A 52,907-nucleotide genomic window follows, 5' to 3' on the forward strand; every position below is an offset into this window, starting at 1 on the left:
TTGTGAGAGCAAAGGGAGCATGTAAGGGACTGAGGAGAAGAGACAGAGTGGAGTTCTATGGGAATAAGATTGTGTGTACAACATGCTTGTAAACAAGAAACTAGGCAGGGACTGAAGGATGGGTTGGCTTGTTTTCCATTTCCCAGCAGGGGTACAGGATTCTCTGAAATTCTCCATCTACTGTTCTTTGAGGTTTTGGAGGGCTTTCCATCACAGGTTTCTTTTTCTAGCAAACCATTCAGCCCCATTTTCCTTCCTCACATAAGAGAAAACCCCCAAGCCTACAGAAATACAGCAACAGACCAGCTCAGCATTGACCTTAATTAGAGCTACTGAGGTCACAATAAACTTCCTACCCTAGTCTCATCTGAATTCAAGTATTATGTTTCTGGTTGATGAAGATTATGATAAGGGAATAATAAAGTGATTACTTCAGAGCAAGGAAAAATGACTGCTGTTAAAACATGGGCACAATCTTTTATGTTTGAGTATGCAGTAAGGAAAGGGTTGCAATCATCTCATAACTCGTTTTTTGACTATGTAGGAAACATTGGTGACTCATCATGCAGATATACAGGCTGAGGGGCTGAACTACTTAGTGAGAAGCCCTACAGAGAGGAGCATGTCATAATTGGCTCCTGAATCATCAGAATGATGATTCCTCTCCTGCTTATCAGCACCTAGCACTGGGGAAGGGAGCAGCAACTTGCCTTTGCACAGTAACTTTGTGGCTCAAGCTAATGATCAGGAAGTTGAAGACCTGGGACTCATGACTGCTTCTAAATCTTGAATCACCAGGCTACAGGATTGTAAAGTGTTTTTTACCCCCCTCATTGCATCTGGACCTCATGCAGAGGAGAATGGAAAATTCATAGGATCAGCAACAGGTGAAGTTATAGAAGTTTTGATGTGAAGTTTATAGAAGTTTTGATTCCAGTAAGAAGTGAATTCCTCTGGCATAGAAGAGCCATAGATTATGAGCTGTTTCCAATGTTCATTGTATATTTTATGTAATGATACTTAGGTGGATATTGAAGAAAGAGTCCCTAGAGCAGAAGCTCATTCTGCTCTAAATGAATTGTTATAGCTGGAAAGCAAACCACTGTGCAGCTCCCCTATCCTGACAATGGCATGTTACTCTGCAAATTCCAGGCTCCTTCAGATGATAATATCGTCTCTGTGGGATCATAACAAATGTGCTTTTATCTGTAAATCTTGTCTCCAAAATCAGCCTCTGCAAATGCCCAGCAAAGTGCAGAGGAGCAGAAGGAACAGAGAGCTGTCAGAGTACTGATGACATCTTAGAGTACTGATGACAATGCAAATGGGCTTTCTCCAAAAACCACTGAGTTGAATAAAACTTCTCCCACTCATTATTCTCCTTGATTATTAAACTCCATCAATTCAAGGCCCAGCAAAGTGATGCATATCTAAGATATGAATTCAGCTACAAGATTTACATATGAATTTGAACATGTCCTTTTAGGATATGCTTCGATAGAGCACAATTATACAGCCTGGAAGAAATTAATTGTGCCACTTATAAAAGGCCAAAGAAGAAATTAACAAAATGAATCCATCTATTACAAAAGGTCTAAATTGCAAATCTCTAGTGTTCATCACTGTTCTCTGTCAGAGGCTGCAACTGCCTGCTTTCTACTGTGAAGAGCACCAAGTTCAATTTGCACACCTTTCAGATTTAAAATGGTATTTACAAGGATTAAATTCCCAGAAACCCAAATAATTTCACTGTAATTTCTGAATCAGCACAGTCCCATTAACCCAGCAGGAGGAATCAAGTGGCACAAACACAGAACTTCTTTTCTCTGTCAAGTAATACAGCAAAGTCAGAAGAAAAATGTCCTACTTCACATATCACATAGTTGAACCTACAGAATTTTTTGAGACCTGAGCAAATGAGCTGATAGTAATTTTATTGTAAACACAATATTTTTAACATATGAAACAAAATACTTATAGGAAGAAATAATATGTTTATTAATACAGATTTTATATTTGAAAAAACATATGTTTTTTTGGAAGTGAAGTCTACCTTCAGGTCTGAAACCCAAGCCTTTTCACTGATTGCAGAGTAGCAGTTCTGAACAAATGCTCTTACCTTGCAAAAGAAAGCAAAACTGGGAAAAAAATCTCCTCTTTCTCAACGCTGATTATTTAAGGAAAAAAAACTAACTAAGAATTCAATTACATTTTATGATGAAGTATATAATGCATAAACAGTCAATGAAATGTGAAAGAAAATCATATAGTACTTCAGCACTTAGAAATAGAAGAACCACAGCAGTTACAGGCTTGTGCACCTTCCCAGCATCTCCTACTTGCCATTTTCTGTTATCTGCCCCACTCCCTCTTACTGAACCTTAGGAGCCCTTGGGTCTTCTTTCAGTAATATTTCTTCTTCCAAACGGTTCCCTACAATTTGCTTTATGTATCCCAGTGATGTTTCCTTGTTATCCTCTGAATCCACTGTGATAGACATTAAGAAACTTTTTTATTAACATTAAGATATTAACATTAAGAAACTTTTCCTGGATTTCAACAATCTTTTTCTCATTTTTTATTTATGCTTCTATAAGTGTCTGGGTTTTTTCCCCCTTAGGCAATACCTATTTCAGGCCATAGTGGAAAGGCAAAGGTACAGAATTTCCTTGGTGGCTTTTAGAGCTATTTTATAAGTGCACAGAAATTAAACAAAATTGCTTTTAAGAATAGAACTTTTCTTTTCAAGGTTTTCAAGCTTGTCTTCTTCTCATAGCCTTTCAAGCTGTTAAGTCTGCATTTCCTGCCACAAGATTTGCCAAGCAATTTGATATAATTGCAAGATGATTGTGACACATTACGGGATCATGAGGAGGATAAACTGATCATCATGGATAAGCCAAAAAGTTTAAAAAACACTACACTAAAATATTTGTGTGGTCCTTTATGCCAAATCTGTGAAGACCACTGAGAATGACATTGAGCTACTTCAAGTTTTTTAACACATTAGACTGGAAGCTCGAAAATGGAACTGGTGTTTATTTGTTCCTAGGTTTGAGGGTTCCTTTTCACCAGATAGTTGCAACCTCTTTCAGTTACCTGTCTCTTTGGTATTCATTAATATGTACCCACTTAACAGATTTCTTTAATCCTCAAAGATTGCTGCCAGGAAAAGTAATCATCCGATTTCAGGTTTTTGAAGAGCTGGATGGCCTGTATTTTTTCCCTCTTCCATACATCCTTTTCCTTCCCTGTGACGGATTCATCATCACATACAGGCTGTCCAAGTGTTGTCTCATTTTCAGAAAGTTTCTTGACTTGGTGGTCTTCTTGATTATTCTCCATCTTCACACTGGATTTTAGGCTGTGGAAGCAATAGTCACCAACCTGGCAAAGGAAAACTGGCTCAGTGCTGTCAGGGTTTAACACCACCAAGTTACCTTCTGACAAAGGCTGCTTTCTAGGAATACCATTCTCCTGCTGTAAGGCAGGCAAAGAAATCTTTGTGGGCTTTGACTGTTCACAGACATCTTCAGGCAGAGTAAGATAGTCACCAAAGGTATCCAGGTGCAATTCAGGAGATGAGGCTGGTGCTTGGCCTGAAACTGGGATCATGACACCAGTTTTCCCCTGAGAAGATTCATGGCAAGAATGGTCACTGGGAGGCTGGGGCTGCTGTGAGCCACAAGGAGATTCCTCAGCTGTGACAAGTGGAGGATGGGTGGAGGTGCTGGCTGATGGCAATACCAGGCTATCTGTGGTGATGTACTCCAAGGGGCACTGTTTAGGAGATGTGGTACAGCTGAAAGCCTTTGGAGAGTTCTGCTCCTCTGTTTCTTTGTTGGTGCCTTCTCCATAGGGTGGTGAGGCCCACGAGATTTCTTCCTTGTCATTGAGGTGCTGCATCATTTCCTTCTGATTTGGGAGCATGTCCCTTGGAGGAGCTGCTTCTGGCTGCTCTTGGCTCTGTGGGGCCTGGGGAGAGTCTTCCCTTGGGAGAGTCACATACTGAAGGGAAATTGATTTCTTACTGAGTCCCACAGGGCCCATTTCCAGGGTCTGGTGTATATCAGGGTGAGAGGACACCACTGGGCTGTACAAGTAGGGACCATTGAAAGCAAAGCAGGGGATTGCTGTGTGCGAAGCAATACTTGCATCAGCACTGTTTCTCCTTGAAATGGGAAAGGAAGGACCAGCTCTCTGACTTGAGCAGGCAACTGGGGCATGCTCTGACTCATTCAAAGCATGGTATGAGTTCTGTAGGTCAGGTGTAACAGAGGAAACATCTGTCTTCTTAGTCTGCCCTTCAAGGCACTCTGCCAAAGTCTTTGCCTGCCTGAATGTGGGAAAGTTAAAAGTTGCTCATGAGAGAGATTATTGTTTTAAACACAAAACATAAACCAATCTTGGTAGAAAACACACACAGCTACACACAAGCTTAGCAAAAATTTCTTGCAGATGCAGTTACCCCTGTAGTAAAAAATTGAATCTCCTCCTCAAAAGCAACTTGTATAGGATTTTTAGTGACAGAACATTTGATTATATTCTGCCATGACAGAATATAATCATATGATTATATTCTGCAGTGAGGTCTTAGAGACTACCCAGAATGTCACCATCATGTGCTGTTCACTCACCTGTCCACAACTTGAAGGAAGCTAGGCTGCTCCATCTTCTCTGAAAGGTTGTATTTGTTGAAGTCCAGCTGGTTGCTTGTTGGCCAACTTCCCAAGTGCCCTTTCTGAAAATGAAAAAGCAGACATGACCAAAGAGCAGTATCTCCTGGCAGTAGAATCAGGAATTGTACATTCCCTGTGGACAAAGAAAACAAATAGGAGAGCCTACAGCACCTGGTAACAGGGATACAATACCACTAATACAACTCAAAGGTATGTTCTCCTCTCCAGAAGATAGTTTCTTCAAATCCATATTGCCTCATTCACCTAACTACGAGTACTCAGTGAGCCAGCTAGGAAAGATTCCCTCCTAAATTCTATTTGTGAATAGAGGACTTAAGGGTTTTGATAGTAGGTAGTTGCCCTGGCCACAGTGTTCATGAAATGATTGAGTTTAAAATTTTCAGAAATGGGAAAAAAGAAAAAGGAACCACAGAGTTGCTACTCTGGACTTCAAGAGAGCAAACTTCAACCTGTTCAAGGAGATACTTGGCAGTGTCCCCTAGGAACCTGCTTTTGAGGGTTGGTGAGTCCACAAGTACTGGGCAGGTTTTAAGGACTCCCTTTTAAAAGCAAGGAGCCGGAAATTTTAAAGTACAGAAAATGTTTCTACACTGATTTTAGATCACAGTTGTGCTGATAAGCACAGCGTAAAGAGGTTTGCTAAATATAAGAGCACTGTTATGTTGAGTAGGACCAGAACTTCTCCTAAAAACAAGTAATATATAAATGAAGATATCTATTCATTGTGCTCTTAAGATTATTGGAAGTCCTGAAAAAGAAAGAGAAATAATGAATTCTTCAAAGTAGAGTTCCCTCTTACCCCCAGGTAGCCCTGGATCAGGAGACTCTTGCTGGGGTTTGGAATCTTTTCTTCCCACATTTTCTTCTTCCTGCAGCAAGAACAGTTTCCAAGATTGGTTTCTCAATTTGCTGCTACCAGAAAAGGCTGCACCACATACACCGTGCTGCTCAGCACAGCGGGGCACAACCGAGGCAGGGCCACAGCCCCACCCAGCTCTCTCCCCTGCACAGCCATGCACAAGGCTGCCCACCAAGGCCCATCTCCACACAGACCTCTCTCCTGGGAGACAAGAAGTGCCTCAGACTTCATGCCACTCACATGGGCTGCTAAGTCACCCTGTTGCAATGCAAGCCTACCTGAGGAAATACTTATAGCTGCAATAAGCAACTATCAGTGAAGCGATGATGAGAGCTGGGAGCCCCACTGGGAGAAACACAGGTGGCAGAACTGAAACAGAGAAAAGAGAAAAAGCTATCCACCTGCAGAGTGATTGTTTCCTGCAACAGGTTTTTCACTCTGGCCACTGTTGGGAAGGATGAAGGTTTGACAAGGAAGTCTCAGAGATATGTATGCTTGGCAGAAAGATTTTTAAATGTAGAGTCTGATGAAGGAATAGAAATGGAAGCAAGTTTTGATATAGAAGAAAAGAATTGCTGAGCCAGTCTTACTGGATGACCAAGGAGACAATGGGTATGCTAGGTAGAAGGGGTTTTATGACTTAGAGCAAAGGATAAACCCACCTCAAACAAGAAGATGTTTTTACCAAGCAGGAAGATAGAACAGGCAAACAAGTCAGCAAAGTTGCAAGTAGAAAAAAGGTCTCAGAATTTTATATTGCAAGAAAACTGAAAAACAACTTCTAGCTTAAACTGTAATGTACTAACTTTAGGTGATTGGAGAATAGTAACATGAATGTGGTAATGATAGCAGTTATGATAGGCTATAGATAATAGTTAAGGCATAGATTGCTTCTATTGTATTAAGATGCTCAGCAAAGAAAAGTATATAATGCATTGTAACCTAAACCAAAGGGTCTCCAGGCCTGCCTGCAGCTGGAGCTGACAGCTATAGGCACAGGCTCTGTTGCCCACGATCCTGGACTGCTACAATGTCTTGGATGGAATAAACTGCATTTTGGGGAGCTGCCTGGAGTCCCACATCTCTCATTTAGGGTCTTACAGGCCACTATTTAGGGAATTTGATATGTAGAGGAACAGGATCATAGGGCCTTCAAACTGTTGGAATATCCTCCAAAGTGGGACAGGTCAAACATGCCCTGAACAGCACACTGACCAAAGGAGTTCATTGCTTCCTTTACTGATTCATTTCTTAGCTTCTACTGACATCAGAATTAAACATTTTAAGCTAATAAAAAGATGGTTATGAACTTACTTCACCATGAACAACAGGGCTTCAGACATCTTAAGTCTGCCTGACTCTGCACAGTTCTGAGGAAATGGGGTCTCAGAGATCTTTCTAAGAGCTCACCCTGCCAACAGCAACAATAGCACACTAATTTCTTCCTGAATACATGCATCAAAATTTGCCCACAGTATAACCACTACAACCTTCCTCAGGACAAACCATGCAAGATCATATTACTTTGGGCAAAAGATTGTATGATGGCAGACATTCTGCCTCCAAGTCCATCAACAGCAAAAACATGTAAAGATTTTATCTCCAGCAGACTCCATTGTGTGTTTTACACAACTTTATAGTCCCTCTGCAAACATAAAAAGCTGATGACTTATCTTCTATCTTCCTAAAGTATCAGGCTCTTTAGTCACTGACAGCGGAATGGATTACTGGAATCAGAAAATAGTTATAATCTTTTGGGCAGGTTGTCTTTGATTCATTTTCCACATGGAAAACTTTATAGTTAGTTGTACTTACCTTATGAAGGCAAGCAAGAAAGAAGCTTAAAAGGTCATTCACTTCCTTCCCTAGCACAGTTGATGTACTGCAAGGATGCAGGCAGGGCAGCTGCCTTGGTAAGTGACTCCAATTAGGCCATGGCTGCACTCACTCCAACCCCAGCTGAGAGAATGTGTTATACTAAAGAGCCATCCCAGCCATCAGCAGTCCACCAAAACCTGACAGAAGCAGCTGCATGAAAAGTACCATTCTCAGTCTTCCAGGTGAACTCCTCACTCCATTCACTCCAAGGTCCCTCATATTCCGGAGGCCTATTCACCCTTGCACGCATTTTCCCCCTGTATTCTGTAGATGCTGCCAGCATCTGCAGGGTGAAGATGAAGGGAGGTTCATCATTGCTGATATTTAACACCTGGAGAGTCTGGGGAGAGGAAAGAAGAACACAAATGACAGAGGTGAGAAGAACTGTCTTTCCATTTGATCAGTGAATAAACATCCATGACTCTTGCACTTTGTAAATTACCTTTTCATATCGGTTGTTTTCCCAGTACTTGACTTGGTATCTCTGTGTTATGAAGTTGTAATTCAAATTGTGTTTTTTCCACCTTAGTTCATACTCTTGGTTCTCTGTTGCTGTTACTGACACATTTGCAGGTGGCAGTACCTGAACTGAAACACACTGAATGTCTCAGAGCATTTACTAACCTACTGGTCCAGTCCTTTCTTTCCACATTGTGAATCATTTCCAGGGACTGAAAACAAGGTTGTAATGTAAAATGGCTCAGCTTTTTAGCACTTCTTAACTCTCTGCATCTTCATTTTCTAGTCAAATACAACAGTATTAACAGTATACAAGAGTATTAAATAACAGAAAATCTATACCCATGAATACTGAGAGCGCTCCCTGTGTACAGAAAAGCAGCAAAGCAATAGCTGAAATATCAGTACTTGTCCATCACATTTCCAGAAATTTTCAATTCTCTTGGAGCTACCTCCTGATATTTTCACTAGGAGCTGCCCTAGTTTTAGAGTTTGAGAAGTCACCCAAATACCTTCAGATACATGTGGGCAGAGATGGCCTACCTGGTGCACCTCACTAGGAAATGGATTCCTTCCTCATCCAGTGTTCCAGGGGCCATTGCACAAACCCACAAGAGCTCACTGACTTCTTGAGAAATCACATAGTGACACACTCCTACTCACTACAAACACCTCTCACCACAGTCCCCTGTCACCTGGGACACTCATGAATGTGAATCACAGAGAAGTCAGCAGGATGGCAAATGCTCACTGAGAAGCTCCAGGTCACAACCTGGATTTCTGCACAACAGTTTCCATCACTGTCACCTTCCTCAGAGTAACAAGTGCCAGTGAGGAACTCCACACCTGCACCCCAGAACTCTGACCTGATACAGTCCCTTTCCTCATCAGTGACTGTTTCTTCCGCTTCCCACTCACTTTTCCTCAACACCATTGTCCTCAGCCCCACTTGCTCAGACAGGCATCTCTCCAAGAAACAAGAAAGAGAAGCAGGAAACAACACAGGAACTTACTGTTTTTATAGGCTTCAATCAGCTTTTCCTCTGTCTTAGCCCGGACAGATACATGGTACTGGCTCTGGCTGCTAGAATTGCTAACAGGGATCTCACAGCTCTGGACCACATATGGGGTGTGGGGCAAAGTCTTCTCATGCACAGGAGAGCACTCCTCTTCTCTGAGGGGAAGAAAGAGGATGAATGGAAGTCAGGGGAATGGGACAGGCAGAAGCCCCATGGGAGAGGCACAGACACACGGCCATGGGCAGAGCACATACTGTGATGCTGGGGTGGCTCTGAAGAACAAGCCAAAGAGGACAGAGGTGGTGATCACTTTCTTCACTTCCCAGCTGCACGTCAGACGGTCTCCACCATTGAAGAAGCAGCGAAGGTTCCTGGGCTGCAGGCCGCCTTCAGAGAGCACAAGTGCAAGGTTAGTGATAGGAAAGTTCTAGCTTCTCAGTTTCCAACCCTTCATGGCCCCACTCCATCCCATGCTACCTTCAGGGGTCTTCCATGACACCTCTGTGCTCCACTGGCTGTACTGCCCAGAGAGGCTGCTGGCCTGCCCTGGTCTGGCTCGCACACGGGCGACGTAGCTGCTCCCTGGGACAAGGTCCTCGAGGCTGAGACTGCAGTGGGTGGTGTTGGAGAGCAAGAGCGAGGCAGCTTCCTGTTGTTGGGAAGGGGAAGGGATGGAGGAAATTGGGACATTGGGGAACAGAGAGGTGGAGGGAAGACAGGGAAAGAGTGAGAGGAGGAGTTGACTGCCAGGCTGCATCTCCGACAGTCCCCCAAGTGTGATGGTCCATGCACATGCTGCCATGCAGTGTCTCCTCACCGCCACACAAGAGGGCTCCAGTGTGTGCTGCAGCACAACTCAGGACAGGCGAGGCATGGCCACTGTCAGGCACAATCTCCCCCCGCAACTAATAGCAAACTCCTGCAGCTTGCAAAGTCCAGACTGTCTTCAGCTCCAGCTACACATGTTCATAGCACTGCTCAGCACAGAATTATGGGGGAATCTGGCCAAGATAATTCCCTTAAAATCTAAAGATCAGTCTGACAGGTACAGAACAGAAACATCCTGTTGTATCTGTTCACAGACACTGAAGAATGGAAAGACCATTCCTTTGCACAACTTTTACCACAGACTTTGAGCTGCCCAAAATGGTGCAGCCCAAACCAGAAAAGCTCAGCTCCTCTGCTCTTACCTCCCAGGACTCCCACTGCCGCTTGTAAGTGACTTCATAGTCCAGTGCATTGGCCAGCCCCTGGCTTCCATCGGCTGTTTTCCAGGCCAGCAAGAAGTCTCCTGATGTCATTTGTCTGACTGAGAGGCCTTGAGGTGGGAGGGGTCGAACTGGAAGGTGAAGGTACAGTGCATGAGAGGAGATTATGAGGACATAATACAAAGAGGGGAAGAAAACATCTAGGTAAGCTTCCCCATTTCCAGAGTATCTTATCCCTGACAGACCAAGATCCTGCTTTACTAGCTCCTGAGATGATACCACATCCAGCTGCTCTCAGAAACTTGTCACCTTCTCTCCCTACCCAACCCTTGCAATGTGGAATTCTTTGGCAGTTTTCACAATCAAAGTGGAATTCACTTCCAGTGAACAGCAAATACATTCTCAAAAATCTTTAAAATTCATTGGGAAATGAAAATTTGGTATTTTAAGCCTTACCATTTTGGAAAAGATCAACATCCAGTTCTGTGTGAAGAACCTTTTTGGGTCTGAAGCCATAAATATCCTCTACCCCTATTCCTAAATGGTCTGTAATCCTTTTGCAGACCCAGTGCACATACACGTCTGGAGTTTCATGCGAGTCATTTTCTGTCTGGCGTTTGCAAAACATGTCCTTGTTTTCCCTGTGTACAGAGAAAGATCTGATCCAAAGTCCTGTAGTTAGTACAACATTAAAACCTGAAACCAATTTCATCCCATACGGTTGTTATAATTCACAAAGGCACTTACATCCTCTTCTCATTGTTCCTATTAGACCTGGTTTGCATCAGTTAATATGAGAAACATTTTTTACACCAGAATTTTGCCTCCCTATTTCAAAGTGATGTGGCAGAACGTTACAGTACCAGTTAAGTTTTGTTACTTTTTAGCCTAGCTCTATGTAATCTCATTTTTTTAGGTGAGAAATAGTATGATGAAAATTAATGTCATGTAAATACACCTTTTACTCAGAGTTAAAGGCCATAAAATTTCTGATGAGCCTAAGCTGCGTTAAGACTTTCATTTTGCAGTACCAGAAAAACACTTAGAAGAAGATTCGCGACCAAAATGTACTTCTGTATCCTTAGTAGTTCTGTTCTGCCAAGGGACCTTAAGTATTCATTAAAGAGTTCATCCACAATGTTAATCCTCCTTTTAGATGGCCTTTCTCCAGGCCAAGCAGCATAATGAAAATTAGAAACAATTTTTTAAACTAGGCATGAGAGGATAATCTTTGTGTGGTTGCAGTAGTCTTAGCTGCTGGAGAATGCGTTGCTTCTTTATGTACCCTGTGGAATTTTGTTTGCGCTTATGGCTTCATGCCCAGTATATTATCTTGTTCCAGCTCAGATGAGAAATATTAAGTTGTGAATATTTAAGGCCAAACACTCTCTTCCAGGATAGGATGGAGTATTCTAGCCAACTATATGTCAGCAAGCATTATTCAGCACTATTGCTATTTTTATAAGTTGAGTATTAGCAAGGAAACCAGGGACATTGCTGAAGTACGGATTGGACGCTGCAGTATGTGTGTAGCCTTAAGCAAAAGAGTCAGACCAAAGGGTGTGAAGCCCTGAAGTTTTTTCTATCTACTCACCAGCATTACCTTACAGTCTGGGGTTTAGTCAACTATTCTTCATCTATGAGCTGATCTTGTTTCATTGTTGGCCATTTTGATTTCAGCTGTGTGACTGTCCATGTTTAACACCTGCTTGTCTGATTCCTTCACCTCAGTTATATTTCATGATCCACACACTTCATCATGTAACAATGTTTCAGAGAATCCTCCAAAAGTCCAAGGAACTTTATATTATCTTTTCCCAGAAGTATTTAGCTTCAAGGTCCTGTTCCAAAGTTCTTTCACTGTTTTCATCTACTTTTAGGTCTATTAAATTCCCTCTTGTTTGCAATAAAATCAAGAGTTCTTAATTTTTCCTTTTCTTCCTGTATCTCCAGACTCCAAATAATTTTTTCTCAACTATCCATCTTTGCCTTTCTCTCTCCCTTAACTATTCCTCCATTTCTGTCCTTCCTTATCCTCACCAACAGTCCAGTCTGGTGATTTGGGTCCCTTTTGAAAAGGAAACGAATGTGACAGAGAGATACTGTCATAAACACACCAGTATCTCTTGGAGGAAAACTGATGGCTCAGATAGAGAACTTACCAGCTCTCTCTATCTCATAAATATACAGTCTACACATATTTCTCAAAAGTTCTCGAAACCACATTCTCAGTGATGCTCCTAAATGAGCAAAATGACAGGGGGAATATCTCCTCCCTTTAGGGTTTACAGACAATACTCACACTTGTTCTGACACTGTTTTCCCCTAATGCTGATTATTAGCAGGCTACATGGCCCATCTGATTTCATATCTATGATCCTACAACAAAATTATGGAAAATAATTGTAAAGGTGATAAAAATAACTCCACTGGAATAGCCTAATCATTCCTCTCTTCGTAGATGACGCCTCGGAAGCACGTATAACTTTTGCTTAAATAAAAAAGTGTGGATGTGCTTTCTAAAAACTTGACTGCCTGTCCCCAGGATTCCAAGTTATGGCAAATTTCCCTTTGGACTTTTATCTAGCTCAGCACATTTCAGGTACTTACGTGTTAATATTATCCCTTTGGTAAAGAATCATACCAATGAGGTCATGAGCCTCTGAATGCTCCATCCATGTGCAAGTCACCTGTGAGTTGTAGTCATTGTAGCACTTCAAGCTTTTCATTGGGATGCTCTCTGGGAAAGGAATTTGGGCAACAAAAAGATGCAGTGATTAAAAATATAAATGGTGAGAGATGAGATACAGAATGGGTAAGGCACTGTTAACAGAAGTCTCTTCTTGGCACCAGAAAATCATAGACCCAATGTTTGGGTTGGAAGGCACCTTAAACATCATGTAGTTCCAACCCTCCTGCCGTGGGCAGGGACACCTTCCACTGCACCGCTTTGCTCAGAGCCCCATTCGAGCTGGCCCTGAACATCTCCAGGGATGGGGCATGACTCCATGGATGTATGTACGGAGTTGTGACCATTCTGCACATCTCCACAATACACAAATGTCCAAACCAAGCTACAACTAACAACAAAAAAGTGAAATCTTTGTGCCTGCAAGGCATACAGCTCTATCACTTTTCGAACACTGAGTATGTCCAAGATTAGTAGATACCATGGTCAGCAGACATATGGTGATCATTTCCTACTTATGTGTTGCTGTGTGAACTTCTTTGCTACTAACTTCCCAGTAAAGTTTGTAATGCTAGAAAGGTCTATTTAAAAGTGAGATGCTCTGGGAATAGCCTTGCTATGACTCAGAAGAATGTCCAAACTAATTTGTTGGAACTAGATTTATGATCCAGAGATGGTCAGACCTCCCTTCAAGGATATTTTTTTAAGTTCACAGCTGTGAAGCTGAAAAATACAGACTGCCTCTGGCACACGCACTCTGAAGCAAGCTGCTTTCTTTTCCTTCCTTATTTTCCGTGAAGGTAATGTCCATGCTGCACTATTGGGATATTGCACCTTCAGGTGACAAAGGTGCATACATGAGTGTGCTCTCTCAAATAATATTTCTGAATGAGAGCTATAATCAGCTTGTTTGAGTGGCTTTTTACAGACCAAAACCCATCAGAACAGAATGATGCTGTCTTAGGAGGCATAAGAGGGACCTTGCTTTGATCTTCTACTGAAAACCAGTACAAAGTTCTACTCTTTCCTTGTGTAAGCAGAAAATGGAGCATCCCACATGGAAAAGGATGTGGAAGTGTGAATGTGGGGCTAAGGCTCAGAATGCCAAGAATGTCTGACCTACACGGTAATACATTTTCCCTCAGAGACCTCAAAGGAAGATATCCTGTAATTGATGCTGGGCCAGGCAGCACAACTCCTCCAGCTACTGCAGACACGAGGCATCTGCATTAGAAAAGGTAGATGTCCATGGGGCACAACTGCTGATAACACTCATTTGTGCTGTCTCTAGGATGGCTATAGGCCTGGTCTTATGGCAGGTATGGTGTACTTCCTATTCCCAGCTCTGTGAAATCAAACTGGGGGCAAGGGAGGACAGAGTGTGGGAGGGAAAAGGAAGAAGGAAGGGAAAAAAGACAAGAGGAGGGAAGGGAAGGGAAGGGAAGGGAAGGGAAGGGAAGGGAAGGGAAGGGAAGGGAAGGGAAGGGAAGGGAAGGGAAGGGAAGGGAAGGGAAGGGAAGGGAAGGAAGGGAAGGGAAGGGAAGGGAAGGGAAGGGAAGGGAAGGGAAGGGAAGGGAAGGGAAGGGAAGGGAAAAAAGACAAGAGGAGGGAAGGGAAGGGAAGGGAAGGGAAGGGAAGGGAAGGGAAGGGAAGGGAAGGGAAGGGAAGGGAAGGGAAGGGAAGGGAAGGGAAGGGAAGGGAAGGGAAGGGAAGGGAAGGGAAGGGAAGGGAAGGGAAGGGAAGGGAAGGGAAGGGAAGGGAAGGGAAGGGAAGGGAAGGGAAGGGAAGGGAAGGGAAGGGAAGGGAAGGGAAGGGAAGGGAAGGGAAGGGAAGGGAAGGGAAGGGAAGGGAAGGGAAGGGAAGGGAAGGGAAGGGAAGGGAAGGGAAGGGAAGGGAAGGGAAGGGAAGGGAAGGGAAGGGAAGGGAAGGGAAGGGAAGGGAAGGGAAGGGAAGAAAAAAGAGAAGAGAAGAGAAGAGAAGAGAAGAGAAGAGAAGAGAAGAGAAGAGAAGAGAAGAGAAGAGAAGAGAAGAGAAGAGAAGAGAAGAGAAGAGAAGAGAAGAGAAGAGAAGAGAAGAGAAGAGAAGAGAAGAGAAGAGAAGAGAAGAGAAGAGAAGAGAAGAGAAGAGAAGAGAAGAGAAGAGAAGAGAAGAGAAGAGAAGAGAAGAGAAGAGAAGAGAAGAGAAGAGAAGAGAAGAGAAGAGAAGAGAAGAGAAGAGAGAAGAGAAGAGAAGAGAAAGAAAGGAAAGGAAAGGAAAGGAAAGGAAAGGAAAGGAAAGGAAAGGAAAGGAAAGGAAAGGAAAGGAAAGGAAAGGAAAGGAAGGAAAGGAAAGGAAAGGAAAGGAAAAGAAAAGAAAAGGAAAAGAAAAGAAAAGAAAAGAAAAGAAAAGAAAAGAAAAGAAAAGAAAAAAGAAAAAAGAAAAGAAAAGAAAAGAAAAGAAAAGAAAAGAAAAGAAAAGAAAAGAAAAAAGAAAAAAGAAACAGGAGAAATAAGTTCTCTTTGTGTAAGAAAGGAAACATAAGCAATGGATATGGCAGATGGTCTCTTTATCTGTCAGCTATTCCACAAGAAGAAAATCAGGTCATCTGGATTTTGCTCTTGGTAGCCCCCACCACACTGTCTTGTGTCTGGCCACATGTCTCTACTCCTGTGCACCATCTGAATTATGCAGCCCTTCATTTTCCTATGTTTTCACTAATTATCAGGGTCTATTCCTCCTTCCATTCACTCATTATCCAATCAGCTTGTTTATCTCTTCCATTTATATAGTATTTCAACTGCCCAACCACCAACATACAACTGATTTGGCTGCACATGCACCTGCTACATGCTGGTTTTGATCAGGATGTCTGCTCTCTTACAGCTTAGAAAACAGAAGAAGAAAGCAGAAAAGCAAGCAGAAAAGGAGGAAGAGCATTAGCTGAAAGAAGGAGACAGATTTTAAAAGAAAAGCAATAATAGAAGGATGAAAGAGAATGTAAATTTGAATCTCACCTTGAATGGCTTGAACGTGGAAGACCCAATACAGATACAGCAGCAGGATGAAAATCTCTTTCTTGTCCATATTGTCCTTGGCACACAGGCTTGATCCTAACTCAGAATTTCACAGTTTCCATTGCCCACTGGCTACTCTCTTGCCCTGCTTGCTGTGGAGCTGTTTGTTTCTGTTTCACATAAAGAGAAGTAAAACTGAATAAGGGAACTTCTTTAAGATCACATTGAAGTAACATTCAGGAAGAACTTCTACCAATCATTTCTTGTAGGACAAAATTCACGTCTTCTTGCTGTGTGGTGTTGCAATGCAAGCAAAGAATGAAGTGTACATTTCCAAGGAAGTGCTGGGATTTGGTCAGCTCAGTAGCAACAAGGAAAAAATCCTGATTTGTGATGAGAACTCATCCTTAAAATTAATTTCATTCTTCTGCTCTTTATGCTTAAAGCCTTTCTAATGAACCACAACAGTGGTTAATTTCCTTAAAAATATGATCTCAATGACACAGTTCCCAGGAGCTATAGTGGATGGATTTCCATATTCGTTCACTTTGAGAATTTCCTTCAACTTTTCTCAGTGCCCGCAAACAAATTGCAAATTGTAGACAAACTACCAAAGAAATTAATTTTTTTTCCCCTGGTGATTATAGAGAGTGAAAGTAGATTGAGCAGTTCCAGAACCACGGACCACACTGTTCAATACTGGAATTTAAGTCATTTTCATCATCTCTCACTGCTCTCTCAAAATCATAATACACACACCTACTTAAGATCTGAGACTTTTTCTACTTTAGGGAAGCATGGAAAAACCCCTTTTAAATTCCTATTGACTTTCAGATTCCCAAAAGCCACTTCCTTGGACTGGAAACAGCTGGCTGAACCCTTGATTAATCATTGCAGCTAAGGAATCCCCCAGTAACTCACAAGTCCTTGTATGAGAGCAGCCTCTGCCATTATGCTCCCCCCAGAAAGGAAGCCATTCCCTTACCTGAATCCAGGGGTGTCTGTGAGGCAGAGGATTTAACCTGATGGGTGACTCTCCCTGTCCAGCGCCACCCCCAGCACCAGAATCCTCTGATCAGCAAACCCACACTTGCCTAGAGCTGGAGACAGAAGTATAAACCAACCCCAGGATTTTCTTGGCAAGTAAGTCTTCCAAATAACTACTACATCTTTTGTGAACCTCAAATGCCACTTTCAGAGAAGCTGACACCCCCTTTCAAGGAAAGTCTGTGCAATTGCACCAAATAGGAAGTCTGTACTTCCTATTTTAGCCCCCAAAGCATGCACTTAGATGGAACAGTTGGGTTAACTGGGAAGGGAGGGAAAGGAAGTTTGTCATTGCCAATCTATGTGTTAGCAATTACCAGATCACGAGACTTATATATTTTAGGAAAGATACAGGACTGACTGCGGAAGATGTAAGAGAGATGAATAAAGAAATTTTCTGGTTTCCACTCCAGTGCTGTTTCTTGCTTTGCTCTAGACTAGACTATCTTCATGGCAGGGATTCCTCTGGACTTTTGTTTGTACATCTGTACTGGGGGAGAGTGAACTACCTTTATCTCTGTAACTCTTTACTTTTAGTAATATTTCTAAGTTTTACCCATTTCAACAACAATTAATAACAAATTTTAAGTCCTATAGTACATAAAGGAAATAAAAGAAGACCGGTGAGAGTAGTTGATCTGAAGTTATCCTACATCCAAGGCAGCCTGATCTTTTAATCCAAGCATAAAACTTGGCCCAGTAGCCTTCAGAAATAAACCTTAGGAATGTTAGGCAGCCATAAGGGAGAGACATGCTCAGGTTTGTGTTCTCAGGGATAAACTATGGGGGGCTCATATATGTCCCCAGATACAGAATATAACTGGCAGAATCTGTCTGTCCTGCACTGCTACTCCTCCTCTCAATCCCCATGGTACTGACCAAAACCACAGGTAGCACAGTTATTCTCTCATCAGAACTGCATCAATAAACAAGCAAAAAAACCCCAAAAAACCCCTATCATGTGAATAAGGGAAACATGCAAAGCAAGACAAAGAATATGGAGAATATCTGGGGTAACTGTGTGTGAGAAGGTGTCCATATAAAACCTGCAGACAGTTAGGGGAGTATGTAACTTGTCTGGATGGGAAGAATTTATTTTGCATTGCAGTTTAAAGGCAGAGGGGGATCACCCTGCCCTGATTTTCAAAGGCCAGTGTGTTTATGTTCTTCTAGCACCCTTATAAAAGAGGACAATTGTTTCCCAGTAGACATCTTTCCTCCCTTTCCCTTCTCATTGAAAATGTTTCTCCATTTTGAGAGAGACATGCTGAGTTGCTGGTTACATCACAGGATCCAGCTGTCACTGAAAATCTCTGAGTGCCACTTGCTCTGTTGAACTCTAGGAACAAGTAACAAAGAATCCTGCACACCAGAAGCTTTGCAGTCCATACCTGCCATTAGGTTTCAAACTTAAAATTAATTTTCTTACGTATCACAGCATGTAATATCACTGACACAATCGTTGTTACTTCATCTCTTTTCTAAACTGCATTGCTACAATGCCTCTGAAGCAGGAAGTTACATTTTGTAATATTTTAGTAAAATATTGTCAAGAAGCCCACCCCCCCCAAAAAAACCACTTTTAAATAAAAATTGACAAACTATAATTTAACTTTATTTGTTGAAGACTCTGATACAGTAATTTCATGATAGTTCTACTTTGAAGCAGTGCCAGAAAGCAGAAGATAGAGAAGAAACTGCTGTTTGAGTAGGATATCCTACACATTCTCCCAGAACATGAAAATAAGTAGATTGTACAATTATATAAAGGTCTAAAAGGAACACCACAGGTGTTCTGGGTTTGATTCAAGAATTCAATATACTGGTCAGTGGAAATGAAGGAAGCTAAGATGGGCTGCAATTTCTTCACTGAAATCCAAAGAAGTTTTCTTGATGCTCCTAGAACAAACTCTGAACACCCAGTCAGACTCCAACATGAGTGAAATAATTACACAATGGCCCACAAACCTTCAGATCAGCAAATGAAGAGAAATTTATGGGAGTCTAGAGAAAAAACAAAAGCTTATGAAGACATTCTAGACAAATAACTAGCCTTGGGAGTGAGAACAGAAACTAGAGCAGGTCTAGGGGCTCAGGAGACCTCTATTGCAGGCTGACACTGACTTGCTTTGTAAACATGGCCTGTGATTTTATTTATCTAGTCCTCACTTTCTCTGGTCTCTATGTTGATGTCTGTATTGCAGATGTGTGCTAAAAAGCTGAAGAATTTAACTAAGTACAGATTTTACACTGAAAGGTAATATATCACTAAAAATTACTCATTTCAAGGACACTTCAAAGACAAGTTGAAGGAAACTGCTTGCAGAGAGGGATATCTATATAGCACTTACATTGCTCCTACTGTTTGAGTAGCACCTGTTCCTGGACTAGTGTTGTAGACACCCAAGTCATCTTTGTGAGTGATGTGCAATTTCCAAGGGAAAAAGTGCTTCTCAGAGGGACTTCTTCTGCTCTGAGACACCATGAGTTCAACATCCTGATCGGAGAGCAAGCGGATCAGATCACCGGCAGGGTCCCGGTAATTCAGAACAATGTCTTCTTGGTTAAACTCCTGCCTGGGAGAAAAGAAATGGATGGATCCCCAGAAGTCAAGGAATGCCTGGGAGGTGCTACATAATCAACAATATACTGACAATCTAATTAATTTTGATAAAAGCCACACAAAGCCTTGGGTGTCTTGGCTTTCTTGATACAGCTAGTACTAGAAATCATATAGCCACATTCATGCTGTGTTGTGTTTAAGCTAAGAAATCTACCAGAACCAAGAACCATTTCCAGTAACACCACATAAATGGCACAATTAATCTGTGTGTTTGATGGAATTACCATGCAAAAGAGCTGACTGTGGTTACCACCCACTTTTGCCTACTTATTTTTGCTCTTTCTGAGGAGCGTAAGAGTATTAGAACAGGTGTTCTATTACCAATATTTACTAATATTTAATGTTCTAAATTGTTGATGTTCAACACCAGATTAATCTGGTTTAACACTAGTTTAACAAGTGTTAGAAGGCCATGTCCTACATCCTGAAGAAATGTACTAGACAAAAGATGCTTTTATGGGAGTATGGCTCTTATCATAGTACAGGAAATGGAAATTTCTACCCATCACAACTGGGTCAGAAGTGTGTATCATTCCTTATTCACTGACAATCCCCAGAAGCACTAGTGTCTGCACAGATGGCCCTGGGCCAAGTCAAAGTGTAACTTCTTCAATGAACTTGAAAAGTATTTCATACACAAAACATGGTGACGACCAAGTAGAATGTGGAAAATCTCAAACCAAAATGAATTTGCCAAATGTTTGAGTATCAACTATACAACCAAGTGCTTGCATTGTACCTCATCAATTCCATTAGATCTTTGAATGATGGAATGCTGCTCAGATCCTCCTCCACTGAGATATCCCTGTATTTAGAACACATCTAATCATTACATACATCATTACAAGAGAATTGTTGATGTTTCTTCAGCAGCAAACTGGAAGACTATTTTGTTACTACCTGATGGTGCTCACAGTCTCATCATAGTAATAACAGCGAACTTTATTAACTGTGTCTTCCTGCTGTGGTAAATCTTTTATGATCTTCACAAAAGCACTTGGGAAAATCCCAGTGGCACCATCAGCAGTTCCCTGGAATGACGGGAAATGTTAGAATCAAGAAAACCATGCCATTTTGGCCACATGCAATAAGTTCTGGAATTCAATTAATGTACATAGAAAGAACAGTAAGAATTTTTCCACTATAATCAAGAAAAGAAATTCTATGGAAGTGACCTGATGGCATCCCTACAAAAAGCTTATACAATTACATAGTCAAATACCAGGCAGGGGAGTGAAACAGTGTGTAAAAAATGCAAGTCAGATGGTTAGCAAGGAAGGCTGTGGTGTTTGAGCAAGCAGAGATACCATATCAGCAAACACACAGTATGTTCCCCTCATCCCTTTTTTCAGAACACTGCTGCATTACCCAAGTTCTCTCTAATCAGGCTGACGTGTGTTGTGGTATGAAGCATGAAGCATACATCAACTCACCCTGAGGCCAGAAACCAATTAATCGCTGAAATGGAGTTTCCATCTCCTTTCTGTGGCCTTTCTGTGTTCTAATCACTTCCAAAGAATTTAAAAACATCCCAGCAGAAGCAAATGCGAATGAAAACTGAAGTATGGAGGGCAAAAAATTTGTAAGCTAAAAACCATCAAGGAACCAAACAGTTACTAATTTGGAATCAAGGATTCAGTCTTGACAGTAAGACCTGATTATGATACAGTTTCTCCTTGAAAGGAAGAGGCAGGTCACAAGGATCAGGAGAGCCCTTTCTACTCATATATTTCAAGGTATGCTAATAATTCAGTACTGCTATTGCAGTCTTACCTCCAACCAGTCTTTGTTTACTTTGCTGAGTAGATAGATCAAATCTCCCTTCTTGAATCTGAGTTCCAGTTTATTGGTTCCAGGAAAATCAAACAGTGCCTATGGAAAGTAATAATCTTGAAATTATTAATTCACAGAATTACAAAAGCAAATCTTTCTGTTGTGTTCTTGAGGAGAAAGCATAAAGCAGCAAGACTTGTCATCACATATGTATTTCTGGGATAAGGTCACATATATTTGACCATAGTCTGCAGTTCTCACAATCTCTTCTCCTACTCAGCACACACAAAACTGCTTTGAAGAAGCAGTGAAAGCACTAGGATAAACATAGTCGTGAGAGAGCTACATAAAAGGATTCTTAAAGTGGCAGAACACTGAACACCAGAGAAATCAATATACATAAGTTGAAAGCACTTAAGAGCAAGACAACAGAGCTGAAGCCAACTGACAGCTTGAAATCCTGAGAACTGAAAAAATACATTATTTCTTGTTGCAGCCTTACAGCTTTTAGATTTGCTGCAAAATATCGCAAAGAGCCTTTAAAAATTGCAGAAATGTTGTGTCTTAATTTAAGGGTAACTAACGTTGCTTTTACATCTAGCTTTCAGGTCTGGATGCTGAACTGGGAGATGTGGGAAAGCTTGGGAAACTGACGTGCTGTTGAAATGAACTTAGATGCCCTCTTCAAGGGAAAAAAAAAAAGGAGGCAAATACATATTTATCACCCTAACAAAAGGTTGGAGAGTTAAAGTGGCTGAGTTATCAAAAATGCACATCTTCCCCATTGTCCTTAGAGAACATGGTAGCCATTTAAATGGTCTTAGAGGAGCAAAAATGAAAAGGTGCTCTTTATTTTGTGTTGCAATTGCTCTTCTGGTCTTGTTAATGCCAAGAATTCTCTTAATAAAAAACAAAACAATCTACTGTTGTGCTAGTGGTTCAGATGTCTACTTATTAGCCCCTTCAAAAGCCTTTTTTCACCTGTTGAAAAGTTCTGGTAGGTATATTCAATACTAACAAATTAATAGATAAAACCCAAGAGACATGGCTGTTCCAAGACCTGTCATTCTCTGTATAAAGAACATAAGCAACAAACCTCAAAGCAGATGCATGGGGATTTTAATCTTATATGGCAAATCACATGTTTCAGGAAGCAAAACCCTGCTCAGACAAATATTGATTACAAAGCAGTCTCATGCACTTAATACTGAGAAAATATACCACAGAAGACAAGAGTATGGGCATTTATGTTACAGAAAATACTAAGATGCCTCACCTGCAAAGCTTTTAAACATATGCTGAAGTCACTGAAGCTGAAGCTTATGCCTGTTTTAGATTTAACTTATGGGTAGCACTATGCAAATGTGGACCATTTGGCAGTAAGTTGTACATGTCTCAGTTTTGAATCTCCTGTCATTCTGATTTCACCATGGACCTTCTTATTACTCAAGTGATGAGGAATAGGACAGCTCCTTCCATCCTTTGTTTCATTCCCTGTTGTTAAAATCAATTGTTTTTCTCTGTTTATTTCACTTTCTTCCCCCAAGCTCTAATTGAAAATGGCAACCTGATGGATGAGGTAGCACAGTAAACCAGAGTTTAATCTCCTGTCCTAAGACAGGTTGTGCAGAGTACTCACCTCAGCCCGCGGAGCTGCGGTGCGGTCAAAAACAGGCACTTGATCTGAAATGCTCTTGCTGCAAAGAAATGAGACAACAGGGAGGTAAACACCCTTCTAAGTCATTAAAAATGCTACACAATCAGTAGTGCAGTGTCTGTGCTTTTACTATTTAGGGGGATTGTAAGCCATAGATCACCGGAGAAACTGCATGAGAATCTGTGTGCAGCACTGAAGTAAATAAATATGGATGCAACAACACTGCCCTAATTCTCTCAGTTTCAGTGCAGAGCAGCAGCAATCTGACGGTGTCTGCTCCTGAGAACAGATGGAATTTTCAATACAGTCAGTATTCTGGACCTCTCTTCCACAGCACTGCTCAGTCCCCTACTCCGCCTTCTGGGCATCATTGTTTCTAGCATTTATGGCATTTAGTTCAAACTCTGCCATCATACACACATGCAGTTTTTGCACAGTTTGTGGTTGGTGAAAAGGAAGCGAGTCCTTCTCTGGAATGCTGAAAGAAGAATTAATAGAAGTATGACATCTACTTAGCAGTTCTCCAAAGGGGTGTCAATGCTGCTATGTAGGACAGGCCCCTGTTTAGACAAAGGATGGGAACAAATTAAGTATTCAGTTTCATTTAGTGTCTGAACCAGATCTCACTGAATTCAGTGCCAAAACTCACATGGACTTCAGTGGTGCAAGCCTATGTCCTTAAGCTTGGCCTGTATATTCTGCACATTGTAATAGAGATTACCATTAAAGAAATAAGGGCAGATAGAGCTGGACAGTATTTTTAAAAACCAAGGTATACTCTCATTTTGGAATTTTCTTTTAATGCAAGTACCACATCCATTTTAAAAGTCCAAAATTACTGAAAACAAGAAATGCTCTGTGTTCACTCCACCACAAAGACCCTCATACTAGGGATTCATGGATTCACTTGGAAAACACAGTGGTGATCCTCATCTGTCTCTCCCCCAATGCTGGACAGCATCTCTTACACCAAGCAGTGCTGAAAAAAACACGTCAATCACTTACACTCGGCGTGTCCGTGGGCGAAGCCGCCTCAGCCTGTGAGGCACCTGCTCACCATCAAAGGTTGAGTGGTAGAAGAACAGACGAACGTCCTCATCCATCAACACCCAAGCAGGGAGGCAGAGCAGGTTCTGTGCCAAGAGCAAGCAGGAAGCAGAGTGTAACAGTGGGAGAGACCAATTCTCTATTTATTTACATGTAACAAATATGCCTCTCTGACCTACAGGATCATGAAGGATATTCATTACTGCCAGAAATCTCCCTGCTCTCCTTTCTCACTCAGCAGGACACAGCTGAACAGCTGACAGTCTTTCCTCTTTATTCCTGGAGTTGGCCAATGTATTGCTTCACACTTTTTGTACCTGATTTACTGCAGGAGTAAATTGCTTTTTGTTTTCCTTTTCAGAACATGAATGACTGTGGAAAGAAGGCAGCCTTAAGGAGTGGAAGTCTTGGCCAGTGCTTCAGACTTTTACAGATTTGAAGTTCAGGTCTTCAGTTAACCTGCACGCAAAGAATATCTCTCCTTGATGTATGCTGCATCTTCTCTGTAATTCAGGTACTCTCAGAAGTTCACCTGTCCTGATTCTGGCTGTGAGAGAGTCAGTTTTCTTCTTAGTAGCTGCTACCGCGCTGTGTGTTGGATTTAGCATGAGAATGATGTCGATAACACACAGATGTTTTAGTTGTTTGTAACTACTGGCTTACTTAGTCTAAGCCAAGGGCTTTTCTGTTTCCCAAGTCCTGCCAGTGAGGAGCTGCACAAGAAGTCAGGAGGGAGCATGGCCAGGACAGCTGGTCCAAACTAGCCAAAGGGATATTCCATGCCATAGGACATCATGCCCAGTATGTAACCGGAGGGAGTTGCCCAGGAGCCAGTTCCACTGAGATCACTGCTCAGTGGACTGGCTGGGCAGCGGTCAGCAGGTGGTGAGCAATTGTATTGTGCATCATTTGTTTATTTTCTTCTTTAGTTTTATTTGTCTGTCTTTTTGATTACCTCCCTTCTAATTACAATTATTTATTTGTATTATATTTTACTTTATTTCAATTATTAAACCATTCTTATCTCAACCTGTGGGTTTTACCATTTCCCAATTATCCTCCCCATTCCATTAGGGAAGGAGGGAGCGAGCAAGAGGCTGTGGGGCAATTGATGGTGGGTGGGCCAAAGCACAACCCACCCACTATTCTCCTAATCCCTTGGATGCACACACCAACTCTGTATTCATGCAGCACCTGGAGATTCACCGTTTCCTCATACATCTTGGGGGGCTTTGGTAAAGATGTCTATCTGTATATGAAGACAGAGTGACCCTTTGTGAACTGCATACTCCAGCAGACCCAACAATCTTAACAATCTGGGGAAGAGGACTTCAGGTTGTACCACAGTGTGGGCACTGTGTATTCAGGAAAGCAGAACAGAAGGAAGCAGATACTTAGAGCCCCAACAGTACTGTCTGCCTTAGCTGATTTCAATGGCTAGGTATCTGCAATGGTCACTGCACGTTCTTTACTTTAAAATTTTTACCTTCATGTAGACATTTAGGATAGGAATCCTGTTCTCAGCAATTTCCTTCTTGGCACCAACAAAAACTTTTCCTAGAAAACATAAAACCTGTAACAGTTACTGAAGGAAAAAAAAATAAGAGACTATCAGAGAAATGAAGCAATCAAGAGGAAGTAGAAGCTCAAAAAAAATTTACATATTTTCTAAAGAATTTTAGGTTTCTAAATGAACTTTACTACAAGTGAAGGAGCTGCCAATGGAACATGACTTCTCTGGAATCCACAGCCAGGAATTAGTTCCTTGCCACAACTACTTCTCTCATTGCATTCCTCCTTAGGGCAGCCTGGAGCTGAGAAAGCTGCTAATTCTGCAAAGGTTTGGTACTGACAGCTTACCTGGCAGTACAGGGAGTGTGCAAGTAAAAGGGCTGTTATTGCTCTCTGGCCCATATCTCTCCTCTAGTTTGGTGTGCAGGGCATAGAACTCACGATAGCGCCGGAAAATCAGGTATCTGCCACCACCTTTAAGCTTTACTTCAATGACAAACATCTGAAACAGAGAAGAGGGATTCAGGCTGATGTTCATACTTATAAATACTCATCAAATGAATGTGAGGAATAAAATAGGAATAAAATAAGAACATATGATCAGTGCTCCATTAGCAGGAATATCCTCTCAGGAGAAGAGAGGAAAGCAAGACTTCAGTTAAGCATCTGTAAATTCAGGAACTAGGATATAACAAGGTATTTGTGTGGGTCCAGCTTGCATATGAAGCATGCCCCTGTGGCTGCTTTATATAATATAATCTTAAAAGGAAACATGAAATTACTAGATTCAACTTTATGCTTGCACACTTTGCCTCAGTGACAAGCAAAATACATTACAGAGAGAAATACAAATATTTTACAATAAGATGCCTTGGACATCTAAATCTAGAGACAGACATCTAAATGAATTGATATTCAGAATAGAAGGCATTCATACTTCTTTTTTGACTTTAAAGTACACAATTGCAGAAATTATTGTCTGACCTCCTTCAACCACTATTTTATTTCTCTTTTGACAAAATTGCTTTGCTCTAAAGGAACCCAAAATGTGACATGCACTGGCCTCTGAGTCACATTGCAGCCAGATCCTTCAGAAAACATAAAGACAGAGCAACCAAACCACTCTATTCCAGAAAAAAACCTGACTACTGCAGTGGGAAGGGTTTTATGAGCAATGTCTCCAGAAGTCAGACTTGAGATGGGCATATTCAAACCTTCAGAAAATCTTAGTGCCTTTCCCTAGTATTCCCTTCCTGTGTGGTCTTTCATGTCTTAATATGCTTCCTCCTGTGAAGATGGGAGCATCCTAACTTGCCAGTACCATGGAATAATAAGCAAGACGCTGCCTTTCTACCCTCTGAATTACTTTCCCACTATCTTCACCAATGGTACAGCACTCCAACAGGAAACAAGTCAGATATTAGGAAAAAATATTATTTTAGAGGATATCTCCCACATTTCATTCAGAAAATAAATTTTTAGATTGAATCTGAGATAACTGTACTCCATTGCAGAAAAATAAAGCACTGAGAAGTCTTCCACATGGAACTACTCACACCAAAAAGCAATTACACCAGACTAACTGCATTTTGCTTCCCCCAACCAAACAAGTCACGGGTGAAGGCACATAGAGGCAGGGTAAATCTCCCTTCTTACATAGTAATTAGTAAAGCCTTTCTTCTCTTCAATATCTGCAATATTAGCTGAAACAGGTACATCATCTGGAAGCTGGTCAAAATCACTGTGAAGCAAGAACAGAAGATTTAGGTTACTCATATTGGTAATAGGCTTTGAGGTGTCCTATACCACACAGAGCAAAGATAGGCTATATCACATTTTCTAGTATCAAAACCAAGATGTTAGAAACTCATGATGTCATTCTCTTCCTCTGGAGGTCTGATCTTGAGATGTCAAGTTTCAATAAATTCAGCACAGGTCAGTGACCATTGAGAAGATTCATTATGCCTGCAAAATCCCCCTCTCATTCCGAGTCTTGCTCAAGGAACAGGACTGCAAAACAAACACTTGAACCACTAAGCTTTTCCTGAGAAATGTGATCAGCTGTGGATGTATTCTTAATCCTTCTTAATCTAGGAGATTTACAAAAAGAACTCTGCATCAGTGGATCCCATTCTAAGGAGATCATTATACATCATGATTTATGCTGCTATTATTACTGCATTACTGTAGAGAATAGGAAACAGTTCTGAGAAAAGAGCTTGTTATGCAAGGTGCTGTAGAAACTGACAGCACAAAGCTAAATTCTAAAAACTTTATACTCTGTGCAAGATGCATAAAATGTACCAAATACATATAAGAAAAGAAATAACAGGACAAGCACAAACAGAAAAAGAAAAAAGAAACAAAAGCACAGTATTGTTCTATATCAAAAACTAGTGGTGCCTACATCAGCTAGCAAAATTTTGTAAAGTTTTCTTGTAAACATCACAATAAAGCAAACTCTTAAAGAGGCTTGGAAAAATAAGATTAGGCTATTAAATATTTGGAGAGAGACCTCCCAATCACAGCAGATAAGATTCATCACAGAATCACAGAATATTTGGAGTTGGAAGGGACCCACAAAGATCATCAAGTACAACTCTTAACAAATGGTCTGCACAGGGATCGAGCCTAGACCTTGGCATTTACCCCCCAGTCACAGCAGATAACCTGAAGCAAGCACAAAGACACTTGTTTGAAAATGTCAAAAGTGTGTGAAGGAACGCATGGTAGTAGGCAAGGTTAGAATAAGCTTTGCAGATCCTAGAAAGAATTGGATTTGGAGTGAGAAGGAAGAATCCCTGCGGGAACACCTAACGAGCAGCCATATGACCTCCCAGTCATGTTACTGGTCTACACTGCCCACACTACAAAAAAAGCATGGATTTGCAGGTGTTTTTTCCTCTATGACCTCCTCCTTGGTGCAACAGCTTTGACAAGCAGCAGACAAATTCACCTTTGCTTTAGTCTTATAACTCAGTGTTGTCAGAGGGGTATTTATATTAACATCATCGTAAAAAGCATCTAGAATGAGGAAAATAGGATAACAAATGAGATAAAGAGAGACTTTTAAAAGGATCATCTAAGAAATCCCAAGCTGACAAAATGTTAAATATTCTGATAATACAAAAAAAAAGTGGTAGTTGTCTCAGTTTATATTTCTAGGAGACTATCCCAACCAGACACTTCCACAAGGCGTAGCCCATTTGAAATGCTGAAGCAATGATGCAACATCTTGCAATAGTTTGCTGTACAAGGAAAATGCCATGAATCAGCACCACCCACATACTGTAAATACTACCCCTTACTGGGAAGAGGGATGTGGTTATGGAGACCAAGAGATATAATTAGTCATATCACAAACACTCATATCATAAACTACAGTAAAAGGGAAACTTGTTTTGCAGCTGTAAAGAGGACAATGACCCACTATGTCCTAGGTCGTGAATATTCCCCACAAAAAGAAGAAAGTCCACTCCAGCTTAAGAAATGGTCTGCTTGACCCTAAGCAGCCTAATAGTGTGGAAGTTACACCGTTCTAATAACAAGAAGTCTTTTAGAATCACCAAAGATGCTTGCATCCAAATTAACCAAACAGATCACAGGAGTTACATGAGGCTTGTGGGGAGGCAGGAGCAGGCTATATAACACATTACCTCTTTTCTCGCAGCTGTCGGGGAAGAGACATTGTTCTTCTTAAATCCAGATGACTAAGATCTATTCCTCTACTTCTTGGGCAGTTCCTGGTTTAATAGGATGAACACAAAGTCAAAGTAATTCTCCCTGCATGAAACAAGACTCCTTTGCAAGGCCTCAGAGACCTTTTTTTAACGTTTCAGTGTCAGACAATTTCTGCTGTACCTCCCCACCCCCATGAGTTTGAGGAAGTACCAGGGGAAAAACAGTAATAAAGAGAGACTGCTCTGTGATGTCTGTCATGTCTCAAAACTGCCACAATTGAGAAACTGAAAGCCCCAGAAAAAGCAGAAGCTATGAGCCACATATTCCATTGTCCACCCTCCACCAAAATATTTGCTTCTGTTGAAAGCAAGTATGAGTGGACTTAGCAAAGTCTGTTTTGCCTCGGCTAAAATGTCCCCATATATACCTCTGCATTAATATTTGTAAACTAGGATGGATACTTCTGATCCCTTCTTGAGTCTCTGTGATTCCCAAGGATCCTCCTTTTCACGGACCAAGAGCCAGGAGGTGGAGCTAAAGAATAAATTTTAAAATGGGAGCAGAATGTATCATCAGAAAAATCGGCCTTGTCAAACACCAGGGCATCGGGCACAGGAGATGAGATTTGAAGGATGGATCAATGAAAGTAAGACAGGAGTCCTTTAAAGGCCAGAGATTTTTTTGGCTTCATGCGCTCAAAGTAACCCACATTTGCCACATACAAAGACAAGGTAACGGCTTGCCCTGGCTTTTACTCAAACTGTAGTGACAAAGCATTTATATAACATCAGTTGACAATCTTTCAGGAAGAAAGTGATGAGGAAACCATGATTTCTTAACAATATGGCTAGGTTGTAACACAGCTTATCTGCCTCAGTCAAAAACTGTTATGTGCATCCTTGTCTCTCCATTTCAGTCTTTGACACTCTTCCATTTTTGTGTTCAATACATATTTGCCTCCTTCTCCTCCTTCCGCTGCCAAGAACAAAAATTCCCATCTGAATGGAGCAAAAATCAACCAGCATCCTTCAAAATAAAACTCTATTTACAACTGCAATCATCAGCCTTGAGAGTAACTGCATTGCATTGCATTTTAATGAAGTAAATCCTTTACCCAGCTCCTTTCCATGGATAACTCTAGGCACCATAATAGAATTTGAGAGGGTGTCTCTTGATCAGAAGGAACCAGGAGAACAAAATTCTGAACTGTATTTTCTGAGTGATCTGCTACTCTGCTCCATATCATAGCTTTGACAAGAAAATCATAGAAAGGGTATCCTAATTTTTTTCAAATGTCCTGACAGATAATCTAGATACAATGTAGGTACATCTTTTAATAGAAGATATTGCACAGTCCAAAAATACATGTTCATTGTTTATCTCGGGATGTGACTTCTTGAAAACAAGTTGACAGAAACTCTTAGACAAATTTTCTATGCAAAAGCTCTGCTGTGAAATAAGTAAAGCAAACTGAAAGCAGCTCAATTCCACTACTCCCCACTAGAGATTACAGCTAGTAATAATACTAACCTGACAGAATAATGCTAAACCTACTAAGAATGTTTATGATTCTGCAGTATTTTCTTGTTCTGAGCTCAGCCAGAAAAAAGCCTTGCTTTTCTGACAAAAAGCAGATTTCTACCTCAGACGAGTGGATAGCTGATTTGTTAGAGGGATCACCAAGGCTGTGAGACTAAGATTGGACACACTGCTTTGCCAAGTTCTTCTATGCCTAATCAGTCCCTCAACTACCGTGTTTTCTTTCCCTTTCTACTATTGGGCTACTATAGTAGAAATAACCATTTCTATTATTTGGGCTGAGAAAATAGGCTGTCTCTAATCAAATACACATCCTTTCTCTGTTCAAATAATTATTTCATGAGTGAAATAAATATCCATTACAAAACCGATATCTGAACAGTACCTATGTCAAGAGATATGCCTGCACTAGGAGAGTACCCAATTTCATCAGCTGACATGGCCAGCTCTCAGTTTTGAGAAAACCCATCCACACAGTATGGCTGCATGGTCATTGTGGTGCTATGCACCAACCCAAATACAGATGCAAGAGAAGAGAAAGCAGGAATTCATCCAAGTGCAAGGAATACAAAACTAAAATTGGTTCATTAAAGGAGACTACTAAGAGAATCCTCAGATGACTGAATCATGACCATATGCTGCCACCACTATATGCCTCTTCACAGTTCACAATCTACTCTATTATTTTGGACATGCCTGTGAGCTGTGAAACTGTGGCCTTCTGTCCAATGCACCTGTTGTTAGAAAACACATGTACAAGGATACACAGCACCCTGAAAATCTGTCAGTTTCAGCTAGAACCAAACAACCAAAGCAAGTGAGGAATTTTAATGAAAAATAGGAAGGTAGTCCCAAATCACTAGAGATACATGAACCAATAATAGAAGGCAAACCAAAAAATGTAGCAGAAATACTCAGCTGAATCAAGTTTGGGTGACAGTACTACATATCATGTCTGCTAGGGCAGCAGCAACTGTATCATTTTGCATGTCTCTATGGAATAATGGCTTCTCTCTGATGCACCTGATCTTACAAAAGTGCTTTGCAGTTATGCTCAATCACCAGTCATAGACTAAATCTTCAAAGTAATGGGAGAAAGTGAGCAAGAATAATATGGTTAAAAGATGTCTGATCTCATCACAGATTAATCTGCAAAGGAAATAACATTTAGCCATAACTGCAAGGAAGCTGAACATCAAATACAAACACATATGGCAGAGTTGGCTTGCAACATACTTTCATTCAACCCATTGTTTTCAAAGGATATGTGGAATATTTGTTTCTGTAGTATACACATCATTAGCAGTTGGATGCCTTGACTCCTGTGGTTGCTTGAGACTGAACTACAACTGTAATAACACTGATTTGGGAAGTGTTTGGGGATCTTTTCCATTTTCCTTTAATAATACTTGTACAGACCATCAGCTTTACAGAATGCTTTAATAGACTTTTACAATACTCATTTTCAAATACAGCTATGTATAAACTAGCAATTATTTTTATTATAGCACATGAATAATTAATTACAGTTGCAAAACTGCTGGACAAAAGTTACATTAGATAAGCTATTGATGTCTGTCTTGCAATCTCTGGAGTTCTTTTGCAGGTAGTGGTACAAAATCCTTAGGAGGCCGTGTGCACAATGGTAAGTAATAAGACTGGTTTTTTCCTATATGCTTTCCGGACAGTTGAACAAAAAAACATAAAAAAAAAAAAGCTGAAGTTGTCCTATCTTTATGAACTTGAAATCTTAAAAAAAAAAACCCAAAGAGGACATAAGTTGAGAGTTGAGCTAATTGGTTTTGTATTTTTAATTTGATAATGGCTCAATTCATAGTGTCTGAATGTATGGATATTCTCCCTGTCACGCATTATGATGGGATTTTAAAAGTCACAGGAGTATGGATTGATAGAATTTCGAAATGATCTTTGAATTAGATCTGGACAGTGTTTCCATGATTGCTTTTTTAGGGTGAAAAGTAGCTAGCAGGTATTTGCAGAAAAAGACTCTTTTCATGCCCTGCTGATATAAACACAGCTAAATAATCCATCTTGGACTGAAAAAATTTAAAGGTCAGCATCTACCACTGTTCCTGACAGTGAATTTAATGGTGTCAGTTCCAGAATAAATTATTACTCAACATGGAAGAGGTTTACAGAACCAAATCTTAAAGAAAGAGCAGCATTTTTTAAAATTACATTCTTCTCAGAAAATCAAACTAAATCACATCCTGGCTTTTTCACCTCTACTGCTTGAGCAAAGATAAGGATTTCAGAAAAAAAAAAAAAAAGAAAAAAAAAGTGAGGTTTTTCTTTTGGAAATATGCAACCAAGAGTACCATTTTGAGGTTTGACAGTTCATGATTCAATAGGCACATCTCACCAGATTTTCTAACGCAGAGCAGTATCACAAGCAGTACTATGATCTTCCTCTCAGTGGAAAACAATTCCTCTTTTAAAATAAACCTGCTTCCTTTTAAAAATATACAGGATTTCTTCCTGATAGAGTAAAATCATTAAGATTGGAAGAGTTAGAAGAAACTCCTTCATGATCAATGCACAGTTTGTTCATGCAGAGCTCATGTGGATATTTGATACCCAGGACTACACAAAGTGAGAAAAATGGAAGCTCAGAAACAACAAGAGAACATTTCTTCATCCAGATCACATAACACTTCCTGGATAAAAGAGGTAAATATGGAAGAAATAGGGCAGAGCTTGTCACTGCTATTGTGCATGACAGATGTGGGCTGGAGGTGGAGCCCTGTGCTCCAGTTAACTCCTCCAATGTCAAAATCTGGTAACTGGCCATTGCAGACAAAGCAGGAAAGTTCCATTCAAGCACTCCTGAAAGAGCTATGACTACAAGAGCTACCCCTCCAGAACATTAAAACCTACTTTTAGTGCACAGTAGCAGTGCACCTTTGCGGCAGGATGGTTTTTGTACATCTCCTAATCATTTTGAGAATCAAAAATTTTGTGTGAGTGATTGCTACTCAAGGCAAAGAAAATTCTGCTTCATCTATTTCACAAGTTCAAAAGACCTGTTAAAATTACTCAAAAAAATTTCACTGAACTTTTTTAAATGGCAAAACAGGGTTGAGATTTGCTAAAATTTGTGCGGTGATTTATTCAAATCAGCCTACACTGTTCCTAACAGTTTAATTTCCCTATCCATTTGAAGAAATCCTGTGACCAAATTTCTTTTACCTTATTTAGGAACTTTAGATAAGTGCCTGTAGTTAAGTGAAGTTTTCTGAAAAGTGAAGCAAGACAGGTACCACTGGTCAGTAAATAAGACCTCAAGTGGTCCAATTCTCCCTATGAAGGTTTTATCTGTCTCCTAGGAATATACATGAATTATGAAATGGCTATATTCCCAGTTTTGTCACCTCAGGTGTCTAAAGGTAAGGTAATAAATCTGTCCCTTGCTGTGGACCTAGTTATTACTGGTACAAAGGTACCTTCTCATTCGGGACTCAGCTATATTTGGATATGCACTTTTACACTGGTATAATTGTCTTTACCCTAGGGGAGTTGTACTACTTAAGATACACTGATATAATCAAAGAAGCACAATTTTCTGGTGCAGAAATATCCAGTCTGCTCCTTTTAGAGAGTTTATGACTCATTTTCTAACATTTCATAAATTGGGACAAGATTCCTTAATAAAATCAGGGGGCAAGGGGGCTAGAGATTAGGATAGGCAGGCAAGTGGCAAATAGAGAGGCAATAAATAGCAAAGTCTGGTGATTTAAAGTTCTGTTCTGTCTATTCCTCACAACATATACTTATGGCCTGCCTCACCTGCTGCCTCACCTACTGGCCTTTTATTACCCCAGCCTTCATTCCTTGAAAGATAAACTCATGGAATAAATGCACCAATTAACATTTTAATAAGCAATTCAATCCCCAGTCAGTGGCTGAACTGTCCATTTCAAGTGTGGAAGGCTGGAGTTTATGTCTCCCACACCTCAATAGGCAGAAGGCTGCCTTGTTATGTGAAACTGGGTCTGAACAAGAGACCTCTTAATTAACTGCCATAGCAAGTTCAGCCACTGCCTTGCTGTGTGTAATTCCTTCTGCCTTAGCTTTGCCATCTGTAAAATTGGGCTGACTAAGACTTTTCTCATGAGGGGGGAGGTGAGAAGGAAAAATGCTCAGTAGAGGTATAATTCTTGGGGAAAATTGTCACCCTGATTTTTTAAGATTTTCTAAGCGTTCTGATGTTTACATTCTTGTAACGAACTTTCTCACACACTTTCTGTAAATAATTCATTGTTTTGCATTCTTTTATGGAGGAAGAGAAATTTGATCGACTGTTGGTTTGTCCAGTGTCATTGGAGAGGTGGCACTGTCACTCTCCAATCCACTGTCACTTTTGGAAATCTATAAATGTTGGAGTCAGAAATTAAACGTTCCCTTTTTTCTTCACCTTGAGAACAGCAGTGTGCACTTGTGTTCTTTCGTGTCCTATAGTGACAGAAAATCAGGAAAAAAGTGACAAACTACAACCATTATCCTTTGCAACCCACCTGCGCTCAAAATCACCTGCAGTGCAAACAGAAGACAATATAAAAAGGTTGCTCTTTTAAAATGTGCCAGTAATGCTCTGATGCCAGGCCTTAGAACAGATTCCCAAACCCTCAGAAAAGACTGTAGTGGCTAAACTATCACATATGTTAAACAGCAGTAGCCAACAGGCCTGTCCTACTACAGAAAAGAACAAGGAAAGGAAATGAAGAATAACTTTCTGCCCAGAGTGCTATTTAATCTTGGAATGCATCATCATGCTTCTGGATTGCTTCAATAATCTGAGCCAAACAAAGGTACTGGAGAACTTTGAAGTTGTGATTTCAAGAAATCAGTATATGGTAATGGTAACAGCTTAGGAAATACTCTGTCTTCACACACTCTTGCTTTTTTCCTGCCTCACAGGATGGCACATCTGAGGCTATGCTGCAAAATACGTCAGCTAACTAAGCCAGCTGTAAAAACAGTTTTATAAGCCACAGATCAATTTCTCAGCCCAGCTCGCAGCACAGACATCAACATGATGAGGAGAATGAATGGGGAGGAATACATTAAACAAGCACTGCCTGATAACTTTGTCTTACAAAAGTATTCTGGTCTGACAACACAGTGAGTGCATGTGTGTACATGTACAGCCCCAAATAACTCATTTTGTCTCCTGGCAATCCATCTCCACATGCAGATACTAATGCAGCCTCTTTCACTCATATGCTTCAGGACAATCTAACAGTGGTGTGGCAAGAATTTTACCACTTCCATGATGTATGGAAGAAGCCAAAACACACCGCCAAACCACGACCTTTGCTGTAATAGTTTTTCTGAATGAGACAGCAGCTACTGAGGCAATATCTACAGAACACAGCTCTTGAGTAGCTTCTCCTCTCTCCTTTAGTGCCTTTGCCCTGTTTGCCACCACTTTATTCATTTGCCACCACTTTATTCATTTTTCCAGATTTCACTACAAACAACTTGTACAAGCTGTTGCACGATGTGAATGCAGTGCCATAACAGTGGGTTTCTCATCAGGAATCATAACACAGGTAGGTGGAAAAGAGGGCAGAAAACCGTATGGCAACAGCACTTTTTCATGATTGGAAAGTGTTTTCCTTGTGAAAAGGCAAAAAAGAAAACTTCAAAAAAAGGAAAGGGAGGAAGTGGGGGGGAGTAAAAATCAAACATGCCTGTGACTAAGACATACAATAAAATCTATTTACTACCCAAATAATTCTTAGTCCAAACAAGGTGGTTGTGACACTCTCAGATATGTCTGCTGAAAAACAGTAAAAGGTAGAGGGGGATTGATGTCCTGTTCCAGTTCTTTCTGTTCCACATCTCGCCTCTTGAGTTCTGCTGAATGTGACATTTTTCCCTGGCACCTAATACACAGAACTCTGCTGCTAATTTTGTGCACAGAGTTCTCATGCTGTGTAATTTGAGGCCAGAGACTCCTCCAACAGCCTGCCAGACGGAGTGCACACCCTTCAACACTGCTTCTGCTGCAGAGAAAGGGGGGATGGGACAAGGAAATGAGCCAAACAAGAAACAAGAAACAAGCTTCCAAACTTGTCCAAGGTGTTTAGCCAATTTTTGGCTCTTAGATTTACCAGGGATCTATCTCCAGCTCATCCTGTCCAGTTTGTCAGAAGATGTATCCAGTGAATTTGCCAGCAATTGCAAATACTCAGTCAAGTTAAGATGCACCCTTTTCCCTTTTTTTCCCATATTAGATTCAGTCTGGCTGCTCTAAAACTAAATCAGGCTGTTGGCCACAAGGGTCTTTTAGTACTGCCCTGATGAGATAATATAAAAACTGATTTCTGCAATATTATAATCAAGGATTTGAAAAAGAATCTGTTTTCTCTTTCTCCCCACCTTGGTTAACATCTCTGCATCTCACAGAGATAGTCTGTACTGCAATACATTCTGCTAAAATGAGAATGGTCAAGTAACCTTCAAAACATGGGCTGATGTTCTCAGTAGGGGATTGAACTGGATGTATTCCCATTAGCTAACCAGAAAAAACAGACTCCCCTCTTTGCCTCCAGTGCCTTTTAGTGGAATCATCACTTTCCACAGTATTGAATTAATCCATTTTCAATACTACTTACTTCTTGCTTGGTGCTGATATTGCCAGAAGGAGAACACCCCACACCACTCTACTCTCTCCACTCCAATCTTCTTTCTCTTGACTGTATCAAAAACAGACAGTGGGGGGACTGTAGGATTAAAAAAAAAATTTAAAAAAAGAACTTTCATAACAGAATTGGATCAGTAACTTCTTATACTGTAGACACTTTATGTCAGAACATAATAATCTGCACTGCCTAAAGATTTCTTTGGAAAGATTTCTTTGGATGGTACAGCATCATCCTCACTAATGCCTCTTCTCTGATAATTATTTTGACCAGCAGTTTTAAGCACAAGCCTAGTCAGAAAAAAAAAGGAAGGATCTCAGGCTCTGCTGTACAGTGAGTACTATGATAATCCACAGACCCATCTGAGACTAATTTAAATCTTTCTTTAGAATTTGAGAAGAGCTGGGACATCTCCTTCTGCTTTTCACCTGCAAGACAGCATCATGATCTTTGACATCCAGAGAACTTTCTTTGAACCTTCTCTGCAGTTCATCTCATTGTGAAATATGTGCCTCTGGAAAGAGAACAAGGGAGGGAAGGCTGGGAAGAGGAACACAGTCCTTTATTCTACATCTAGGAAGTGGGATAAACAAAAGATTACACATAAAAGTCAGATAACTTCATATACTGATTTACTACAATCACTAACATGCTCCACTGAAGAAAAAGGACAGAATGAGGGAAAAAATAGGGACAATGCACAACTGACAAAAAGAGTAACATAAAAAGTAAAAATAGGGATGTGTGGAAACAACTAAATGTAAGGAAGAATTGGGAAGAATCTATCCTTTCTCTAAAGAAATGCAGTGCATTTCCAAACTTGACCCACAGGTGTCTGGCTATCTAATTTATGAGATGTGAAGTTGACCACCCAGAAGGTTGACTATAAATTATATCTCTTAGATATGTCAATATGATTTACATTAGGAGATAGGAAGGGAAAACTGATGAATCCTGACCTTACCCTCTGGGGAACTGCCTGGAATATACTTTGTTGGTACCTGAAAGTCTGTAGATGCCCTGAGGTAGTAATATTCCTTGCCAAGACCTCTGCATCATAAAAGGTAATAGATCAGAGCATTTTTTCCACTGTCTGACAGCATGGCTGCCTAGCACAGCTACAGTCTAAGATCTACAACATTTGCAATTTTACTGACCAAGCCTTGCTCAAATCCTTGCTTTTTCCTCTTCTTTCATATATCTTCATTGTTTAGCCTTTGTTTCTCTCTCTATACTTCCATTTTGGTTTGTTGGGGTTTTTTTGCAGTAGTGAAACAGCCAGTAGGTCAAGAGTAATTATTTTTCTTGTATAGTAAATGCTTATCAGGTTGTATATGGAATACTGGAAGACTGTATCTGGAACACCATCACTTGTTTTGGACCCTAAAAAACAAGAGTGACAGTCTGATAGAGCTCAACCAAGGACAAATAAGGCTGGAGCACACAATATTCAAGGTAAGGTTGAAGTAAATGAGTTTAGCTTAAAAGGGAAAAGACTGGGAGGGAGATATAATTGTTACTCCAACTAAACAAAGGGAAATTAAAGAGCAGACACAGCTAGACTCTTCTCCTACGTGGACAATGAAAGGACAGGCAAGGAGTTGCACAAGCAAAAAAATCTCAGTGGAGATAAGAAAAAACAATTCAACTTGAACAAGGGCCTAGAAAGACTGTGGGATCTCTATCATGGGAAATGTGCAAACTTTGACTAGAAATTTTAACCTATTCTTTATATTAGGTCATCTTTGAGCTATTCATTCCATATATGACATTTGGTGGCCTCTTCTAACCTTACTTATTCTATGTTCAGATACCAGATGCTATCTTCAGACAACCAAAGCCTCCATCAGAGTTACTGGCCAGCCAAGACAATCTGCTTGACCTAAATTAAAATCTCTCAGGCATTTGGCAACCATGAACACTTCAGACAGTCTATGATACAGTGCTACAAAATTAAGTTTCTTGTATTAAAAAAAAGGAATTAAATGAAACCCACATTTCTGTAAAATCAACACTTCCAAAATCATTGCCTTTTATAACATCATATTAAAATGTATTGATGCATATTCTCAGATTGGATTGACAGAAAGAAGAAATCCACTGATCTCCATGCTTTGCTTATATTTCCTGTCTCATTCATCTGCAAATTCTTTTCTCCTTGATCACCAACTTTTCCCACCTCGCCATTTTCCCTTGGAAATGGTGAAATTTTTCATCCCTCCCCAAGCTCATCATCTTCCTCCTCAACTTACTTTTCTCTTCACAGAACCTTTTATTTCCTTTATTGATCCCAACCTTTGTCCTCCTAGACTTGAACCTCTAAGCTGCAAAAGAATTCCTCAAGGCACCTCCCCTAAATAGCAACTAATTATTTGGCTTTGGGCCTGCACCTGCTTTATCAGCTCTCTTGTCATCAAGTCTATCAAGTGTGTGGGGAAGCTTTGGAATGACCAAGAAACCTATAAACTGACCTGGTAATCCCAGGGAAAACCTGGTCTGCATTAATGATACTTGTAAAATAGTCAAGAGAGCTCGAGAGGTGCGTAAAGTACCTTTGAGCAGACTTCCTCAAATGTTGCCTGACACTTCAAGTATTCAGTGCTCCAAGAAGGGGGAGGAGAGAAATATGTCTGCCATGAAAATGAATAGAGAGACTAAAATTATGCACCACACAAGCACTAGACCTGCACTAATTTTATTAGTAACTAATACATTTCTTTGGGTTTTCTTTTGCCTTAGTAGTTTGTCTCCCATCACCTTCAGTCTCTTTATTCTTGCTCATACTGTGGCCTTTAGACATCAACAGTCTCAGTATAAGAAATAAAACAGTTATTCACCATGCCTGGCATGCTGACACAGTGAAACAAAGGATGAAGAAACATTTACACAACTTGAAATTGGGCTCTTTAGGCTGTTAACTAGTGAGCAGTCAGAAAGGCTGCAGAGTTTTATAAATAGACCTGATTCAGAGAACAAGAATCACAGAAAATAACACTTTCACCACATAACTACATAACTCCAACTGGTATTTTAGAGATATAACTTGAAAAGTCAGTGACATTTTGCTCTCAGTTACAGAAAAGTTACTGTTCACATATTTTGAACGCAAGACATGGGGCTTACCAGTCCACCTACATCATCATGAAAATATACGAAGAATTCATGAACATAACAGAAATTTTATACTAGAAAAATTGTTAGTTTATCTCCTCTTGAATCTATATTCTGATTCATCAGACCAGACCCGTATTTCTAATCTGAATATTTTATTTTCAATTGTTGTTGCAAAACACAAAAAAAAATTGAAAACAAAACACACTTGCTTGACTTGGCAATACAGTTCACATTCTTAACGATAACTCTCTTATGCTTTCAAAGTCTATCAGATTTAGCTAGGCTAACAACAGACACTCTGCTTTTACATATAATGCTTCTTCAAATCTCAATAAACTCTTTGCTGAAATAATAGCCGTCCAGCTGCTAAACCCACAAGATAATTAAACACTCTATGAAAGGACATTTCTTTTTAAGCAGATTGAAATGTTATCAAATGATGACTCCCTCTTAGTTTGAATAATAATTATTCAAATACTTTTTTCTTTTTAACCTTTTCTCATGTAAGTTCTCTCTGAGGCCCTTGGGCAATAGAAAAACTAAAAATGTAACTGTGGGATAGCAGAAGGCTGTGTGAAGAAGGCAGGAAAAAAGGCATTAAATAGTTACTTCATTCTCATTTAAGCTCCAAATCTAGCTTCAGCGGGACTGTTCATAGTCTAAAAGTTAAGGGTAAAGACTTTATCCTTAACTTATCCAAGTGCAAGATCACACTGCCTTTGGCATAAGAATTGTTTCTTGCTATGAGACATCTAAGTACAATACTCATAAAAGGCCCCATTTACAGTTAGATGTAGAAAATTTGATGCAGTATAAAGCAAATGAGAAAAAAGCATCTAGGAAGAGAAACTTCTAGTAATTTCCAATAAGTCTATTCTCCAAATAAATGCCTGAATGAGTTTTCTTGTACTGATTTGGTTTGAGTCCCCATTTTGACTGGACGTATGAAATACTGCTTAATACTGCTTTACTAACCACAGAGAAATTGAAGATGTGGTAGCCTTGCTTAAGAATGTACACTTGAATTAGTGCTGACAAGGAAATCCAAAGAGTACACAAACAACAATCTCTTAAAAAACAACAACAACAACAAACATAATGGAGAAAATAAGTTAACAATGGCTATTTTTAAAGGACTAGCAAACTACGTAGAACCACAGAAGGGTGTTTGCTATATACCACTGATTCCCGTCAAGATACCCCCACTTTCACTTTGGAAAGGGAACAACTCCCTTAATCACACATTTGGCTTTCTTTCTCCAAGTGTCTATATCTACAAAAATCACTTCTTGCCCAAAACCTACCTATTTATTTCTCTAAAATATGACTGTAGGGTGTGCTACCATTCTAAGGGAGAGTCTAGCAGATGTTTTTGTTTTGCTGTCTCATCTTCAGGCTCCTTTTAAGGAGCTATTAGTCTTCCCTAATCCCCCAACTAAATTTATCAGCAGTTGTTTGCAGCCAAGAGTTAAGCTAAATTAAACTTTGAAATCCCTGTACAGTGTATCAGATGCACTTCTCTTAGGGGAGCAGAAAGTTCCAAATATTCCACTTACCAAAATGTAGGAGAACTGTGTTTTTCTCTGCAGGTATCTCAAAGCTTCTACATATTTTTCAAGATGACCACAATTTTCCTGATTTTATAAGAGAAGGAACTCAGCTATGGAAACAACTTTTCATTTAACTCTGCATCAGGTATGTACTTGCTTTTTTTACATAGGTACAAACTCTCTTCTACAAGTGTAGATTATGTAGGGAGGAGAAATGTATACACACACACACAATTAGGTTAAGGCTGCATGCATGCTTGAGGCATCTGTTCCAGGTGACACCCACAGTGAAAAGGTATTTATCTACATCTCTCTCTCTCAGCATGTATGTATCCATTCCCCAGCCTTCATCCACACAATCAATCATTCCCTTGTTTGCTTGTCTCACATACCCATAAGTACTTACCAGAACAGATATTTCTCACAGTCTTAATGAGTAATAAAATACACAGTGGTTTAAAATGCTGTATGTCAACACTTAGTTAGCTTTGGTGACAATATAATTCCTCATTCCAGAACTGTATTCTTCTGTGGTTCTTCTATGTCAGAAGAGGGACAATTATGTACCCTTAGATACACACACACACATACAAAAAAAAAAAAAATCGAAACCAAAGCAAACATCACAACAACAAAAAAACCCCTCAAAACAAAACCACAAAACAAAACACAGTATGACAGTCCAGCATGTACTCTTTCTTATAAACAATAAAAAGCACATGCACAGAATACGGATGCTTAAGAAGAAAGAGCATAAGAGACAAGTCTTCTACCTCGTTTTGCCTTTAGATTACAATCTAAAACATCAGTAGTTTTCATCAGTCACTGATATCTAACAAGAGATCAGTACCCACATAGATTTATGGTGTCAGTGAAACTCCTAACCAATTGGCCTTCTCTCTGCAAAGTAATTATTCAGCGCTACTAATTGATCCCCATCACATTGCAGTTCCTGAGAAAAGCTCTAGAAGAGGACCATGGTGAAATCTCCATTAAAAACACCACAAGAGTCTCAATGACAACTGTGGGAGACGGCTCAAACCCTCAAAAGACATCTGAGTTGAAACTGAAGCTCTCTGGATGTAAAAGCAATTCTTGCAAACCAGGTTACATTAAACTGGTGAAATAAAAACAAATTTCCTCTCCTAAGACTTCATAGGATTTACCCTGATGCCAAATCAAAGATTTGTTCACAAAATCATTTATCTATCCCTTCCTCCAGTTTTGGGGTTTTTTTCAGAGAGAAATTGTGTGTGAAAAGTGTGATTTCTGCTGTCTTTATTCCCATGGCTACTAGAAACTGCTAGAAAGGGAATTGGGCACATCACACAAAATGTCAGGTTAACAAATACCAACACAACAGCTCAGAGAAACAGACACTTTATCACACCTTCATCCTCCCATATCACACTAAAAGGAAGGGGGAAAAAATCAACAGAAAACTAGCCAAAACCATGAAAGGCAATCAAATACATCCTTCAGAAATGTAAGCTCATCTAAAAATAGTATGAAAGGTTAAGCAAGTCACTTGGTTTAACTCATAGCAGTAATAAAGGTCTTTGCGAGGGATTTGCACAAGTTCTGTGCTGTTACAGTAGCATCTGTCTCCTCATTGCTGGAGACAAACGGTGGCAAGGATTTAGAGCATGTATAACCTGAGAGAGGAATCATCTGTCATTCCCTCACAGGGCATTAGCAAACTTTTGCTCTCCTGGGAGAAGGAAGAGCCCCACTCCTCCCCCTGTCTCTTGTGAACACAGCTTTAAGCATTCTTACAATATGCTTATGAATACAGGCTTATGAATAATGTTAATAATTAGAACAAATCTAGTTCTATTAAGAAAGGGCAAAAGAAGCCCAGCTGAAAAGAGACAATGTTCTGTGCAATAAAACAGGGTGAATATGGTAGCAAAGAACAGGTCAAGTAACAAACAAATCCTCTATGTGAAAGGAATGGTCTCTTTGCTTCAACCAAGAGAAACTGCTGTCACAAGCTATACTTGTCACCATCGAGACCCCGAGCAACAAAAAAGAAAAGGATGGTCCATTTTGGAAGATACCACGCCATGACAGGATGTAACATGCAATTTCTTGTGCCACTATACTGTGTGGTCTCATGTAAACAGTTGATTTGTTGGTGTTTCAGGTTGTCTGCCCTTTAACAGGAGAAAGTGTTGGAAAAATAAGTCCTTAGGAAGCCAGGCCATAGTAACAGAAGACATAGAAGTGCATTACCTCTGAGATCAACAAAGTTTTTATTATGCCCTGGTATTTGCTTTTTCCTTCACAAATTATAGAGCAGAATTGTCAACAGAAGTGCTGAAAAAAGAACTGAGATTATAAATTTCAGAGGAAAAATGATGCCAACCAGCACATCACTTGTGTCTTGCAAGTCTCTGCATCATCCACAAGCAAGTTATTAATGATCAATTTTCTGAAATATCTCATTCTTCTTCAAGACAGAAGCTTCTGTGTCACAGTGAGATCAAAACTCAAAAGGCTTAGAAGGCTATTGCCTCTTACAAACAACCATCAGAATACCAAAACCTGAGCCTAAAGTGCTGATGTATCTCTACCAAATGCATTGATACTCTACTTCTATATTATAACTTCTTTTACCTGCACAAGGCATATATACAAAGTTTCAAAAGCAGGAATTCAAAAAGGCCCTGCAATAGGATGATTTCTGCAAGAGATTGCCACCACGAATCTTTTGGGGAAGGAGAAACAATACAAACATCCAAGCAAAAAAAGTATGCCCATAATGAGGATCAATTCAGATGTGCAAAATATATAAAAAACGTAAGTTTCTATAAAAATGGTTAGTCCAATAAATCTATTTCCCTTTTGCAAATAATTTTTTAAGTTGTAGGAATAAACTTTTTCACTTTCATAGGAAAATCAAGAAATCCCCATACATAAAATTATTAACAATGTGATGATTATCAGAAGGAATATCTAAAAGGAAATTGTAAGAAGTTGAGATGCAGTGGAAATGGCAGGGAAAATATACTTCCCTTAAGAATACACCTGTGACTCTTTCTTTAATATTTTTTTCTCCTGAACACAGAGAATAAGGATTTTACAAGAGATAAACTCAAATTTTCAATTTGACATTTACCCGAGGGGATCCCAGGTGGGTGCTGGTGGACGAGCTTACACTTGAATGTCTGTCCATTCTCTTAAGAAGTTTAGAACAGGTAGCCAGAGCAGAGATTTCCTTCCTGTAGCCTTCCATCTAGGCAACCTAAAGATATAGAGAACTGCAAGCACAGGAGAATTCAGCGTTTGGTCATATTGAGGCCATGAACAACATGGAGATATTCTTTTAGTGCAAATAAGATAATTTTGTGTGTATTTGTTTATTAACAACTGTACTGATGCTGTTCAACTCATTTCATCAGAGTGACTGAAAGAAGCAATTCAGAATAATGACTTTTATTTAGTGTCATTCACCTTAGCTGGATTCAGATCATCACTTAAACTTAAGAAGATATCTCATTTACCAATTGTGTAAATAGAAGAACTGTTTTCTAATAAAATATTGACAATAAATAAACAGCTGACACCACAGTGCTCCTGTTCTGGTAATAATTATAGACTTCCTTATCTAGCAATTTACACTTGGGATGATGGCAGCAAAGCCCCAGCTTGCCATTTGAGCATCACAGATATAAAATTATTCCCACTTGCTGTTAACCCAGGAAGATATAACTCTTTTACAACCTTTGACTCTTAAATCCATCTAACTGGGCACTAACATCTCTGAAATTAATTACAAGTGCATTAATTATTTCTTTTTAAAAGGAAAAAAAAGACAAGGAAGAAGAAAAAAAAATAAGAAAAAAAAAAAACCAACAGATTAATCAAAGAATGACAATCAAAATTTGAGTTACCATAGGATTCCAGCTGTTAAAACTAAAGTCCAATTTCCCCAAAAGCTGTTTACCCTGAACTAAATACTTTGACTGTTCTCCTACCAGCCTAGTATAAATAGGAATAAGTAATGAAACCATCTTTCTGCTGTGCTAGTTTTTCTGGAATATAACCCCTGTGGTAATAATTACATGGGGCTTATCCATCCCAGTGTGAACACCACCAGAGTGTCAATTATGACAAATGTCTGATACCCACAAGTGTCTGTTGTAAAGAAAACCGTTTCCATTCTCTTAACCTTGGGGTCAGGGTTTCCCACTGGGACTAACAGCTTTTTTTCCTGCTGTAAATATCCATTTGAAGTTGCTAGGAGGTGTTATGATACACAGGCCTACTCTTTCAGCACTTGCTTTTTTCTTCTTTGATAATTTAAGCCTAACTCTCACCAGGGGTTTACACCTATCTCCAGGTTTTTATTTGTATTATCCCCTCTGGGTGAGACATTTCACTTTCTTTTCCACAGCATTTGCAATACAAGCTGGGGAGTCCCCAAAGCCCACTGGTAGCATGGACTAGTAGTGACCTATTTCATACCTCTGGGATATCTCTTGCAGCTATTTGCTATCTTCAGCTCCTGAGACAATTATCAGAGGAATGGAAAAATGAGTAAAAATGGAACCATTGAGCTTTGATCCTAGGAATACAGACTTCCCTCAGGCAAAGCCAAGAACAGGCCATTGAAGAGGAAATTAAAATTATTATATACAAAACAAAGAACACTTTCAGTAGAGTAAGCAGTGACAGTGGGCATAGATAAAAGTGCTTGGAGGAATGTGATCACAAAGCAATCAGACTACACCTTCCCCTAATCCTATCCCAAATCACAACCATTCTGGCTCAGGAACTTCACAAGCTGGATGTGGCCTGTAGGAGTTTGATAACTTTCAGTGGATCTCTCTTCCAGGAATTTGTCCATTTTCCTCTCCAACACATAAAAGCACTCATCATTGCAACATCCTTGGCAGACTAAAGGTTCAGGTTGGTCATCTGGAAGAATTTCATCCCTGAAAGGGTGGTTAAGCACTGGAATGGGCTGCTCAGGAAAGTGGGGGAGTAATCATCCCAGGAAGTGTTCAAGAAACAACTGGATGTAGCACTTAGAGTTGGTAGTGTTCAGTCAAAGTTCGGACTTGATGATCATGGAGGCCTTTTCCAACTTAAGTGATTCTGTGATATTCTTGCCTCTAACAAATAAGGAAAATCTATGGGGAGCAAAAGATGACTGGCTGCTATCCTTGAAGACTGAAGTTGCTTGTCACAACACATAGCAGACACAGGAGATAGCAGCAGGCCAAGCTTCCTGTTTTAAGGTGCTGTGCTAGTGCTGTGATTATACCATCCCAAATTTTGGATACATTGGCTGATAGGAACCTGGAGCACCTTATTATTCAGATTACAGTTATTTATGTGTGGTGGGAAAGAGAAAAAGAAATTAGAATAGATGAGCATCCCCAACTCTGCACTGTACATGCAACCTAAAGGGGAAACTCAGCCCTAATCTTTTTGTGAATGAATCTGAATGAGATGATAGTAAATATGCAATCACGTTACCAAAACTGACAAGTGCAGTAACACAAACTTCCTCCCTAAATTCTACCATTTCACGTAGGTGAAATCTCAGAATCTCAGCAAGCCACAACTCTCCACACCTTCCAGCTTCAGGAAGATTTGTACGAATAACCTAGATGTGTCAGATTTTGATTATATTCTTCTTACAAAAAAAAAAAAAAAAAAAAAAAAAAAACAAAAAAACAAGAAACCCCCTTTTAATTAATTAAATACTTGACAAGTAACAAAGACCTTACTATATGCCCAATGTGGTCAAAAATCTGCTTCTCTCTTTGTAAATAAGCCTTAGTAGGAGCTAACTAAAAGGATAAGAAAGGATTTCCACTAATCAGGATTGCTTTCACATGGCTAGATTACACAGAGGAATCACAATGACTGGCCCTGCACTTGCTCTCCTTTCACCAGTGGACAAATGCAATCATTCCAGTGGAACAGACAGAGATGGAAGTCACAGTCCATTAGCCAAAAATACAGTCCTACAATCCTTATCCTCTCTAACCTGCCAAAGGTTAAAAAGTTGTTCTGGTAGCTACCAAATGGAAATGAAGCATGCAGCTAACAACCATGAGATACTGGTACCTCTAAACCAGAATCTAACCTTGGTACTACACCAAGGGTTTATAATATGGGAAAGAGGGATGCAAACCCCACATGATTGAATTTAGCAAACAGTATAAGATGACTTATACTGTTCCAAAGGAAATGAACCATTTGGTTGAAACATCTGGACCCACAAGAGCCAGCTACTTCACACTGTAATTATCACCTGCTCTGAGCCAGGGTATGCATGCAGTTTGTGAGAAATTAACAGCGCTGCTGAAAAGTAGTATTACTTCCCATACTACTGCAGTACACTGAAAACTCAAAAACCACTACAGGAAGTATAATAGAAAAAAAATAAGTAAGAGAAGACAAATTTATCATGTTTGATTCAATAAAGCTGCCTCTTTAGAAATTATCTAAAGCTGATGGAGTACTTCCAATATATCACAGAACTCAGCATCTAAATGGTATGGGCAGTAGAGAAATATTTTTAAATATAGAAATATTTTTAAATATTTCCTATCCTATGCATACCTCAATTATCTTTCCTCACTTCTAGAATCAATTAATCAAGCTAGAAAAATCTGAGCTCGTTTTTGCAGCACCGGTCTATCCCAAAAGATAATTTCCATTGTATCACAAAACCTTGGTTGCTTTTAACCTAAGAAATGTTGGGTTTGAGTGCTGAAACAGAAAAAAACTTTTTTTTTTTACTCATAAATGTACTACAGATAAATGCAGTGCATAACCCTTTATAAAATGTTTTCCCTTGCCAGAAAAACATTACATTTCATGAAACACGTCCTCAAATGGATTACAGAATGGCAAATACATTTCATCGCCATTTTTATTGTTGTTATTATTGCTTGACAGAGTTAAAATAGAAGTGTCTTCAAAGGTGTCTTTGCCTGGAATAGGCAACTCAGCATAAAGAGAATTTATATGCTGAAAAGGTTACAGTCAATGTATGATGGCTGTATATACAGGATCTTTTCATTTATAATTCCCTGCCTCTCCCAAGAAAGCTCAGGTTGTAAATTTTTTAGACTTCTACAGCTCCTAATCCAATGGGGCCCTGAATGCAGATTTTGCATGCCCCTGTAAGTATGAGCAATCAGAATTACACAATTTAGTTTGTTGTTGCCAGCAGGAAAAAAATAAATTCTGGCTTCCTTCAAGGCCAAGAGGTAAAGCTGAATGTTGTAGCTTCAGATGCAGGAAGCAATTTAGAGCTCTTCTGTTTTGTTTCAAGTAGTATATGTCAAGGCTAATGAAAGAAAAGGGCAAACTCCAGAGCCTATCTTTGCTTTCCCTCACACCAATGAGGGGGTTACATCTTCCTATTCCCTTCGTGAGCAGAGTCCCATCTCTGGAACTGAACTTCCTAATGCATCGTGATCTCCCCAATGCCACTTTCATCTGATGTATGATTCATGGTCCTTTGCAAAACGTTTTCCCTTGCCAGAAAAACATTAAATATCAGGAAAAATGTCCCTAGATGGATTACACAATGGAAAATAGGTCTCAATGGCATTTTCATCGTTGTTATTTGCCTATTTGTCCCTTAACAGCTCACTGCTTGCATCTCCCCTTAACATTCAAGTTTCATGCAGACCATCAGTTTGCCAATGTAATGGGTTTTCACAGCCAGGGGAAGGTAAGGGCCAAGGATTATTAATAGCGTTCCTCTGTTAGTTAAGGGAAAGATAAATGTGACACCACCAACAAAACCCCTGAATATCTGATACCAGTGAGGAGTGGGTATCACCTGCCGAAAATAGAAAGAGCGACAGAGATTATATAAGTGGGGTTCCTACCCCGAGTTCCACCTCTTTTTGACCACCTCCCTATCTAACACCTTTTCAAGCGTGCTTACAAGAGATCCAAGAGGTAAGTAGCCAGAAAATGCTCAAATTTCCGCAGCAAACGTGGATTCACCAGCTCCGGGCAAGAAGCAGGATCTTCGCAGATAAGGGTATATTCTGTCACTCCGGCATCATTCCCCTTTCCATAAACAAAAGCACGGAAACAAGGAGATGCAAATCTCTCAAACATGGAGGAATCGCTTCCCGCAAAGGAGACTCCAAATGAGAACAGATCATTAAAAGGAGTAAATAGGTGAACTCATTGAGGGGGAATGAGGAGAAAAGCAGGGGAGAAGGTGAAAATGACAAAACTGGGAAAGGGAAGGAAGAAAGTGAACGAGAACGCGAGCAAGGACTCCCGAAGAGGTTTTACTGAAATAGCCAGCCGTGAACCAAAGATAAACAAAACCAACCACAAGATCCAGAACAGGTCTAGAAATGGTACCTCTCTTTCTGCACAGATGACTGTAAGCGATGGGATGAAGTTGCTCTCTTTGGTGTGGTCACTAGGAAGCCAAAGGAAATGTATCACCCTTTTTGTAAAGGACCGCCGTCTTTCTGCTTCAATTCTTGGTGTGAGGGCTTCCTGCTGTTCAGGAAATTCTCCCTGGTTTGCTTTTGGCAAGGGTGGGCTGATTTCTACTTAATTTATTTGGTCGTTTACTTAGTAACAATATCATCATTCTGGTGTTGGTGGAATGGGGAGTTGATCTACACAAAAGTTTTGGTGCAGACAACTTGGAAATCCACTGTGTGGATTTTGCAAATAGTTTGGGCAGGAAAATTGGCAAAACCTCAGAGATAAAGGAAAACGCGTCATTCATCTCGCAGGGATGATGAGAAAAAGATGAAGGGTCGAGTGAGAAACTGTCAACTCGTGAAACACCTTTTTTATTAGAATAACAGTGTTGACTGCAGGTTGGTGGTTAAAAGCTTCTGGAAATTTGCTAGCTGTCCTTAAAGAGAGACACTGCTGAGGCTGGAGCTGGGCCTCAGCCGCTCCTCCATGTCAGACCCCAGCTGTCCGCTTCGCAAACCCTGTGTCGCTGCTTTCACCTTTCTGGCTGTGGAGGGTAGACACGGCTTCTGAGCTGGGGGAAATGTTATTTACGCTCTGCAGATGGCTCCACCTGATCTGAAGCCTCATTTTTCTGACACCTCTCACTTTTCGCCTCCACAGCATGATTAGGCCGTAGAGGGCTGACAGATCCGATGACGGAGGGAAAGCGGGGCAGTTCGCGCATCGTTAGGGATGCGGAGGGAGCCGCCCGGCTCCCATCCCCAGGACACAGACAGGGAGTGCGCCTCTGGCCGCTTTGCTTGGCATGAGGCTACTTAACCTGATCGGCGTCTGCCAGCACAGCGGGCAGCGCTGCGCATCGCCTCTGCCAGCCACCGGCTCGAGTTACCCCCGAGGGCAGCCGTCCAAATGTGCTCTGCCTTGTCAGCAGAGCGGGGTTAACGCCGAAACACGAGTCACCCGCCAGGAGAGCATCTTCACTGGCGGGTGGGCAGGTGCCGTCCTGTTTGTAGGGACCTAAAAGGAAGCTCCCGTTTCTCACGAATCTTTTGCAAACCCTCTCAACAACGGGTTTGCAAAAGATTCGTAAGAAAGGGGAAAAACCTGCGGAGACTGAGGCCCAACTCCTTTTCAGACCACACGGATGCCGCACGCATCAAAGCAGGGAAAGCAGAGGGCGATGTAGCATTGGGCCGGCGGTGTCTGCACTGGCAACAAGAGATTGTCCTCTCTTCCCTCAGTTAAGGAAAGGTAAAGGGACGTTAATTTCATCAGATACGGCATACTGATCTCTGGCAAATAGCTGCATATTGATGGGTCTGCACTCATCCTACATTTAAAACGGACTAACAATAGGGTCCTAACCATGAACTCTGCTAAAGCAAGAGACCCCAGTGCCCCGAGGGCGGTCTTTACCGCAGCCTTCCACCTCCAGCTCGAAAAGAACGGGGGCTGCTGAGTGAGAACGACCCATGCGAGAAGGTGCGCAGGGCTCTTCTGAGGGGCTGTTGTTTATCTCGGTTCAGCATCCCAGCGCTCAGCTCCTCTTTCCCGGTAGAGCAGGGACGGATGCGTTCAGCCTAGGGAGAGGGACTCGGCTCCATCATCCATCTCCTTGTTTGTCCTTGGAGAAAACTAAGCATCACTTGCATCTCGGGAAATACACGAAAAAGGAAGGCCGGGTGGTGGGGGGGAAGTTCCAACGAGAGAAAAACGTCAGTCCTTCCACAATGAAGAGATGACCTTTAGGAAAGAAAAGGAGAAGAAAAAAAAAGAGGAGGGGGGGACCCCAATGTCACCTCCTCCTCCTCAGTCCTGCGTTCAGTGTGATGGTAATGACTTACCCATTATAGCTGAACTTGGGCCATGGAGAAAAAAAAAAAAAAGGACGGGGCTCGTACTTTTAAAAGCACCAAGAGATTATTGGCAGCACAACCCGAGGTTCTGCACAAGCCGCCCCCTTTTCGAGGCTGCTCTCCGGCGGCCCCATTCAGAGGAGAGGTGTGATTGTGGCAGCGGGACCGGGCCGTACCCGTCGATCGCGCCCGGGGATCTCGCTGCCACCACTCTGTCCTCCCCCGTCTCTCCTGGAGCAGCGATGCCAATACTCCTGCAGAGATCTGCCCTACTACTGGGCCCTAACCTTGGCTACCTCAGCCTAATGGCTCCTGCCCAAACTCTGAGAGCAAGTTGGACTACTTGCCATATTTTATGTGAAAAATGGGCACAGATTCTTGGAGAAAGAAAATAACCCTAGAAAACACATTACAAATCCTAAATGCTTTCTTTTTTTGATGCTAATGGGAAGTGCCCGGTCCTGCCTGAGAAACCCACTACCGCACAGGAGCTCCTCACGAGTGTGTTGTCACCTCGCATCTCGTTTTGCCATACCCTATCGCAGAAGATTCTGCAGCATATTGTGCATTACAAACGGGATCTGTAGGATTCGCTGGGATGT

The 52,907-nt window shown here is 40.6% G+C and overlaps 2 protein-coding genes across 2 annotated transcripts; both read right to left on the bottom strand.

The window, feature by feature from the left end:
• Positions 1-1,936: 1,936 nt before the first annotated feature.
• CSF2RB (colony stimulating factor 2 receptor subunit beta) lies at positions 1,937-15,906 on the bottom strand. The gene is made up of 13 exons (XM_084205395.1): positions 15,806-15,906; positions 12,734-12,863; positions 10,580-10,764; positions 10,106-10,254; positions 9,393-9,564; positions 9,170-9,302; positions 8,910-9,070; positions 7,880-8,025; positions 7,603-7,777; positions 5,838-5,928; positions 5,500-5,569; positions 4,638-4,741; positions 1,937-4,336 (listed from the first exon to the last, which is right to left on the bottom strand). Exons 1-13 carry the CDS (start codon positions 15,873-15,875, stop codon positions 3,133-3,135), a joined length of 2,790 nt encoding a protein of 929 aa, XP_084061521.1. The 5' UTR covers positions 15,876-15,906; the 3' UTR covers positions 1,937-3,132.
• Positions 15,907-17,300: 1,394 nt separating this feature from the next.
• NCF4 (neutrophil cytosolic factor 4) lies at positions 17,301-37,404 on the bottom strand (the record flags this gene model as incomplete). The annotated part of the gene is made up of 12 exons (XM_084205406.1): positions 37,326-37,404; positions 29,121-29,207; positions 27,121-27,205; positions 25,813-25,966; positions 25,439-25,509; positions 23,911-24,038; positions 22,888-22,945; positions 21,249-21,347; positions 20,376-20,506; positions 20,215-20,280; positions 19,204-19,428; positions 17,301-17,337 (listed from the first exon to the last, which is right to left on the bottom strand). Exons 2-12 carry the CDS (start codon positions 29,150-29,152, stop codon positions 17,301-17,303), a joined length of 1,086 nt encoding a protein of 361 aa, XP_084061532.1. The 5' UTR covers positions 29,153-29,207; positions 37,326-37,404.
• Between the last annotated feature and the right edge of the window lie 15,503 nt (positions 37,405-52,907).

The sequence above is a fragment of the Fringilla coelebs genome (assembly GCF_963513975.1).
Source record: "Fringilla coelebs genome assembly, chromosome: 5".
Classification (NCBI taxonomy): domain Eukaryota; kingdom Metazoa; phylum Chordata; class Aves; order Passeriformes; family Fringillidae; genus Fringilla; species Fringilla coelebs.

Bases quoted from the DNA above. Each gene is read 5' to 3' on its own strand.
- CSF2RB (XM_084205395.1), bottom strand. From the start codon at position 15,875: ATGGACAAGAAAGAGATTTTCATCCTGCTGCTGTATCTGTATTGGGTC. The intron at 12,864-15,805 runs GTGAGATTCAAA...TTCCTTTCCCAG, and splicing joins CCACGTTCAAGCCATTCAAG to AGAGCATCCCAATGAAAAGC. The intron at 5,929-7,602 runs GTACTTTTCATG...TCTCTGTTTCAG, and splicing joins CACCTGGAAGACTGAGAATG to TTCTGCCACCTGTGTTTCTC.